General features: G+C 42.7%; 1 protein-coding gene, 1 long non-coding RNA gene, 1 other non-coding gene and 1 pseudogene across 3 annotated transcripts; 1 reads left to right on the forward strand and 3 right to left on the reverse strand.

Annotated features, from left to right (window-relative positions):
• Positions 1 to 3,148: 3,148 nt before the first annotated feature.
• Positions 3,149 to 6,674, reverse strand: LOC138925139 (uncharacterized). Its single transcript, XR_011440939.1, has 2 exons — positions 6,310 to 6,674; positions 3,149 to 4,853 (listed from the first exon to the last, which is right to left on the reverse strand). It is a non-coding gene; the product is annotated as an uncharacterized lncRNA (long non-coding RNA).
• MIR8989 (microRNA mir-8989) lies at positions 6,316 to 6,438 on the reverse strand. The gene has a single exon (NR_127995.1). It is a non-coding gene; the product is annotated as a microRNA mir-8989 (primary transcript).
• A 10,125-nt stretch (positions 6,675 to 16,799) lies between the features above and the next one.
• Positions 16,800 to 52,293, forward strand: LOC102148497 (zinc finger protein 791). Its single transcript, XM_014741444.3, has 4 exons — positions 16,800 to 16,971; positions 48,447 to 48,573; positions 48,780 to 48,840; positions 49,217 to 52,293. Exons 1-4 carry the CDS (start codon positions 16,969 to 16,971, stop codon positions 50,424 to 50,426), a joined length of 1,401 nt encoding a protein of 466 aa, XP_014596930.1. The 5' UTR covers positions 16,800 to 16,968; the 3' UTR covers positions 50,427 to 52,293.
• LOC111774284 (large ribosomal subunit protein eL42-like) lies at positions 36,084 to 42,907 on the reverse strand (annotated as a pseudogene).
• Positions 52,294 to 60,846: the final 8,553 nt, after the last annotated feature.

The raw sequence follows: 60,846 nt of genomic DNA on the forward strand, positions 1-60,846 counted from the left end.
GCTGCCTCTGGTGTGGTAGCATTTGTTTGTTCTGTATGTGAGTACCCTTTACTGTGACTGGTGCCTGGGGAATGTCCCTCCAAATTGGGGCACTCCAAATGGGATGGCCTTGAATATGATAATTTTCACACTCCCATTGACCCTACCAAACCATTAATTTGTTAGCAACCACCCATGAGTCAGTAAAAAGGTGTACAAGAGATTTGTCACGGGCATCAGTGATACAGCCATTTGTACTGCCACCAGCTCAGCAAGGTGAGCCAACCCTCACTTGCCATCTTTGCTAAGAGTGATGCCACTGGCAGGATGGTACATTACTAGCCATCAGGCTCCACCACATACAGTGGTAGCATTACTGTCTGTGTAGTAAACAGACTCCCTCTGTCACTCCATCAGCTCTTCCCAGGGGCTACCCTAGGTTACCAGAGTCTTAGGCAGTAGAGGAGCTCCCACCAGTTCCTAAAGGTCTGTGGGGCGGGGGCTGAGGATGCGGAAAGTACATCCTCCTGTGATGTAGAAAGACCTGCCATGTCAGGTTTAGCCCATTCCAGAAGGTACCATTTCCATTTTAGCCAAGAGGCATTTATGGCCATGCTGAGCCACTGTTGGGAGGCCTCCCTTTTCCATGATGTGACAGGAATGTGGGCATGCAGGAGACCAGGCTCCTTTCCTGCAAAGGCCTCTGTTTCTAACAAAGCCCAATAAGCAGCCAGAATTCGATGTCTAAGTGGGTATAGCAGGCAGCTGTGGGGGCAGCTGTCTGGTCCAGAAGTCCATAGGCAATCAGGAGGAACTGTGCAAGATCCCTGAGGATAACCCAGCAAAGGGGCATCACATCCCTTGAGAGGGGAAAGCCAAGTGCAGCTGAGAGGCTGTGGACACAGGACTGGACAGAACAGACTCAGCCAAACCTGTGAGAGCAGGATATTTATCAATTGCTGATTGGCTGTGGTCAGTAATTTCCACACTTTGGGGACTGGGGACAGAGGTCTGTGTGGTGCAGCCACAGCCTCAAGATGAGGTAAACCACTCTGAGGTGTCGTCCATTCTTTCCAGGTTTAACAACAGGACAAACTGGGCTGTAAAAGAAGCACTGGGAACAATCAACCCTTTACTAGCTAGGTTTTCTATACAGTTCTCAATCCTCCCAAGCCCTGGATAATCTACATTGAGCCATGTTAACTACTTTATTTGTGGGGTAAGGTCCCTGGGTCCCAATTTGTCAAGCCAATTTATATTTGGCAGACTTCATTTAATTTTAATTCTGAATCATTGGTTCAGAGCTTCCCAGCTCACTATGGGATATTTTAGGACAATGAGTGTTATGACCATGGAGAATTTAGGCAAGACCATAGTTCTGATGGCTAAAGATGAAACACTTGTCCTCTTTGTCCTCTATATTATGTTCATTAACACCCCTAAGATCATCAGGGGCACCTTCCTTAAATTTAGTGGGATCCTAGGTATAACTGTAATTTGACACCTAGTATTAACTGCTTGAAGCTTTCTGAATGAGTGCATTACATCAGAAAGCAAAAGCAATTCAGAACCTACATTGTAGAGGCCCAGAAGTCAAGCAGTGTACCTTCATCTGTTTTGTTATGTAACTTCTTCTATGTATTTTGGATTTCCAATTGGGGCAAATTGTAGACCTTTTTTCCAGTATTTTGTCTTTTGTTTCCTTCCCTCTGGTCTTTCTTGTACTCTTTTCTTCTTCATGGGATATACTTTAGGGAGGGAGTGCCCCTCTACCCTAGTATTTATAACTTTTTTCACCCAAGAGCCACAAAACAGTGCCATCAGGGCTAGGAGCACACCCTCCCACCCCCCACCCATGACAACTGGTTGCATTACAAGGTTTAAACCCTGGGCTTAAGTCAGGTTTCCACTAATACCTTGTGCCACAGGGGTGCCATGGGTGTGTCCCCTATGACCCTGAAGGTCAGGATCTTTGTGGCAGTAGAGGCAGCGGCAGCAGCAGAAGTACTGAAGGGGCCTGGGGAGCCCTCTGGTATTAGGAGCATCGACTCAGCCTGCCATCTGCTGTCTGCTTTTCCTGCCTCTTCTCTGTTTTTTAAATGACAGCTCTCTCAGGAGTGACCATCTGATGGACCCACCTCTTGCACAGGGTATAGTCCCTGTCCACCACCCCCTTCCCTGGGCTATGTCAGGTCAACACACTTTCTCTTGCAGATTCACTCTAACACACATAACTCCCAGCAAAGACACTGACCCAGGACCCATTTCAGGAGGCCTCAATCCCATAGCCCTGCTTCCAAATGCCTGTAAATTCTTGAAGCTACCAACTCTAGTCTGAACCTAGAACTTGGTAGGTCAACCTAGCCTTGGTAGGGTCAACAATAAACACAGCAGCACAGCTCACAGCATGAGCTCCCCAGCAAGCAGTAGCCCACAGCGCATGCCGCCACCAGGCAGCAGAGCAGGGCAGCAAGTCAGAGCAAGAGAAGACAGACCCACGGGTGGAGGTCGTTTGAACACACTGCTCAGGGTACTGTTATGGTCACCTGCAGAGGCGTGGTTCCCTTCTTGAGACTCAGACGAGTGTGGTGCTTGCACGCACGCACGCACGCGCACACACACACACACACACACAGGGTAGGAAAAGGCTTAGGACCCACATAACAGAGGTCTGGGGGAGGGCACGCACACACACACACACACACAGGGTAGGAAAAGGCTTAGGACCCACATAACAGAGGTCTGAGGGGAGGGCACGCGCGCACACACACACACACACACACAGGGTAGGAAAAGGCTTAGGACCCACATAACACAGGTCTGAGGGGAGGGCAGGGCCGGGCTCTCAAGCAGCTCTGACAGGACTCAGAAAGCAAGGAATGGAGCCTGGTCTGGGGCTTCACTGGGCCTGGGGGTGGGGCCGGGGCAAGAGCTCTGCACACAGGCAGGGGCTGGGGTGGTGGGAAATCTCCTGCCTGCTCTAGAGGAGAGAGCACCCAGGCTTCTCCTCAGCTTGTCCAGGTGGGGGCACAAGGGAAGAGGGTGGGTGAGGCTTAAGCTGTGAGAAGTCACCCAAAAATATGGAGTCTGACTGCTCACTACAAGGATAAAGTGGGTAAGAAAAATATGCATTCTCAATTGACTTATATAAAGAAACACAAACAAGAGATGAAAAAATGATCAAAACTCTGTATTTGAGGATGACTTGAGTAAGAGAGCTAGAGGGGACATGGCTATGTTGGAAGTGAGTCTTCTTAAATCTGAGTTTTCTGTCTTACAGATTTATTTCAAATAAACAGAGAAATTTATGTTCTTTAACTTTTTTTTTTCCCCCTGCTTTATCTCCCCAAAGCTCCCCGGTACAAAGTTGTATATTTTTAGTTGTGGGTCCTTCCAGTTGTGGCATGTGGGATGCCACCTCAACGTGGCCTGACAAGCGGTGCCATGTCTGCGCCCAGGATCCAAACCGGCGAAACCCTGGGCCGCCAAAGCGGAGCGCACGAACTTAACCACTCGGCCACAGGGCCGTCCCCTGTTCTTTAAGTCTTGTACATAGAAATCCATTCTAGGATTTAATTCCTTTAAACAAAAATAGTTACAAAAGTGTAACCATACCAAATAAAACTTTCAAATCTCTTTCTAACTAAAAGTACATGCAGCATCCTAGTTTACCCTTCCCCTATATCTCACACTGGGATATGCTCAGTAGTAAGCAGCATATTGTAATACCATAGGGGTTTGAGTTTAACCCCTTATTTAAGAGGTTATTGGATTTTCAAATATTTATATAAGCTTTCAGAACTTTCCTCACATCAAAGGAGCCTTTAAAGGAGCACATTGAAATAGAAATTCCATTGCTTTAGCATTTTTAATTTCTATGTTCTCTAGAGACAGGCACATAGAAAAACTGGTCTTAAAATGAAAAAATTGTCTTCATTTCATCACATCCTATCTCTCAATCAACTTTCAATTTCAGCCCAAAGTGCTAAGGGAAACTAGAGCCAAAGGGCTGCACTAACCCATCGATAAAGGAATCCAAAGGAAAGAAACACAAATACGGAATCAGCTCAGATGAGCAGCCTGCTTCCCACAGGACAGAAGGAAAGCCATAGTCAGAAGGTCCCGTGTTCCTGACTCTCCTGGTGGAGACAGAGCCCTGGAGGGGGTCAGTCCCTGGAGAAGGAGGGGAGGGCACCTGAGCAGCCACAGGAAGGAGCTCTGGGAGCCCCACACACCCTCCTCTCCCCAGGGAACAGTGCACATGCTCCATCTCTCAGGCTCCATTCTCACAGTGAGGAAACTCAGCTGGATCCAGTTTAAAGTTCTGACCCAAATGGACCCCAGATTAATGGGCCCTAATCCAGGACACAGAGCTCCTGACTCTCACAGACTTTCTCAGTGTAAACAAATTACTCTCTGAGCACACCTACACTGTGGATGCAAAACTCCAATTATGTCTAGAAACAGGCCCAAGGAATCCACAGTGACAACCTCAGAAAGGGCATCACTCCCCACCCCATGAGCACGTGCACCCCCAGCTTTCAGGGCTCTGCAGCTCCTCTCAGGATAAAGGCTCCTTCCATGGGGGTGTGAGCAGTAGGACACCTGCAGGGGGAGGCTCCCCAGGAAGGACAACCGGGCCTGCAAGGCCTTCCCTCTGCAGGCTCAAGGGGGCCTCAGCTTAGATTCACTGCCCTCAGGCCTCTGTCCCCACTAGAGATTTTTGGACCACCAGAGATGTTTTAAGTACACAAACCCAGTGTTTAAACAATCCAGCTATATCACTCAAACCAGTCTGTATGTGGAAATGAGGGAAGAAAATTGTATGGCACTTTGTTGGCTCAACAAGAAATCCCAGAAGAATGTATCACATTCTGGAAAAAAAAAAAAAAGATGTTAATATAGTATTATTTCCATGACTAGAGATTGTTTTATAAACTATTAATCCTACTTGAACACTTCAGGTCTGCAAGTCTAAGCCCTGGAAATCCATTTGAACTCACCCAAAATAAAAGAACAGACCTCAGAATATTACTACCCACACTGGGAAGAAAAAAGGGAAAGACGAATTTAGTACATGCAATGTAAAATGGGAATATTTTATTTTTTCTGAAATTCACCTCTTTGGAAATATTTTATATTGTGTTTCAAGTCATGTTGGTTAAATAAATTTCTATTCATTGAAAAATTGAGACAAAATAAATTCAGTAAGTCATTTAAAGGTGACCAACTCAGGCAGGGACGGTGCTGACAGGACAGATCATCCAAGAAACTTTCCCAAGAGGAAGTTGCACCCAGAGGACTTCCCACAGGATGTCTGTGCCCAGAAAGATCCTGGGGGAGGGGCCGGCCCAGTGGTGCAGCGGTTAAGTTCGCACGTTCCACTTCTCAGGGGCCTGAGGTTCGCTGGTTCGGATGCCAGGTGTGGACATGGCACCGCTTGGCATACCAGGCTGTGGTAGGCGTCCCACGTATAAAGTAGAGGAAGACGGGCACGATGTTAGCTCAGGGCCAGGCTTCCTCGGCAAAAAGAGGAGGACTGGCAGTAGTTAGCTCAGGGCTAATCTTCCTTAAAAAAAAAAAAAAAAGATCCCGGGGGAGACGCTGGAAGATTTCATACAATGTAGCTCCAGGTGGTTATAGGCTGTTTTTCACTCACGGAAAATATGCACACACACAAAATAAATATTTAAAAAACAGCCATTCAACGACCGTGAGAAAATGATAAAACAACTGAAATATTGAACCTGTTTCAAATCCAACACGGAGAACAGGTAGTTGATGACAATGCTGTGAATACAAGGCAGAAAGTTGGCCTTTAGGAATGCGGGGAGACATTGGAAATTTAGGCATTTGTCGCCAGCCCTAGGCAGACCTAGACTCGGTCATCCCAGACAGGGTCATGGATTTGAGACTCTGCTCTCCAAATACATAGAAAATTCAGAAAAAACGCCCGTCCTCTGGGGAGAAAGGAGGCCCTGGGGACCCCACAGACCGCAGCCCCTCCGCGCACGGACCCCGGAGACCGAGGCCCGACTGTCCTGCGGACCCTCCCGCGGGCCCCGCACCGTCTGGGACACGCGGGGCTGCGGGCGCACAGCGACCCAGAGACGCTCCGGCCCAAGTCGCCGCGCGCAGGGACCGCAGGACGCCCGGGGCCCGGCTGCCGGCCCCGCCCCCACGCTGCGGCCGGAGGGGCCTGAGGGCCGAGCGGCGCCACCGCGGACTCGGGGCCGCAGACCCCGGAGGGGACCGCGGGAGGCCGGGCCAGCCCCGCCGCTTCCCACCAGCCCCTGCTCCCGTGTCCTCACGCCGGGGCCGCACACTCACCATTTCTAGGGCTCCTGGGTCCCCTGAGTCCTTCCTATGATTCCTATGCTCAGTGCAGGTCACAGCGTCACAGAGGCTGCGGCAGAGCCACCAGGACCCTTAAGCGCAGGCGACCACTGACCCCGAGCACGGCAGGAGGGAAAAAGGAAGTCCACCTTGGGCCAGACACTCCGCCCCCAAATCCTGACTCCGCCCGAACCCTCGCCATTTCTAGGTTTCCTGGGTCCCCCAGTGTCCTTCCTACGACTCCTGCGGTCGGTACAGGTCACAGCTTGAGAGAACACCGGCAGAGCCATGTGAAGCCCTCAGTGGCGGAGAGACGCGGTCCCCAGGCGGCTGAAGCAACAACTTCGCCCCACCCCGCTGCCCCGGCGCCGCCTCTGATTGGACAGTTCTCAAGAAACGCCCCCTTGTGTCTGAGTGACAGCCCCTGAGTTTAGGTGTCTGAGCAGAATGCCAGCCAGAACTCCTGTTCTGCAGGGATATTTACATTAAAAGGTAGCGCTGGGAGGGGACTCATGAGACTGTGATCCTTCTTTACAAACACACAACTGAAGGTCACCTCACCATATGCAATAATTAGTCCCTCTCCACTTTGATCTTTGTTGACAACTGGAGTGTGACATAGTTTTGCCAAATCGGTACACAGGCGCAGATACTGTGACCAGGGAAGTAGGCAAAGCAAGGGGTACAGAAGGTCTGATAAAAACTGACATTATCTGTTGAGTGTTTTGCAGACAGAAAGTTACAGGAAGAGCCTAACCACAGAAGGTTCCCACAAGCGAGCTGGCTGAAGCCAGTTCTAGCCGCCTCAAACTGCTCTTCAGTGAACTGAACTGAACTGTCCCCGTTATAATCTCAATAACATTTTAAATTCTCCTCTTCTGGGAGGGACAAAGCAGCCATTTCTAGATCATGCAATGTATGTAGTAGCATGTGTGCATCTACCCATGAACCTTAAAGAAACATGACTGTTAGGCAACAAAACCTGATGTCCTGCCTTTTCCTTAACTGAATATTCATGAACTGTACTATGATCTCACATTATAAAGGACTTTCAAACCCTTGTTTGGGGAGACACAGCTTTGGGAGAGATCACTGGTGTTCTCCATTGCTTGTGCAAGTAATGAGCCTTTCTTTATCTACTTCTGCCTTGGTTGTGCTTTTCTGCTCCACACTCACCAAGAGGCAAACCCATTGAGATGAGTTACAACACCAGGGATGCATCAGCTGAGCATCCTCCCAACACTTCAGTCAGATTCAGAATAACAGCACTGGGAGCAAAAACAAGCCATCATTTCAGAAGAAAAGTGACTTGTGGGTATTCAGAATGGTTAACTTTAGAAAATGTTTCCGACAAGAAAATATTTGTATCCCATGGGCAATATAAGCAGGAACTCTTTCTCACTGGTGGTTAAGTGACTCTCCATGGTGATGATCTGTCCCCTACTTTGGTTACGCTATTTAATCCACCTATGATGAGACTTATCAGAAAACTGAGTTTTATCAAAATAATCATCTCACTGATCGGTGAGTCTATGCTACTGGAGAGTCATATTCATTCTGACAATGTTGGAATCACTTCATGACAGGCATCCTATCCATGTAGTATACACACATACCATTTCTGACCACTGCCTCTCCCAATTCCCTGAGGACATGCTCCCCTCTGATATCAGCTGAGTCAAACAGCCCCACCCAAGTCCCCCTGCACTTCAGCAATAACTCCACCAGACCCAGGGCCAGAAGCCATCTGACAGATGGAAACTGAGGGTCAGGAGCAAAGGACCACAAGTGATCTCAATGAAAACAAAAAAGGAAGGCCCAGTTTACAACTAGTGGTCATCATACAAGGGAGAACACTGCTGGGCAGTGGCATCATCCATCAGTCACCAGCCAATGTAGGAAGAAAAGTTCTGTGGGTATTCAGCATCAAGCGTTGAGAGATGGAGAAGACATTTTCATTTCATTAGCTTTCATCTCCCCTTTAAGAACTATCTGGAAAACAATGGTCTAGAAACAGGTTTCCTGGAAATCACTCTGATATCCTAAGACAGGAATGCCTCTGTTTTTTTGTTTTATCTCCTAACTCCTCATTTCCACCTTAAATAAAGGACACACTATCCTAAGAATGTGCATTCACCTGGGAAGATGCATGAGTCTGGCTCCACTCTCTCACACTCTCATAAACATGGTGCTGAGGAAACTACGTTTCATCACTGCCCTTCCCCACCCTACTTTCACTTGCACTTGTGGGAATTGTACAATTCCAGTGGTGGCCACATCTGGGTAGAAACTGGGGATGTGCTTCCTGCACTGATGAATTGATAAATTGTTCTGCTTCTCAGTGGTAACATTAGGGACAGTCTGGCTCTGTCTTGAGGTCACAACATGGTGCTCCCAAATGTCCTTTAGTCACAGTGGTTGGCACAATAGACATGATGTCTTAAAGTTGTCATTGTTAAGAGCATATGGTTCCTGTTTATCTCCATCATGGCAAACATGAGGGCCGGAATATACTTAGAGTGTTGGTGCATCCACCTGCACTGAGGGAAGCCCATGAGGACTCAAGGATACCCCGCAAGGTGGTCTTCTAAGCCAAACAAAAAGCCCCACTGAAGAAATACAGGGAATTATTTATAGGTATGGAGAGAGAGCTTTTCCCCATGACTTTGAAAAATGGGCCTAATGGAATGAGTTACCCAAGATTCAAGAAGCTGCTCTGTTGGAGGAGGTCATTGAAAGCATTTGAACACTCGTTGACCCTCCAGCTGGACTCTAGCAATTGGAGGCCCCTTACCCAGTCCCCTGACCTTGGAACGTACATTCTATACACGGTTCCTAAACTAAGAGCCATTTCAAGGATGCAGCCTGGAGAGAATAATATGTTGTTGAGACCATCTAGACTGTAGACATTACTGAACCCCATTAAAGCCTCTATATAAACTTTCAAGGGGCCAGCCCAGTGGTGCATCAGTTAAGTTCACACATTCTGCATTGGCATCCCTGGGATTGTCGGTTTGGATCCTGGTTGCGGACCTACACACTGCTTTTCAAGCCATGCTCTGGCAGGCATCTCACATATAAAGTAGAGGAAGATGGGCTAGGATGTTAGCTCAGGGCCAGTCTTCCTCAGCAAAAAAGAGGAGGATTGGCAGCAGATGTTAACTCAGGCAGGGCTAATCTTCCTGAAAAACAAACAAACAAAAAAGACTGGTGGGTGGGTGCAGAAAGCTACTTGTCTTGCCCCGCCTGAGACAAGCCTCATATGTAAGTTCCTTGCTTATTAAAACTGCCAGCTCCCAATCTAGAGTGATCTGCTTCATTCCTCAGTCTCTCCTTGCCCTCCGTGGACAGGAGCCAGTTTCAGATGTCACCCAAAGAACTCTCAAGGTTCTGAACCAACATAGTCTTAGCTCAGAAGGAAAATAAGAGAGCAACTGATCCTTCTTGTGCTGGGAAGCATGAAGTACTTCTAAATGGCACAACACCAAGATATATGTTTGCACATTAGAGCTATTTTTTATTAATAGTCTGACTGAACTATGACATGGAGTTTGAGGTAGTGGTGGGAGGAAGGATTAATGAAATTGTTCTATCTAGTGGGGGAGGCATAAATTACCAAAAACTAATTATCACAGGATGTATTTAGTGAAGATTTCAAAGTGCGGCAAAGTAAGCACTCATACAAGAAATCAAAATAGCCATCACAAGACTTCATGAAAAGCATTAGTTCTCAGTAGTCTTACAGGCCAGTTGCAACCTTACATGTCAAAGAACGATTGAGTCATCTGCAGTATAAAATGTAAATTCCACTGAGAGAATTCTGCTTTCTAAGTTGTTATGAAGATGATGATGATAATGACAGTGAGAATACTAACAGGAAGGCTGACACTAATAATAAAGGCACTTTAGGGAGGCTTACTAAGTGTGGGGCACTGCACTCAGAACCATAGGTGGACTGGCTCATTCCTTTTCATCTGCACAGACTTCTAACAGGGAAGCACCAGCATGATCCTGTTTGATAAGAGAGGAAACTGAGACTTAGGGGAGCTGAGTGACTTGTGTGACTTTACACAGGCAGTCAGGAGGGGGCTCAAATTCATCGCCAGGCTGCATGACTCACAACAGCTTTGCCACTGAGCACATTTCACCTCCTATTACGAAATTAGGACAAATGGTTCATTAACTAGGACAGACGCCTCTGTGAGAATCAGAAACAATTCTGTTCTTCCCCACAGGCCTTATTCAAATCCCCGCTGTGGAACAAATTCCCCTTGCCCTTGGTTGAAATCTGAAGAAGGTGCCACAGTATTTTTAGTCACTTTTTAGTGCTAAAATCCCGTGGTCACTCTCAGGCACAGTGACTGCCAGCCCAGCCTAGGACTCATGGAAGATGTTTGGGAGCAGAGCATGAAGAGGAACCGCTGTGTGAGAGGCAGCCCATCGAAAGGAGGAGCCAATCCAAACAAGAACCAAAGATGTTTCTTCCCACTCCATTTATCATTGCTTTCATCTATAGCTTCACGTCAGAAAACACAATGATCGATCTGATGAATAAGATGGAAAAAGCAAATATTGTTATTGGAGATGAGAGCACTGTTTATTTGACAAACTAAAGATAAAATAGCTGGAAAATTACCACAACTGATGAAGGAGTCGATTTTCTGAACGTTGTATAAATACATGCATTACACATAACAACTCATAATATTGAATTAAAATCACCTGTCCTTCAAAATATATATGAAAGTTGGAGGCTTAGGGCTAATGCCATATCCGAGATCTCTGTGCCAACAAGTCTGAGTGTTCCTTGATGAGGTGACAGAGGTGTCATCTCCCTGGAAATATAATCAACTTTGGTGCATGGAAGACTCCTGAAGTCAAAGATGCAGATCTGTGTAGACACAGCCATATTTTTAAAGACATTTCCACTCAAATTTTCATCAGGATCTTTGTTTCCGCCTCATAATACAGTAATTCTAAAGTATATTTCTGAAAATAAGTCCAAAGGGTATTCAGGAAATTATTGCAAATAAAGAATGATGAAGGACAAGTTTCACCAGATGCACTAATTAAAAAAATTAATGAGTAGTGATAATTTAATGGTCTGTTGCCACCATAAGAACTGACTAGATGTTTGTCATATGGGTGGTTTTGCCTCTCAGGGAACATTTGGCAGTATCTGGAGGCATTTCTGGCTGCCATGACTGCGGGAAGTGGGGAGCACTGGTACAGACATCTAGGGATCCTGTGATGCACAGAATAGTCCCCTTCACAAAATGTGGTACCCTGTCAAAAATGTCAGTAGTGTCCATGTAGAGAAACTGGACTAGTCAGATGAACCCTGGATGGTCTATAAACAGACACAAGGATGGAACAAAATAGATGATGTATTGTGGTAATTTCTGACTCTTCTGTCTACTACATCCAAACAAATTCTCTATGGAAGAAAAAAATAAACATAAACAAAGCCCAGGCCTAGTGGGTTTCACAGCAGAATTCTCCAAAACATCCAATTAAGGTTTAACAGTGATTCTTCACAAAATCTCCCCCAAAACAGAATCAACACAACACTTCAAGCTCTTTTGGGAAGTCAGTGTTATCCTGATACCATAATCAGACAGAAATATCACAGGAAAAACTACAGGCTTCTTTCCTTTGTGAGTATGGATCCAAAGAACCTCAACTAATGCTAGTCCCTAATCCAGCAACAACCTGAAAGAACTACACACCATGACCAGGTGGGATTAATTCCAGGGATGCAGGGCTGGGTTAACCTCTCGAAATCCATTAATGTAATACATCATATTAACAGAGGGAAAACAAAAATGACCTGAACTTCTCAACAGACACAGTGGAAATACTTCACAAAATCCAATTTCCTTTCATGCTAGAAACACTCAGCAAACCAGGATTTGAAGGAAATTTCCTGAACCTAATAGTGAGCAAGTAGGGGACACCCACAGCTAATATTATATTTTCAGATGAAAGGCTTGATATTTTCTCCCCAAAATGAGGAACAAGATAAGAATGTCTGCTCTTGTCACTTCTATTTGACAATGTACTGGATATTGTAGCCAATACAGTTATTCAAGAAAAGGAAATAAAAAGCATCCAGACTGAGTAGCAAGATGTAAAACTATCTTCATTTGCATGTGATTTATTTTGTAAATAAAAAACTCTAAAGAATCCACTAAAAAATCTATTAGAACAGAAAATCAAGTGCAGCAAATTTGTATGATACAAGTAAGTATATAAAAATAAATTACATTTTATACACAGCAATGAACAGACTGATAATGAAATTAACAAAAGAAATCTAGTTATAATACCATCAAAAAGAGTAAAATAGGAATAAATTTAACAAAAGAAGTAGAAACTACTCTGAAAACTGCAAAACATCATTAAAAAATTAGTAAAGATCTACAAGTGTGAAATAAATGTTGGTGAGGATGTGAAGAAAAGGGAACCCTTGTGTGCTGACAGTGGGAATGTAAATCGCTGCAGCCACTATGGAGAAGAGTTCATCAAAAAATTAAAATAGACCTACCATATGATTCAGCAATTCCACTGCTGGGTATTTGTCCAAAGGAAACAAAAATCCTAACTCAAAAAGATATATGCACTGCCACCTTCACTGCACCAATATTTACAATAGCCAGGATAAGGAAACAACCCAAGTGCCCATCAGTAAATGAATGGATAGAGAAATTGTAGTATACAGGTACAATGGAAATTATTCAGCCATGAAAAAGAATGAAATATTGTCATTTGTGACAACAGAGATGGATCTCCGTGGCATTACGCTGAGTGAAATATGTCAGGCAAAGACAAATATTGAATGATCTCTCTTATGTGTGGAATCTGAAACAAACAAAAACACCAAGGTCCTGGATGCAGACAACAGAGTGGTAGTTGCCAGAGGCAGAGGGTAGGGGATGTGGCAGAAATGAGTGAAGGGGGTCAAAAGGTAAAATTTAAAAAGGGAGTAGTACCACAAAAAAATGCATATTTATGATAATCACGTAGTGACAGAAAAATGATTATATACTTTTATATATTTTAAATTTACAAACTACACACTATTGCTATTGGATGGTCATTACCGAATGGACACACACGTAAAGAGATGTCAGTTACAGAGCTGCAAGAATTCCGAGGGTAGGTGAAGAAAAACCCTCTTCTTGCCACATTTTCCCTGAAACTAACTTCTAGTAATAAAAACCATAAAACATTTTTATTGACAAAAATTTGATTTGCATTTTTGGAAATTAAAAGTTTGGGGGTGAGGTTGAGAGAGGATTTGAATATTTAGACATTGCAAATCTTTAATAAAATGAGCAAAGACCTTGGAGCAATGCCATCTTTTTCCTTGCTCTTTATTACTCCCTAACCAATAGAGGCAAGAAAAAAAAGGGGACCCTAAAAATAAATAAATAAGTAGACAGATAGACAAATAAAAGGGAAAATGGCCCATGTTCATGGATCCTTAGATTTAACACTGTTGAGATGACAATACTTCCTAGAATGATCTAGATTTTCAACACAATCTCTATCAGAATCTTAGCTGACTTCTTTATAGAAATTGGCAAGCTTTTGATTAAATTATATGGAATTGTAGGTGAACCAGAATCGCTAAATCAATCTTGAAAAAGTAAGACAAAGTAACAAGACTAACATTTCCTGATTTCAAATCTGACAACTCTGCACGGTACTATGATAATGACACAAGGACAGACACAGATCAATGGATTCAATTGAGATTCCAGGTATAAACCCATTCATCTACGGTCAACTGATTTTCAGAAAAGGTACCAAGAATGAGGAAAGAATATTCTTTTCAAAAATTGGTGCTGGGGTAACTGGATAGCAACATGCAGAAGAATGAAGTTGGAATCTTACATTATACCACACATGGTAATTTACTTAAATGGATTAAAGACCTAAACCAGAGGTAAAGCAACAATACTCTTAGAAGAAACATAGAGGAAAATATGACCTTGGATTTGGCAAAGAATTATGGGATACAACACCAAAAGTAAAAAACACTAAAAATATACATGTAATTTGAACTTCATCAAAATTAATCACTTTTGTGCTTCAAAGGACACCATCAAGAAAGTGAAAACACCCATGGGAACCCTGTGCACTTCTGGTGGGAATGCAAAATCATGCTGGCATTGTGGAAAACATTATGGCACTTTCTCAAAAATTACAGAGTGTTACCATATGATCCACCATTTCCATTTCTGAGTATATACCCCAAAGAATCCGAAACATGGACTCAAACAGATATTTGTACACCTGTGTTTATAGGAGCATTATTCACAGTAGCCAAAAAGTGGAAGCAACCCAAGTGTTCATCTACAGCTGGATGGATCAACAAAATGTGGTATGCACATACAACTGAACATTATCCAGCTTTAAAAAGAAATGAAATTCTGACACATGCTACAACATGGGCGAACCTTGAGGACATTATGCTAAGTGTAACAAGCCAGTCAAAAAAAGGACAACAACTGTATGATTGCACTGATAAGAGGTAGGTAGACTAGTCAAATTCATAGAAACAGCAGAATAGTGGTTGTCAGGGGCTGGGAGGGGGGCAAGGGCAATGTGGTGTCATTTAATATGGATAGAGTTGCACTTTTATACAATGAAGAGTTCTGGCGATTGGTTTCACAATGTCACTGTACTTCACACTACTTAAATATGGATAAGATGTAACGTGTATGGAATAAATATAGAGGGTGGCCAAAAGGTGCACACTTTGTGTTATAAATCACACATGGGGATGGAATGTTCAGCATGGTGACTATAGTTAATAATACTAATTGCATATTTAAAATTTGCTGAGAGAGTAGGTCTTAGTTCTCAACACAAGGAAAAACTTTATAATTCTGTGTAATGACAGATGTTAACTAGTCTTATTGTGGTATACCTGAAACAAATATAATGTTGCTTGTCAATTATATCTCAGTATTTTAAAAAAATGAGTGAAGTATTGATACATGCTACAACATGGAATTTCTTGAAAAAATTATACCACAAATGACGTCAAACACAAAGACTGCATATTATATAATTCCATTCATATGAAAGTCAACAAATACAGAAATTTAGAGACACAGAAAATAGATTAGTGGTTGTTTGGGGCTGGTGCTAGGAGGAGGTAAGTGGGAAGACAGGGCAGTGGTAGGTTAAGGGTACAGATGTTTCTTTCCAGGTGATGGAAATGTTCTGAAATTGACTGTGGTGATAATTGCACATATCTGTGAATATATAGAAAACCAGTGCGTTGTAGACATTAAAGGGCTCCGTTGTATACTATGTGTATTGTATCTTAAGAAAACTGTTCAAATAAGTGGATAAAGGCATTAAGAGTTTTGCAATGCAAATAAGTTTTGCAATCCAATCTCTTAAGCCTATGAATACTTTCCAGGTAGATCCTACATTTACATAACCTTTTCTTGTTTTTTGTAATATCAGTCCAAATAGGACTCGAATTACCTTAAGGATATTATAGCCTTTTACATTTCAAAGTTCTCTCAGGATACATTCAAACAATCATCTAAAGTAAATTTCCTGAGCCAGCCCTGACGGCCTAGTGGTTAAAGTTCAACGCTCTCACCGCTTGGGTGGTCCGGATTCAGTTCCCTGGTGCAGAACCACACCACAGGTCTGTCAGTTGCCACGCTGTAGCAGCGGCTCACATAGAGTAAGTAGGAGGACTTACAATTAGTATATACAACTATGCACTGGGGCTTTGGGGAGAAAAAAAAAAGAGGAAGATTGGCAACAGATGTTAGCTCAGGGCAACTCTTTCCCAGTTAAAAAAAAAAAAAAAAGAGGAAGATTGGCAACAGATGTTAGCTCAGGGAGACTCTTTCCCAGTTAAAAAAAAAAAAAAGAGGAAGATTGGCAACAGATGTTAGCTCAGGGAGACTCTTTCTTAGTTTAAATAAAAAAGGAAGATTGGCAACAGATGTTAGCTCAGGGCAAATCTTCCCCAGAAATAAATAAATAGATAGATAAACTAAATTTCCCTCCAGGATAAAACATACATCTGAGAATTGAATGACCACACCTATTACCTTGTGGTTAGACTGAGAGTCCTTGCACCCAGCTACAGCTGCAGGTTCCAACTTGCCAGCAGAGCTAAGCGCTTGGGAGGCCATAGGATTCTTCAAAGTGAGTGGGGGTGGGGAAGCGCTAAGTGGAAGACTCAACACTGTCAACAGAGATCAATGTGGAGTGACACTAACTGTTACACATGGTGAAGTGACTTTTAAGTGTGTGTGTTTGCAAAGAAGGGTCACAATTCCTCGAGTGGCCTCGCAGCACCGCATCTCAATGGAAAACTCCGCAAGGACCACAAGGTCCAGCGCGGGGTCAGCTCAGACACAGAATCTCCGTCCTGCTGTCACTCAGGAGAGAGAGGGAGGGGCCTTGCGAACGGTCCAATCAGGGTCGGTTCCTGGGCAGGTGGGAGGGGCGACGCTCTGCAACCACACCCGACTTCCTGTCTCTCCACAGTCCTTCTGTTCACCGGTCGCCTGTCCTTAAAGGCCCCACGTTGCTCTGCTGCCAACTCTGCCCTGCTGTGACCTGTACCCGATCGTAGGGAGGACGCCGGGGGACCCAGGAAACTCAGCAATGGTGAGAGTTCAGCCCTGGGGTGAGGACGCGGGAGGAGGGGCTGGTCTCCCGCGGTCCCCTCCGGGGTCTGCTGCCCCGAGCCCTTGGTGGCGCCGCTCGGCCCTCAGGCCCCTCCGGCCGCAGCGTGGGGGCGGGGCCGGCAGCCGGGCCCCGGGCGTCCTGCGGTCCCTGCGCGCGGCGACTTGGGCCGGAGCGTCTCTGGGCCGCTGTGCGCCCGCAGCCCCGCGTGTCCCAGACGGTGCGGGGCCCGCGGGAGGGTCCGCAGGACAGTCGGGTCTCGGGCTCCGGGGTCCGTGCGCGGAGGGGCTGCGGTCTGTGGGTCCCCAGGGTCTCCTTTCTCCTCGGAGGGAACTCGTTTCCTCCCGAGTTTTCTATTCTGTTCTGGGAGCCTCACGCTGAGCGAACATCTGTTGCCAATCTTCCTCTTTTTTCTTCTCCTTTTGCCCGCGGCCCCGGTGCAGGGGGTGTGGGGGGCACGTCAGTTCCCCGGGTTCCTCTGTGAGCCGCCGCCGCAGCTCAGCGGTGACAGCCGGGCACTGTGTTTCCGCCTCGGGAGCCGAACCGCGGCGCCGAGCCTGTAACCGCTAGGCCGTCAGGGCTGCCTCCCGAGTTTTCTAAACGTTTGGGGAGCAGGGTCTCAAGTCCACGACTTTGTCCCCCCAGCTCTTCCAGGGCCGACAGTAAATCCCTAAATTTCCAGATCCCTCCTCACGTTCCCGAACGCCAACTTCACGTCTCTGATTCACAGCATCGTTTTCAACCACAAAGAGACCCGATATTTTAGTTGTTTATCACTTTTCCATAGTCAGTGGGCGACTCTTTTAAGAGGGTTTATTCCTCATTAGTGGACGTTTTTCTTGAGAGAAAGTAGCGCATCCCCCTGGAGGCGCGTGGTGCGAGCTCCTCCCGCCTCTCCTCCAGGCTGCGTCCTGGGCGCGGACGCGCAGCTGGCAGTCCTTTGCTGCAGGTTCCTCTTGAGAAACTATTCCGGGCGATCTGTCCTGTCAGCACCGCCCCTCCCTGGGGTTGTCATCCTGAAAATATATATTCACTTAAATTTAGTCTCAGTTTTTTAATGAATAAAAATTTGCTTAATCAATACAGCTTGAAAGACAATATAAAATATCTCCAAAAGGGGAAGAAAGAGGTGGATTTCAGGAAAAATAAAATATTCGTTTTACATTGCGTGATTTAAAAATTTTCTTTTTTCCTCTCCTGAGCATGATAGAAACATTCTGACATCTGCTCTTTTATTTTGGGTAAGTTCAAATGTATTTCCAGGGCTTACATTTGCATCCTGAAGTGTTCAAGTAGGATTAAGAGGTTAAAGATTTGTCATGGAAATAATACTGACTTAACATCTTTTTTTCCAGAATGCAAAACGTTCTTGTGAGGTTTCTTGTTGAGCCAGCAAAGTGCCATATAATTTTCTTCTCTCATTTCCACATAAAGACTGGTTTGAGTGTTTCAGCTGGATTGCCTCAAACCCTGGGTTTGTGTATTTAAAATGTCAGTGATGGTCCAAAAAACCCCAGTGCGGGCAGAGGCCTGAGGGCAGTGAGTCTAAGCTGAAGCCCCCTTACCTGCAGAGGGAAGGCCTTGAAGGCCCAGCTGTTCTTCCTGGGGAGCCTCCCCTGCAGGTGTCCTACTGCTCACACCCCCATGGAAGGAGCCTTTATCCTGAGAGGAGCTGCAGAGCCCTGGAAAGCTGGGGGTGCACGTGCTCATGGGGTGGGGAGTGACGCCCTTTCTGAGGTTGTAGCTGTGGTTTCCTTGGGCCTGTTTCTAGACATAATTGGAGTTTTCCATCCTGAGTGAAGCCACTCAGAGAGTAATTTGTTTACACTGAGAAAGTCTGTGAGAGTCAGGAGCTCTGTGTCCTGGATTAGGGCCTGTTAATTTGGGGTCCATTTGGGTCAGAACCTTAAACTGGATCCAGCCAAGTTTCCTCACTGTGAGAATGGAGCCTGAGAGAGGGAGCATGTGCACTGTTCCCTGGGTAGAGAGGAGGGTGTGTGGGGCTCCCAGAGCTCCTTCCTGTGGCTGCTCAGGTGCCCTCCCCTCCTTCTCCAGGGACTGACCCCCTCCAGGGCTCTGTCTCCACCAGGAGAGTCAGGAACACAGGACCTTCTGACTGTGCCTTTCCTTCTGTCCTGTGGGAAGCAGGCTGCTCATCTGAGCTGATTCCAGCATTTGTGTTTCTTTCCTTTGGATTCCTTTATCGATGGACTAGTGCAGCCCTTTGGCTCCAGTTTCCCTTAGCACTTGGGCCCTGAGACTGTAAGTTGATTGAGAGATGAGATGTGAAGAAAGCAAGAAAATTCTAGAAACAAGTAGTACTTTTGTTTCATGGGGCAAGAGAACCTCAAGATATGAGATGAATGTATTCAAGTTCTCAGGTACATATTTCATTTTTACATCAGTTTTTCTATGTGTGTGTCCCTTGAGAACATAGACATTTAAAAAGCTAAGGCAATTGAATTCCTATTTTAACTGATTTGAGGGAGGGGCTGGCCCCGTGGCCCAGTGGTTAAGTTCATCTGCTCCCCTTGGCGGCCCAGGGTTTCACTGATTCAGATCCTGGGCGTGGACATGGCCCCGCTTATCAGGTCATGCTGAGGTGATGTCCTGCGTAGCACAACTAGAGGCACTCACAACTGGAATACACAACTATGTGCGTGTGTGTGGGAGGGGGCTTTGGGAAGAAGAAGAAGGGGAAAAAAAAAGATTGGCAACAGATGTTAGTGCAGGTGCCAATCTTTAATTGATTTGAGGAAACTTCTGAAAGCTTATGTAAATCTTTGAAAATCTAATACATTAAGGGGCTAAAGTCAAACCCATATTGCATTATAATATGCTGCTTATTCCTGAAAATACCCCAAAGGGAGATATAGGGGAAAGACATATTGGGATGCCCCATGGCCTTCTAGAGATTTGAAAATTTTCATTTGGAATGGTTTACACTTTTGTAGCCGATAGTGTTTAAAGGAATTAAATCTTAGACTGTTTTCCTATGTACAAAAGTTAAAATTAAATAAAAGACTGTTAAATAGTAAAATATAGTATACATAAACTTCTCTATTTTAAATAAATCTGTAAGATAGCAAAGTCTAAGTTAGACTTACTGTCAACGTATCATGGTCTCCTCCAGTGCTGTTACTCCAGTCACCCCCAAATAGAGTTTTGATCATTTTTTGAGGCTTCTGTTAGTGGTTATATAAATCAGTCAATTGAGAATGCATATTTTTCTTACCCACTTTGTCCTCACAATGAGCAGTCAGACTCCACATTTTGGGTGACTGCTCACAGCCTAAGCCTCACTCACCCTCTTCCCTTGTGCCCCCACCTGGACAAGCTGAGGAGAAGCCTGGGTGCTCTCTCCTCTAGAGCAGGCAGGAGATTCCCACCACCCCAGCCCCTGCCTGTGTGCAGAGCTCTTGCCCCGGCCCCACCCCCAGGCCCAGTGAAGCCCCAGGCCAGGCTCCATTCCTTGCTTTCTGAGCCCTGTCAGAGCTGCTTGAGAGGCTGGCCCTGCCCTCCCCTCAGACCTCTGTTATGTGAGTCCTGAGCCTTTTCCTACCCTGTGTGTGTTTGTGTCACCCTGGCATCAGTCTCAAAAAGGGAACCACCCCCCTGCAGGTGACCGTAACAGTTGGTGCCCTGAGCAGCATGTCCAGACGTGACCCCACCCATTGGTCTGTCTTCTCTTGCTCTGACTTGCTCCCCTGCTCTGTTGCCTGTGGCGGCATGCTCTGTGGGCTGCTGCTTGCTGGGAGCTGTGCTGGCCCGTGTTGCATTGGTGACCCACCAAGACTCAGTTCTAGGTTCAGCTGACCAGAGTTGGCAGTATCAAGAATGTATAAGCATTTGGGAGCAGGAATCTGGGGTTGAGTCCTCCCTAAGTGAGTCCTGGGTCAATCTCTTTGCCAGGATTATCTGTGTGTTAGAGTGAAGCTGCAGCAGAAACTGTGTTGACCTGATATACCCCCGGGTGGGATGTAGACAGGGACTATACCCTGTGCAAGTGGTGGATCCATCAGATAGTGGCTACTGAAAGAGCAGCCATTTAAAAAAAAAAAAAAAAAAGAGAGAAAAGGGGGGAAGGGCAGGCAGTAGGTGGCAGGCTGAGTCCACATTCCTAAGACCAGAGGGCTCACCAGGACCCTTCAGTACCTCTGCTGCTGCTGAGCCTGCCTCTACTGCAAAAAAGATCTTGACCTTCAGGGTTATAGGAGACAACACCCATGGCACCCCTGTGGCTTAAAACTCTATAAAGCAACCAGTTATCACGAGGGAGGCTCCTAACCCTGATGGCACTGTTTTAAGGCTCTTGGGTGGAAAAAAAATTATATAGTAGGGTAGAGAGGCACTCCATCCCCTGAAGTGTATGCCATGATGAAGGAAACAAAACAGGAAAGATCAGGAGAAGGGAAACAATGGATAAAATACTGCAACAAAGGCCCACAATTTGCCCATTTGGAAATCCAATACTGAAAGGATTTATATAACAAAACAGATAAAGGTAGGCTGCTTGACTTTTGGGCGTCTACAACATCAGTTCTGAATTAATTTTCCTCTCTGATGTAATGCACAAATTTAGAAACCTTCAAGCAGTTAATTAACACTAGGTGTCAGTTTACAGTTATACCTGGGATCCCACTAAATTTAAGGAATGTGTCTCTGATGACCTTAGGGGCATTAATGAATATAATATAGAGGACAAACAGAGCAAGTGTTTCATCTTTGTCCATCAGAACTATGGTCTCGCCTAAATTCTCCATGGTCATAACACTTGTTGTCCTAAAATATCCTGTAGTGATCTGGGAAGCTCTGATCCAGTGATCCAGAATTAAAATTAATTGAAGTCTTTACCACTTAAAAATTGGCTTGACAAATGGGGACCCAGGGGCCTTACCCCACAAATATAGTAGTTAGTATGGCCCAATGTAAATTACCCAGGACCTTGAAGGAATGAAAACTGTTTAGGAAACCTAGTTAGTGAAGGGTTCATTATTCCCAGTGCTTCTTTTACAGCCCAGTTTGTCCTCTTATTAAACTAGGAAAGAATGAATGACACCTCACAGTGGTTTACCTCATCTTGAGACCCAACAGACCTCTATACCCAGTCCCTAACAGTATGGAAATTACTGACTACAACGAATCAGCAATTGATAAAAATCCGGCTGTCACAGATTTAGCTAAGTCTATTCAGTGCCTCTGTCAACAGCCTCTCAGCTGCACTTGGCCTTCCCTCTGAAGGGACGTGATGCCCCTTTACTGGGTTGTCCTCATGGATCTTCCACAGCTGTGCCCTCCCACAGTCATTGCAGGCGGGGTCTGAGCTGCATCCTGGTGTCTCCAAGAACACAGGTACGTTATGTTAATGGTATCTCCTCTGAGGGCATTCAGGACATAAAAATATTCAAAATAGTAGCTCACAAAAATTGATGGGACATAATATGAGGCCCTGACAACTTTGTTAAATTTCTGGAAATTATTTGATAATCCAAGACCCACTCTTTATCTGACACTGTGAAGAAATACCTATTGTTCCCCTCAGCACCCACAACATGTGTCAGGTTTTTTTGGTTTCCAGATGTAACGTATTTCTTATATACAAATTTTACTTGAGCCTGTTTGTGCTGTTACTTGCAAATTTGCCACCTTGAGTGGATACCCCTACCACGAATGTCTAGAGACTCGCTTCAAATTCATCATACAACCGATAATCCAGTTATTGCACTCAGAGACTCCTTCGCTATAGAGGCCTGAGCGACCTTCTGTCATGCCTTCTTGGGGTACCCATGATGACCTTAAGTTGCCCATAGGCTTCTGATGCAAGAACCTGCCCTAGGCCCCACACTGCATGCCATTAGAGCTGGAGTGACCTCTACTTACAGGGCTCTCCTGACAGTAGATGGCCCTGAGCATGGGACCTTCTATCCAGCAGTCCATTTTGACTTGGGACCTGGAAGCAGCACTCTAAGAGCTCAGCATGGCTACTGAGACCCCCTGGAGACATGATGGAGCCAAACCTGGGCCCTCTGGGATATCCTACCTGCAGGAGGGGGTGGTCTTCCCTGTCCTCAGTCTCCTGCCAGGTGCCATGGTGTTGAAGGAGGTCACCCATTTCCCACACCCCCAGGCTCCATGGGGACATCTTTAGGACTCCCTGAGAGAAAAGCAATAGGAGCTCATAGACTTTAGGGATGACAGCACCACATAGGTACATGATGGAGCTCAGGCAGACTTGCTGCTTTTCATGTCTTAATTGGGACATCTCTGCTGAAGGACTGGACCCAAGCGTCATCACACTGACCGTACATCAAGCAGTCATCTTAGCACCGACCAACAATGGGCTCCAGCTGCAGACATCACAGACTATGTGCGATTCCCTGAGAGTTGCCTCTTTGTGGTAAAAGAACTCTGGGGATCTCTTGCCTCACAGTTACCTACAATAGAAGTCACTGTAACACTTGTCCCTACACATATGAAGGCCACACTCAAAGCCCTGCCAGGACACTTTATCCACATGGTAGTTCCAGACACCATTGATAGTAACGAAGGCACTCATTTCACGTCTCAGAACATACAGTGCTGGGCTCTTAGCAAGGCGTTCAGTGGAAGTTTCTCCTCTCTTCAAGTCTCAGGGTGCAGGCCTCATAGAGCAGCGTATTGAAATTGAAGGTCAAATTAGTTGAATGAAAGATGGGCTGTTTCTGTCATCAGTCAGTCGTTAGGGTGAATATTAATGTGTCTGTCTTTGTCTTTTTTTTCCAGTTGACTTTAGTTTTTTCAAGAGCAGTTTTAGGTTTATAGAAAACTTGATTGAAAAGTACGGAGATTTCCCACATAACCCCTCTGCCTCCACACAGTTAGCCCTATATAGGTTTTATATCTTGTATCACTATCATACATTTGTTACATTTGATGAGCCAATTTGATGCATGAAAGTTCATAGTTTACATTAGTGTTGACTCTGTTATACAATCTCTGGGCTTTGGCTAATGTCAAATGACATGTCTCTATCATTTATTATATGGAACACTTGCACTGTCCTAAATATCTCCTGTGCTCCATCTATTCATTCATTCCTCCCTTCCACCCTTAAATCCCAGGCAACCAATGATCTTTCAGTGACTTGTACTTTTGTCTTTTCCAGAATGTTATATGCTTGGAATCTTAGAGTGTGTAACCTTGTCATATTGGCCTCTTTCTCTTACCAATATGATTTAAGTTTTCCCCTGTCTTTTTGGCTTTGATAACCTCATTTCTATTCATCACTGAAGAATATTTCCTCATATTGATGTACCAGTGATTATTTCTCCATTTACCTATTGGAATTATCTTGGTTACATCTAGGTCTTAACAGTTATGCATAAAGCTCCTATGAACACTCATGTGCAGGCTTTTTGAGAACTTCAGTTTTCAACTCATCTGCATAAGTTTAAAGAACATGATTGCTGCACTGTATGGTAAGTGTAGGCTTAGTTTTAAGAAACTACCTTTCTTTCAAGGTAGGCGTACCAGTTTCCATTCCCACCAGCAATGAGTGAGGGTCCCGGGGCTCTCCATCTTCACCATTGTTTGGTGTTCTCAGGGTTTTTTATTTCAAGCCTTTGGCATAAGTGTCTGGTGATATCTCATTCTTCTTTTATTTGCAATTTCCTAGTGACATATGATTTTGAGCATGTTTTCATGTTATTTACCATCTGTATATCATTGCTGAAGTGTGTGTTCAGATCTTTTGCCCATTTTTAACTGGGTTGTTTGTCTTTTTGTTGAGTTGTAAGACTTCTTTGGATGTTTTGGGTACTAGTCCGTTATCAGATAAGTGATTTTCAAAGATTTTCTGCCAGTTAGTAGATTGTATTTTCATTCTCTTCACACTGTGTTTCACTGAGCAGAAGTTTTTCATTTTAATGAAGGCAAACTTCTTTTTTTCTATCTTGGATCTTGTTTTTGGTGTTGCATCTAAAAATTAGTCAGCAAACCCAGGGTCACCTAGATTTTCTCCTATTTTATCTTTTAGGAGTGTGGTAGTTTTACATTTATACTAAGATCTGTGATTCATTTTTAATTAGTTTTGGTGAAAAATGTAAAGTCTGTGTCTAGATACTTTTTTTTTTTTTTTTGCGGATGGATAGATAATTTTCCTGTCTTTATTTGTTGAAAAGACGGTTTTTCCGGGGACTTGCCTTTGGTCCTTTGTCAAAGATGGGTTCAATATGTCTGTTTGGATCTATAGGAAAGCAATTGACGTTTGTCTGTTAACGTTTTATCTTCAGCCTTCCTCTCCACTCTTCTTAGTTGAAGTGGTTTTCTTTGTTATTGGTTTTTCTTTGAGATTTTCTCCATAGACAGTCTTGTGCCACAAGGACAGTTTTATTTCCTGCTTCCCAATCTGTGTAGCTTTGATTTCCTTTTTGTGTCTAATTGCATCAACTAAGAATTCCGGTACATGGTTGACCAAGAGTGGTGGGAGGGGACATCCTTCTTTTCTTTTTTTTGAAGATTAGCCCTGAGCTAACATCCACCGCCAATCATCCTCCTTTTGCTGAGGAAGCCTGGCCCTGAACCAACATCCATGCCTATCTTCCTCCACTTTCTATATGGGATGCCGACCACAGCATGACTTGCCAAGCACTGCCATGTCTGCACCCGGGATCCGAACCGGCGAACCCTGGGCTGCAGAAGTGGAACGTGTGCACTTAATCGCTGTGCCACCGGGCCGGCCCCTCTTCTTTTCTTCTTGATGTTACCAGAAAATATCTAGTTCTTTCAGTTGTAGTCTACTAATATTAAACAAGAGCCCAGTTGATTTAGAGGTAGGTGTGGACAGAGAAGCATTGATGCATTCTCTAGCCCAATGATTTGGTCTCAATCTTTTATTGAGCCTGTCTGTGTCCCTCGTATTGAACTTCCGTGATATTAAGAGAAAGATAGTGTGTCTTTTCCTCAATTCTAGGAAAAACCTCTTGAAGCCCTTGGAATTACTTTAGTAATAAGGGTGATAGTGTCTTTTGTTTTAATAAGGCAACTCTTGGCCAGCTTCTAGATGGCTTCCGGATGGGGGTTGGGCAACAGAGACACAAAGCCTTGATTAGAGGCTTGGAACTTTCAGCCCCAGCTCCCAGCCCCTGTGGAGAGGAGGGGTCTGGAGACTGAGTTAATCACCAGTGGCCAATGATTTAAGAAATTTTGCCCAGGTAGTGAAACCACCACCAAATGCTTAAAGATGCAATTCAGAGGGTTTCCGGGTTGGTGAACACATGCAGGTGCTGGGAGGGTGGAGTGTCCAGAGAGGGTGTGGAATCTTTGCAGCCCGCTCCACCTCCACTCCCCTCACCCATACTGCCAAACTACATTGCCATATGTGTTGCTAACTTTTCTCCGTTCGTGAGTTGTATCCATTATATAAAGCAATAATAGTAAAGCAGTTTGCTGAGTTCTCAGAATCATTTCAGTAAATTTCCAACTGTACTGAGGTGTTGAGAGAATCCATGAACCTGTAGATGGCTGAGTAGAAATGCTGGTAGCCTGGGTGCCCCATCTGTGGTTGGCATCTAGAGAAGGGGCAGTTTGTGGGAGTGAGCTCTTAACCTGTGGAGTCTGACGTGAACTCTGTGTAGTTAGTGTTAGAATTGAATTGAACCGTTGGACACCTTTTTGGTGATGCAGAGTTGGAGAAGTGGCATTGGAACAGACACCAAATATTTGGTGTCAGGAGGGGAATAAACCCCTATCATCCTCACAATTGCCCCACTGTGAGAGCAGAAAAGGCCAGGAGAGGCTCATGTTGGCCATTTCAGTGCCCCCCCTCCCCCCCCCCCGGTCAGTTATGCTTTTGGAAAATCCCAGTCAGTTATGCTCTTGTGAAATAGATTTTTGTTTAGGACATGCCTTGGTAAGAACAGAATATTTTGTGTATTTTTAAAATGGCTACACATTTTTCTCTCTTTCTAATTGTGGAGGCAGTAGTTTACCCTGTGGCCTCAATTCTCTGATGGAAAAGTTGTTGATTTCAAATTTCTTGGCCTTTTTCTTTTGAGAACTGGAATCTGGCTTCCGACCTTCTTGCATGACAGTCCAGCGACCAGAAGTGTCTGAGTCCTTTTTTCCCCAGTTTTATTGAGAAAAAATTGACATATGTGACTGTGTAAATTTAAGGTGTCCAGCATGATGGTTTGATTTACACATATGGTGAAATGAGTACCATGATAGGTCAGTTAACACCCATCTTCCCGTATAGATAAAACAAAAAGAAAAGGAAGAAAAGAATAAAGAAAATAAGCTTTCTCTTTGTGATGAGAACTCAATATTTACTCTCTTAACAGCTTTCCTGTGTATCACACAGCAGTGTTAGCTATGGTTGTCATATTGTACGTTACAGCCCTAGTAGTTATTTCTCTTATAACTGGAAGTTTGTACATTTTGACCACCTTCCTCCAATTGCTCTTCCCCACATCCCCACCCCACACCTCTGGTAACCACCTGTCTGATCTCTTTCTAGGAGTTTCTTTCTTTTTTTTTTTTTTTTTTTTTTAGATTATTCCACATATAAGTGAGCTCATAAAGCATTTGTCTTTCTCTGTACGACTTATTTCACTTAGCATAATGCCTTCAGTGTTCATCCATGTTTCACAAATGATAGGATTTTCTTTTTTTTTTTTTTTATGGCTGCATACCACTCAGTTGTATATATGTATATACCACAATTCTGTATCCATTCATCATTCATAGATGTAGATCTTCTCTGTGGTACTTAGTGGCATCAGTAAGTGAGGATGTCATCATTGGTCATTGTTTTCCAACCATGTAATACATCTTAAACACTGTTGGTGGAACTTCTTGGGTGTGGATGTAAACAATGGACAGCAATACCCAAATTTTGGGGATTAATAGCAGTCGTTCCCCGTAAAGATAAAGGCATCGACAGAGTTCATCTTTGTTTTAGCCATGGTTCATCATTTTACTGCATGTGCTATTTGATCATGATCTAGGTACATGGGTATCTGGAACTCGGGATTCCCGTTGCCATGGGTATTTGTGGTATTAATGTTCTGTTTAACACCAGTTGAAAAGATTTGAATTTGCCTTTTGGTTCAGCATATCATTTTGCTGCTATTCAGACTGAGTGGTGCAATTTGTACCCCCACGAAACCTTCAAGTTCCTCCAGTGTGAGGAAGGGTTCTGGTCATCTGTACAGTTGTAGCTCATCGTGGGTTTTTCTATGAGTAGAGTGATATCTGTGCATGTTCAGTGTGATTTCCTGGTTAAACACTAAAAAGAGCTGTGAATGTTTAGAGGGTAATCATCCAAGCAGTAACTGAGGTGAGCTGTAGACAGACACAGTATCATTTTGAGTAATATTCTATGTGGTGGCAAAGGAGGTAAATTTGACACCCTCAAACTGGGAAATTTTCTATGCTTTTTTGTAAGAGGAGTAGCTGGGAGGTTTTTCTTTCAGTGATGCACAAAGTCCCCAAAGCCCATTTTTGCTGTTTTCAGGGATCATTTTCTTATGTTTACATTTCCAGGGGATGTTATGGAAGATGGGGTAAAACATGACAGCTTTTGTTTCATTAAACAATGGAAATTCAAACTTGTTCCCTGTTTTCAGTGCTAATTTATGTTTTCTTAGCTGTGTAGAGATTATGTGATTTTGTAATATTATCTCATTTGATCCCCTGCTCCCATAATTCCTCCCATGATGCAAATGAGGAAAGGTAAGCACGGGTTCTTACCCAAATTCTTGTAGCTTATAACTGTGGAATCTCTTAGTTTTGAAGGCATAATGTGTGCCTTCTCCTGGGCAATGTCAAAAATTTCAAATTCACAAGAACATTTCAATGTTTGTATTATAATGCACTTTTACAAATGTGGCATCAAAGTTTCCAAACAGGACCCATAGACAACGTGGTATTCCACTTATATGACATTCTGGAAAAGGCAAAGGTATAGGAACCTAAAACAGATCAGTTCTTAACCGTTGGAGGGTTCAGTACAAATGGGCACCATGAGAGTATTCCTTTAGGGTGATGGAGTGTTCTCCATCCTGATGTGGTATAACTATACATTTGTGAAAACTCACAACTACTCTTAAAATAGTATGTGTCTATACTAAAAACAATTAATAGAAAACAGCAACAAAAATGTTTTCACATGCTAGGAGAATGTTAAACTCTCCTGAACTTTGATTGCTGCGTGTGCAACACCTCCTTCCACTATGTTGGGTTCATCTTTGGAAGAAGTGGAAGGACTGGGGAAGAAGGACATAGGTCACTATAGACTTTTCCTGATACCCGCTCTGAAGTTAAACTCCCTCTAGGGCTACACCTGCCTCATGTCATTCACTTAACTGGTGAGAAAGTGATAGGGCTCCCAGCCTCCATCTTTTGAGTTGACACCAGGTTTTTCAGGTCATATCCTGCTGGAGTGGTGGTCTGAAACATAAAATTGCACCTGACACCTCTCCACGTGGGATCTGCCTGGGCGCATCCTCATCTAACCCTTGGGCATCGACATCATGTCTTCCCAGAGCAGGTCTTTAGGCCGTTTCCAGCTCTTGAGTTTCCCATCTCAGGCCTGCTCTGTGCCTTCTTGGTGGGAAACATGTTTAAATGCAACACCTGTCCCACTCTGGAATTTTTCTCTATATTGACCTTTAAATAGGAAGAGCCCATTATTTTACTAGTAAAATGGGTTTGTTCAGGAACAGCAGAGGAAGTACAATTCGGGACATGCAAACTATGGTGAACCACAAGCAGGTGGGGAGAACAGAACAGACGGGTCTGCTTTCATGGAGGACAGGAGGAAGCTGGGAGGGGCTGTTTGGAACAGAAGTCCATTGAAGGAGAATGAAAGTTTAGGGTGGTGACAGTGGCTCAGTGTGGTGATTTCTCAATGGCTGGGCTGTTGCTGAGCAGGAGAAATTCTTCCTTCCTCCTGCTGGGGTCTGTAAGATAAGATTTTTCCCTTTGGGGAATGGGAGGGACACTTCTTCCTATTTGGGGTTTGCAAGGTATGGCCAGTAGTCGTGCATGAGAGCTCCCCCTTCAGGGCTTCCTGACTCCATTTGAAATGAGATTTCCTGTATTTGTTTTCACGTTTGCAACCGTAGGTGACTGTGAGGAGAGGCAGTGGCAGAACCCAGAGCTCATGTCAGGAGGCACAGGCTCATTGAACACATTACTCCCCACTGTCACATAAACATCCCCTTGCACAGTTTCACAATAGTCTCAATAACAGCAGTAATGCCAAAAAGAGATGCTTTGCCTGGCCTAGCTCTGGGAGACGTTCATATGCCTGGCTGTACCTAAATCACTCTTCTTGAGATCTCTGGCACATTCCACCATGTGGTTTCAGTGGCTCATGTGCTGACCACTCGTGGGTCTGTCCCCTCAAGACCTGCCTTAGAGTGAGTTTGGATCCCACCCATCAAGGCTGGGGTTTACTTTTTCTTGAACAGGACTTAGCCTGCAGTCTTCCAGCCCTGAGGCCTATGGGGAATAGTGATCTCAGCCAGACCCTCTGCAGTCACGTGGCCCCTCCCTTCACATGGCTCCCAGAATGCAACAGGAACCACGCCAAAGGAAGCGGCAGGAAATGGTAGGGATTTGTGCTTTTTCTGAGGTGTGCAGGTGCAGGTGATGTCCCTCCTTTTTCGGAGGCCACACCCACTGTTTCTTGAAGGGAGGATGGAGAGATGGGCCATGCCACATCCCAACATGCTTTTTCAACCTCTTCCAGTGCTTTTCTGTGTCCCCAGGGTGATGTCTCTGTTACTGAGAAACCTGGGATCTGAGGTCCTAAGGCCTCCAGCCCCCATCAGTGAACATTCCAGGGCAGGGCAGTGATTAAGGCCTCCATGAGGATGGTCCATGGGGCTGACTTTTGCGAGATCTGTGTGCAGGTGAGACTGCAGCGCATGATGGATCCCAGACCACAGAAACCGCAGCGGAGGACACGGCAGCTAGGTGAGGACGTACAGAACTTTCTGGTCCACAGTGAGCTTCCAGTGGGAAAGCAAAGTGAGGAAGGGGCATGTGGTGAGGGGCGCATTTCTGGAAGGAATCATAGCAGCGTGAGGGGCTGGAACACGGTGATCACTGCAGCCATTGTGGGGCCTAACTCTCCCTCTTCAAGGCCTGGGCTGTGTGTCTCTGGGCCATTATCTGAGGGTCTGTGACTGTGGGTGTCTGTGTGTGGGTGTGCGCACATGTGTGTCCAGTGAGAGAGCCCGTGTGATTTTTGTCTGTCTGTCTGGGGGGCTGTGTGCGTATGTCCTTAAAATCTGGAATGCTTTATTTCACTTGGTGCCTAACTGCCCTGGTAGCACCTCCCTCACCACGTTGAATTGAACTGACGTGAGCAGACAAATCCTTGTCTTCTTTGTGATTGTTAATCGTGTGTTTTGTTTTCTGTCTGTTGAGATGTTCTCACATCTTGGGGGGCCTCTCAGACATAGGGAGACCCTGCCCCTCCCAGGGGCACCTCATTCCATGTTGGCAGTGGATAGCTTGTCTGGAGCAGGCCTCTCATGTGCATCCCGCCCGATCCAGTGCCCTGTCCCTACAGACCTCCTTATCTGCCTCTCACACGCCAGACAGTATTCCCTGCCCTAAACCCACCCCAGGGCCAGGAACCAGATGACTGAGGACCGTCCCTAGGCCCCAAAGGCTGCTGGGATAGTTCAAAGCAGCCAGTCCTGAGCTGCTCATTCTGCCCTGACTCACATTTCCTGTGGACCCAAATGAAGGCTGTGGCCTAGGTTTGTGTCCCCCTCCTGATTCTGCCTCCTGAGCAACCCTGATGCATCTTCTGTGACCTGCCTGGCATAGTGTGCCACTTATCTTGGGAAATGTAAGTCACAAAAATCTTTTAATAGCATTGGCCTGTTTGTGTTGTCATTTAGTCACCTCTGTAAGTTAAAATCTCAAGGGCACAAATTGGACACTGATCCTAAAGAGAAAGTGTTCAGTGAAGATGGTGGCGCCACCATGGGAGGACGGAGTGAGGTCTGTGGGAATGTGAGTCCACAGCAGAGCTGATGTTTCCCAAGGAGCCTGCAGCAGGGGACATGGGGGCTGAGCGAGGAGATGCTCACCTTGGTCCCCTCACTGAGCTCACAATAGAAAAGCAAAGTGACAAAGGGACAATTCATGATAAGGGGGTTTCTGGATGCATTTATAGCAGTGAGAGGGGCTGGAACGTCATGACTTCAGCCGTTTTGGGCCCTGACTGGCCTCCAGTCTCCCATGTTGTGTTTTTTGTAGAGATGTCCTGTTTGTACTGTGTGGTGTCAGGAAGGGTGAAATCCCTTCCCCATCTGGAGGGGTTGAGACCCCCCTCTTTGGGGATTGGTTTGGGAGCCAGGAGACACCCCTCTACCAGGTGGGAGGGGAGTGAGAACAATTGACTTTGTGAAGACCTGGGCCTGTGATGAGGTTTGTGTAAAACTTCCGTTTGTGTGTGTCTGTCTCTCTCTGAGCCATGTTATGCAAGAAGTTTTGGTGTGACGGGCCTTCTGGCAGGTGCTTTGGTGAACAAAGCAGAGCAAATATCCCCTCTGCTTTAAAGCTGACGTTTTAGGAGAGAACAAAGAAGATATATAAATAAAATTATACAACATATCTGATGATGGGCCCTAAAGAGTAAAGAAAAGTGGGGAGGAGTGCAGAGGGCCTGGGCTCTCTGTGTCTGTGGAAGCATCTGTATGTCTTTGACTCAGTAACTCTGAGAGTTTGTGTGTCTGTGTGTGTTAGGGACACCTCAATGGCTTGATACCCCAAAGCCTGCCTCCCCATCCCCTTTCTTTTCTCTGCTTGTGAGTACAGCTGAGGTGTCAGTATGTGTTTCACAAATTGTAAGTAGTTTATCAGCTTGAGGGTTGAAGTGAGGCTCTGCGGTTTGATGTTTAGTACATGCAGAGACATGTGTGAGCTTCTTATGTATTTGCATGATTATGAGCAAGATTCTCCCAGAGTGTTTTCTTCCAAAAATGTGACCTTGGATAAGGAGTTGCTGTTGTTTTTGTTGCCAGTCACCGAAACCATTGGCAATGATTTACAGGTCTGTAAAAATGTGAAGATGAAGTGGACCTTTGGCCAGGGCATCCTCTAGCATGATGGCTGGAGTTTGACTTATCCTGCTTTGGGTCCCATCTTTGATCAGGGATGGCCTGGTTAGGGACAGTAGTTGCAGCTCTCCAGGGTTCTCTATCACATGTGCTGGTGGCACATCACCATTGTTATGAAAATAGATGCAGGATTCATTTTTACATGAACAAGAAAACCAAGCATATTTCACAAAGTAAACCACATGATCTTTGCATATCAAGGGGAAGAAAAAATATGTTCTTTAAATTGCTGCTTTTTGCATAAATGCTGAAAAGACTTACACGTAATGAATTACATTGTTATCTGCATGGGCACGGGGAGTCTAGATGCCAAGGCTAGAAGCCATGCTAGGAGCAGCCTTTAGACACACTTTGAAATCTCAGGCTGAGTTTTTGAAACTTGATATTCACAGTAAACATTTTATGATAGATAAGTGCATGAACCATGTGTTGTTCTTAATAGTGTTGAATAACAAAAATTCACCCGAGTAAACTTTAAAGATCTAATTGGCTTTATTGAGCCATTAATCAGTTGGGGAGCATCCCGTCTAGCAAATAGAGAGGAGCTCCAAAGGGCTACAGAAAGGGAATGGCTTTAAAGGCAGGACAAGGAGGTCATAAACAGAATAGAGGAGTATTTCAGGCAAGGTTCCCTCCCTTTGAGGACAAAAGAGTCCTGTTAGGTGGATTGCTTCATCTTCATTTGGGGGATAGAGCCATGTGGCAGATTACCTCGTTGGTGCTGACCAGAAAATCGTATACTGACTGGTTAGCGTACTTTCCTGGGGAAGGTTGAAGCTGCAGTTAGGTTAGGTATTAAGCCCTAGTTTGGTAACCTGGGCCTAGAAGAAGTGACTCCATTTGGGCCCTGTGGTTTTATTTTTAAACAATAGTTTATTATCAAATGACCAACATATATATATATTTGGTTTTGGGGGGTTTTGTATTTATTGAGTTAATAATAGTTTACAACATTGTGAGATTTGAGTTGTACATTATTACTTGTTCATCATCATAGAAGTGCCCCCCCTTCCCCCCCCGTGCCCACCCTCTGCCCCCTTCCCCTGATAACCATTGAACTGTTCTCTTTGTCCATGTGTATGTTGATCTTCTACATGTGAGTGAAATCACCTGGTGTTTGTCTTAATAGTACCCTCCAGGTCCATCCATGATGTTGCAAATGGGATCATTTTGTCATTTTTTATGGCTGAGTAGTAGTCCATTGTGTGTATATACCACATCTTCTTTATCTAATCATCAGTTGATGGGCACTTGGGTTGCTTCCATGTCTTTGCTATTGTGAATAGTGCTGCAATGAGTATAGGGGTGCATAAGTCACTTTGAATTGTTGATTTCAAGTTCTTTGGATAGATACCCACTAGTAGGATAGCTGGGTCATATAGTATTTCTATTTTCAGTTTTTTGAGAAATCTCCATACTGTTTTCCATAGCGGCTGCACTTGTTTACATTCCCACCAGCAGTGTATGAGGGTTTCCTTTTCTCCACATCCTCTCCAACATTTGTTATTTTTTGTCTTAGTGATTATAGCCATTTTAATGGGTGTAAGGTGATATCTCATTATAGTTTTGATTTGCATCTCCCTAATGATTAGTGATGTTGAACATCTTTTCATGTGCCTATTGGCCATCTGTATATCTTCTTTGGAGAAATGTCTGTTCATGTCCTCTGCCCATGTTTTGATCAGGTTGTTTGTTTTTTTTGTTGTTGAGGTGTGTGAGTTCTTTATATGTTGTGGAGATTAACCCCTTATCAGGTACATGATTTGCAAATATTTTCTCCCAGTTGGTGGGTTGTCTTTTTGTTTTGATCCTGATTTTCTTTGCCTTGCAGAAGCTCTTTAGTCTGATGAAGTCCCACTTGATTATTTTTTCTTTTATTTCTCATGTCCAAGAAGAGATGGTAGTTGAGAAGATCCTTTTAAGACTGATGTCAAAGAGTGTATTACATATATTTTCTTCCAGAAGTTTTATGGTTTAAAGTCTTACCTTCAAGTCAGATGACTAATATATTTTTAATGGGAAGCCACAGCTCTATCTGTTAACCCTCTCAATAAAATCTTGTTGAAGTATGCAGTACATTTCTACAAACCATAAACATTAATTTTCTCAATTCTGTTTCTCTATAAAATGACAGTTGATATTACAGACTGTAGTGCAATTGTGTATCAATACAGAGAGGGTTTTCCACTATGGGCAGAGCATTAAATGTACCAGGGTGGTATAATATGAGGAGCTCCACTGACCCACTCCACAGTGAAACTGGTGGAAATTATTTTAAAACAACCATTTAGGGGCCAGTCTCATGATGTAGTGGTTATGTTAGGCACACTCTGCTTCAGCAACCTGGGTTTTCAGGTTCAGATCCCAGGCATGATCTACACCACTGATTAGACACGCTATGGTGGTGACCAATACAAAATAGAGGAAGATTGGCACAGATGTTAGCTCAGAGTGACTCTTCCTCAGCATAAGATAAATAAATTAAAAAACCCAACAAAAACAAAACACAACCATTTAAAGCCTCTGGAAATTGTCCTAAAGACAAACAGCAAATGAACATCTATTCAAGAAAATCAATAGAAATTCTGTGAGAAAGGGGAGACTGTGGTATTAGAATTGTGTCCACTTCCTCTCTGATCTCAGCTCACCAAGTGAACTCTCTAGAGAGCTGCACCCAAAAGCTCTCTCCCTAAGCTTCCAGAACAAGGGCTTTTTCTGTGAATGAGCAGGACTTCAATATTACCCATCCTGCTCTCAGCTACCTGTTGCTGAATTTCAGTGCATCATTGGTTCACATGAAAAGTGGGGACACCCTTCTTGCCCCAGCCCCTCCTCATGGTGCAGAGGCTCTGCTGTGCTCGTGCTGTGCTGAGAATGGCCACTCTTTCCCCAGCTCATGAGGTGGCTGTAACATGAGACAATCAAGAGGACTCTGGCTGCTGTCTCTCCACTGCACTGATCACTCAGCCCCTAGAATGGGATTGTCACCCATTCTTCAGGGGCTTCCTGTTGTCCCCGCCACACTTCCAGAGTGCTGGCACAGAGATATTGCCTGAAAATGGGGGAGAAACCAGCCATAAAACCACAGCTCTTAATTCCTTCCCCAAAGGAATTAACTTGGCCAGCAAAAAATCATGAAAAGTTCAAGTCAAAGGACACTCATAGGAAAGTGGAGAATGAGGTGAAAGGCAATTAGTAGATGTGTGTATTTAATGAAGATACAGCTTGGACTGTAGGCTGAGTAGTTTTCTGGAAAAAAACAGGGAATTAGACTGCTGGAAGGATGTTTCCAAGGGTCAGAACAAGTATCAAACAGGGACTACAGGAAGTATTTCTACAAAGGAGCCAGAATTTCACTGGAGTATTTGGTAGAGCAAGTTATGGCTCCCAGGCATTATTGAAAACAGTAGAGCAATCAGCCAGCAGTTAATCTAGTTTAACCATGGAGTGTATCCATGAAAGAGGAAGAGAGCCCTCCAATGCCACTGTCTCATGACAGTAGATCTGCACAATGCCATGACAATTCTAGGAGCTATATCAGAGGCTTCACTGTGTGGAGGACATAGACTTAAGTAAAGTGTTCCATCCAGTTCCTGAACAAATAAATAAGCTAATAAAAATAAAAAGTCCTGGTAGGAAGGGGATCAGTAACCAGAGTTGCTACAACATTTTATCGGAAATGTCTGGTTAAAAATATGAGACATGCAAAGGTAAAAGAAATTAGGAAACATACACTGGGAAAAAGAGTGAAAAGTCACTTACAGGAAACCCCAGGAAAAATTAGCAAGTTATGTCTCAGTAGAGGAAAGGGAGATTGGAAGGCAGTGGGCTAACACATTGAAAGTGAACGAAGAAAAAAATCTGTCAACCAAGAATCCTATATTCACCAAAAGTATCTTGTAAAATATAAAGATGAAATAAAGACTTTCCCAGGTAAACAAAAACTGAGAAAATGTGTTAATAGCCAACTGCCTTATAAGATTACTGAAGGATCTTCATGTTGAAAGCAAGTGACCCAGGATGGTAATTGCTAACAACATAAAGAAACAAAAACACCAGTATATTATGTAAATATGAAAGACAGAATAATTATCTATTTTCTCTTTTTTTCTTTTAGCTGATATCAAAAGAAATGTGAAGTTCTATGTTTTTAATGTGCTGTTGTGCTTATTCTGTAGAAATATAATATATGTGTAATTTGTTTCTCATTAAAAGCACAAAGTTCTTGGGTGGAAGCAAAACTGTTGGGTGAAGGAAGTGACTACAGATCATAAAGAAATAGGTGTAACAAGATACCCTGGTTATATCATTAATAGATAGAATCTGCATAACAATAATACCACAAAAATGACAAAAGGGAATAGAGCTATATATGAGTAAAAATTCCATGTATCACTGGATTAACCTAGCATGAATTTGAAGTTTCTTCTTGTATATTAAGATGTATGTGTTAAATAGTACAGCAACTCCTAAAAAACACTTCAAATATAATGAAATCATTTAAAAATTAAAGTGCTATATTATTCAATCTATATGTATTTATATTATTCAATTATTCAACATATTCAATTAATACAATAGAAAGCCATAAAGGAGGACAAGAGAACTATCTATAACACGAGAATTGTAATTGTAGAAAACAAAAAGTAAAATGACAGGTGTAATTGCAACTGTGTCAGTAATACTATATGTGAATGGATTACGTTATCCAAACAGGAGGAAGGGATTGTCACCTCAGAGTAAAAAATTAAATAAAGCCATGATCTAAACATGCGCTATGAACAGGAAACACACTTTAGATTCAAAGATACCAACAGATTGAAAGTAAAAGCTCTAGAAAAATACGTCTGTAAACAGCACCCACAAGATAGCCGGAGAAATGATACAAATTTCTAGAAAAATAGACTTTAAAACAAAAACTATCACTAGAGATAATGAGAAACATTATATCCTACCTGAAGGGTCAAAGTTTATGGCCTGAATCTAAAACAATACAAAGAAATGAATTTATAGCCATGAAGGCCTATACTAACCAAAAAGAGAGATCTCAAATAAATAACATGAACTTTCCCCTTCACAGGCTTAAAAAGATGAGGTACCAAACCCAAAGCAAGGAGAAAAGGAAACAATATAAATTAGAACAGAAATTAATGAGATGTGGAATAGAAAAAACAGAGAAAACCAGTGAAAGCAAAAGTGAATTCTATGGAGGGATTAACAAAATTGACAAATCTTCGCCCACACTGACCTACAGAAAATGGGGACGATTCAAATTAATACAATCAGAAAGAAAGAGGGATATTACTGACATTACTAAAATAAAAAAATATTATAAAAGAATTGAAAGATTACTTAATACTGATTCTTCACACACACTTTTTTTTTATTGAGTTAATGATAGGTTACAATCTTGTGTGATTTCAGTTGTACATTAATGTTTGTCATTCGTGTTGTAGGTGCACCACTTCACCCTTTGTGCCCACCCCCCTCCCACCTTCCCCCTGGTACTTCACATACTCTTTTAAAAATTAGAATGGAGAGAATACTTCACTCTCATTTTGTGAGGCCAGTACAACAATTACCAGCAAATCCAATCCAGCAATATAAAGAATCATACACCATGACCAAGTGGGATTTATTCCAAGAAGGAAAATTTGGGTTAACATGTAAAAATCCAGTTTTGAAATAAAGGATACCAATAGAGTAAAAATAAAAAATGGCAAGATCATTTCAATAGACTCAGGGAAAATAATTGACAAAATCCAGTACCCTTTCATGATTAAAACACTCAGATTACGAGGAGTAGAAGGAAATTTCCTAACACCATAATGATTGTCTAAGAAAGCTCACAGCTAATGTTACATTTAATTGTAAAAGAGTGAATGCCTTCGCCTGAAGATAAGGAATCAAAGAAGGATGTCTGCTCTTGCACATCCATTCTAGAATGTACTGGAATTTTAACCAGAACCATTATGCAAGAAGAGGAAATAAAATCCATAAAGATAGTTTTACATCTTTCTAACCAATCTTTATTTCCAGCTGAGATATCTTATTTTTAGAAAACTCAAGGGAATCCACTAAAAAACTTATTAGAACTGATAATTAAAGTCAGCAAAATGGTAGGATACAAGATCAAAATATAAAAGTCAATTGTATTTCTATACACTTGCAATGAACAATCTGATAATGAAATTTAGAAACACATTGACAAAATCAAAAGGAATATAATACTTAGGAATAAATTTAGCAAATAAGTATAAAATAAATACTCAGAAAACTGCAAAATATGGTCAAAAGAAATAAAAGATATATAAATAAATGGGAAACATCTCAATTTCAGGAATCAGAAAAATTAACATTGTTGAAATGGCACTATTCCCCAAATTATCTGAGATTCAGCACACACCTGTCGTGATCCCAGGTTATGTCTTTATACAAATTGGCAAGCTCTTTCCTAAAATTAATGTGGAATTGCCAGGAAACCATAGCAATCTTGAAAAACAGTAAAAATAATAGCCACAGCAATCTTGAAAAAGAAAAATGAAATGGTAGGACTAACATTTCCTGATTTCAAACTTTGTAACATGTAATGGTCATCAAGAGTGTGTGGTACTGACGCAAAGATGTATATACAGGTCTATGGGAAAGATTGACATTTGAGAAACAAACCCACACATCTGTGGTCAACTGATATTTGAAAAAGTGCCAATTATGGGGCAAGAATATTCTTTGCATATATTGACAATGGGCCAACTGGATAGCCATATGCAAAAGAAAGAGGTTTAATCCTTATGTGACACCACATACAATAATTTACCGGAAAGGATAAAGACCTAAACATAAGAGTAAACACACTTAGATAAAACATAGGAAAAAATTCCTGACCTTGGAATTGTCAAAGAATTGTTAAATAAGGCACCAAGAGCAAAACTGGAAAAAGAAATAGGTAATTTGGACTTCATCAAATTAATGACACTTGGACTTGAAAGAACACTATCAGGAGAGTGAAAACACCCTTTGGAGCCCTTGTGCACTATTGCTGTGAATATAAAATTATGTTGATGGCATGAAATGCAACATGGTGGTTCTTCCAAAAAATGACAAACTGAGTTACCATCTGAACTAGCAATTCTACTTCTAGGAATTGAAATAGAATTAAAAGCAGGGACTTAGATACGTGTCAACTCATGTTTATATTAGCTTTATTCAAAAGAGCCAAAAGCTGGAAGTAACCCAAGCGCCCATGAGCAGATGAATGGATCAAAAAAATTTGGCACATACGTACAATGGTGTATTATCCAGCTTGAGAAAGCACATTCTGACATGTGCTTTTTAACTATACACTTAAAAAATTGTGAAAATGTGAATTTTATGACGTGTATATTACCACAATTGAAAGTAAACTTTTTAAGGCAAGAAAGTAAAAACACAACCCACAGAATGGAAGAAAATTTTGCAAATCATGTATCTGATAAGGAACTTGTATCGAAAATATCTAATGACCTCTTGAAACTTAATTATAAAAAGTCAAATAAAAATATAAAAATGGCAAAACATCTGAACACTGTTTTCAAAGGAAGATAGACAGATGGTCAAGAGTATATGAAAAGATGCTGGACTAGTCATCAATGAAATGCAAATCATAACTCCGTTGAGATACCACTTCATAACCGCTGGGATGGCGAGAGTCATGCAATGAGGTAATAACGAGTTTTACTGAGGATATATTTAGAAATTTGAACTCTCATATGTGGGTGGTGTGAATATAAAGTGATATAGTCACTGTGGAAAAAGGTCTGGGAGTTCCTTAAATATAAAACCTAAAATTACCATATAACCCATCAAATTCCACTCCTCGGTCCTTAGTTACTTTTTGTGTGTGTGTGTGTAGTGAGAACACTTCATTCTTTTTTAAAGATGGGCACCTGGGCTAACATCTGTTGCCAATCTTCTTTCTTCTTCTTCTTCTCCCCAAAGCCCCCCCAGTACATAGTTGTATATTCTAGTTGTAGGTCCTTCTGGTTGTGCTGTGTGGAACACCGTCCCACCGTGGCCTGATGAACTGTGCCATGTCTGCACCCAGGATCTGAACCAGCAAAACCCTGGGCCACCGAAGTGGAGCACGCGAGCTTAACCACTTGGCCACGGGGCCGACCCAGAACACTTCATTCTGTCTCTCAAGTATAAATATTGTATATGGATATCAAATCATGTTGTAGTCTTTAAATATATGCAACTATGTTAGTCAGTTATACCTCAGTAAAACTCGGGTGCAAAGGCAGAGTTTTCTGGTGCATCCCATATTTTCATAAGGATTTATTGCTTTTCTTCTATCACTGAAAATAGGGATCAGTTCCCTTAGATTTGGATATTATAGCAGTTAACATTTGAAAGATCTCTAGAAACACAGGCAAAGACTGATCTAAAATAAATTTCTTTACAGTGTAAAATGTTCACCTGAGACTTTAATGAGCACATGTGACACCCTGTGGTTAGACTGAGAAGAGTCCTTGCTCCCAGACTAGGGCTGTGGGATGCAAACTTCCCACCAGAGCCAAGAGCTCTGGGATTCTTTATGTTGAGTACCACATGAGTGGGGTGGGGAGGGATGGGCGGAAGGCTCATCACTAGCAAGGATCACAGATTGAAACAGAGCCTGACTCTTTATTACAGATGGTGAGGTCACAGTTAAGTGTCTGCATTTCTAAACAAGGGTCACAGTTCCTTGATTGGCCTGGCAGTGTTATGCCAAGACTTTGATCCCTAGAGGACATAAGATCCTCTTGTTTCAGTGTGACCTGGCCTGGGCCCCCTCACAGTTTGTACTTGCTGTTTTGGGTTGTTTTTTTTTTTTTTTTTTTTGAAATAAACATAACCTCAAAATTTTATTGTCTTCATAATAAAAGATGAATCTTAGAACTTGGCCCTTTCTGTTCTTATCTCCTCCCAGTTCAAAACGCTTGCGTCTCTTGGTAGCCAGCATTCTTTAGATCTGCACTTGGGCTCAACACATTCAAGGCTCAGCACAAGCTTCTTTGTAGTTGTGGGGGATCAGAACTGGCCCCAAAATGTGTCTTTTTGGCTTGATTATTTTTAAGGAAAAGAGACTCTGAAAGAAATTTTGTCCTCCCCTCTAATTGCCTAAAAGAATTTAAGATAGTTCCTTCCTGGGACAGGCCCTTCTATGACTATATGTAATTCTAGGTGTGGAAGACAGAAAGACATCTAGCAAAGGCCGTTTTATCAAAAGATCTCTTTTGGGTCCATTGTCTATAGATGGCCCAGCAAAAACTTGTGTAACATTTGCATTTCCGTCTCCATGTAAATTGCCTTTCTCTTCTTTGAAGCCCTAAACCACTACTCCCACCGCCTGCCTTTGTCTTTAGTTGAAGATGGTGTTTAAAGTGGTGACTTCTGCCATTCTGGCGAGTTACTCAGTTTTCCTAGGTTTCTCCCATGTATACATGTTATTAAACTTTGTTTTATTAAAAACAAAACAAAAAACAAAACACTAGTTTATTTTCTCCCATTATTCTGCTTCATGTCAATTTAATTCCTAGACCAGCCAGAAAGACCTAGAGGGTAGAGGAATTGTCCTCCCCTACATAGTTTTAGCTTTTTTCTGAAAAGATCAGATTAGTGTGCCCACCATAACCTCTCTCCTTCCTGATATAACAGCACTTTCCCTGGGCAAACAGAGTTTCCTTGCCCTTCTTGTACTGTGTCAGTTTGTGGGGTTGGTGCTGGCCACGTTACTTAGACAAAGTCCAGCAGATTTTAGGAATGTTGACCATGCTTGCAAGAGTGCCCTCAGCACTGAAGGAAGCTTACTTGCTCCGTTTGGAAACTCGGTCAGGAATTCCCTGAGCACACCTGTGCCCACGTGTTCACAAAGGGTTGGGTCAAAACCATAAAGGCAGCCCCAGGTCAGGAAAAAAGTTCTGTTTAAATGCCAACGTCCAGGTGAGTCAGATTCCAGCCAGCAGCCTAGGCTGACTCCGCTGAGCCCTGCAGCCTCCTGCCCACTGTCACTCAGGCACAAAGTGGTGGGGTGTTCTGGACTGTCTAATGAGAGGAGTTGCTGGGGCAGGTGCGCTGGGCAAAAAACCATGCTTGCATGGACTTCTGGTCTCCCTCCCAACTCTAGTTCATGGATCAGCTACATTTAATAGTCCCTGGTGGCTATGAGGCACCCTCTGTCGTGCTGTGATCTGCACTGGCTGTGGGGGTCATAGGAACGACTCAGGGGGACCCAGGAGACCTAGAAATGGTGACTGTGACACCCCGGGATGAGGAGATGGGGAGGAGGGGCTGGTCGGAAGCGGCGGTGGTGGGATCCAGCCTCTAGATGGTCATGTCCTGACCCTGCAGACCTGAGTCCCCTGTGGTGCTGCTTGACCCTGAGTCCCCTCAGGCCAACAGCATGTGGACAGAGCTTGCAGCAGGGACCAAGGGCTTTCTGTCCATCATTGTGTACAGGGCAACTTCAACCCCACAGCCACTCTGGGCAGCTCTCTGCCTGCAGCCACATGTCTCCCCAGATTGTACGGAGACCACAGGGAGGGTCATCAGGGAATCATGACTCGGCCTCTGGCGTATGTGTGTAGGAGGAGCTGTGGTCTGTGGGGTCTCCAGTTCCTCCCTTCTCCCCAGGGAACACCCCTTTTTCCTGAGTTTTCTAAATATTTTGGGAGCAGGGTGTCAAATCCACATTCCTGTTCCTCCAGCCTAGCTCTTCCTGGTGATGCAGGGTTGGGGGGCCGAGGAGTCGAAAGAAGGATTTCTTGGACTCTGAATGTCTGGTGGTAGTGCTGTTTTATTCGGAGAATAGCATGGAGTAGCACGGGGACAGGACCCATGGGCAGTAAGAGCTGCAGTGGGTTGAGGGTAGGGCTAAATTTATAAGGCATAGATATGTGAGTTATTTGTCTGCAAGACAAAGGAAAGATCCTGTAAAGAATTGTTAAAATGCTATCAGTGCAGGTGGAGTCTGGTTATCAGGTGGTCCTATAACTTTGGATACTAATCAGGTCGAATCAGGTCAGGACATCCTATGCTTCCCAGAGGATGAGGAGGAGGATATAGATCGGTATGTAGGGCAGGACGCCTTGGCCTTCTCTCCCTGGGGCATCCTTGATGCTCATCACTGGGACTGGCAATAAATTCCTAAATTTATTTCCAACTTCCCGTCTGATTCACAGCATCCTTATCAAATATTTGTCCTCCATGGTGCATCAAACAAACCCAGTATTTTAACTGTTTATTATTATTCTCCAGCGCCATGGATGGCTCTTTTTTAAAGATTATGTTTGTGGATATTTTACCTGTGAGGAAAGAAAATAACCACCTGGAACTAAGTTGGATGAAATCCTTGTGCCTCTTCCCCCAGAATCATTCTGGGCACAGACACCCTATGGGAAGTCCTTTGGGTGAAGTTTTCTCTTGAGAAATTTTCCTGTATGATCTGTCCTGTCAGTCTTGGCCCTCCCTGGGTTTGTGACCTTGAAAAGATTTATTCACTTTAAGTCTCTGTTTTTCAATAAGCATAAGTAAATTTAATCAATAGAGCATGGAAGACAATATAAAATAGTTCCAAGCAGGCAACAAAGAGGTGAATTTCAGAAAAAATAAAATATTCCTGTGTTACATTCCATTTGTTAAGAATATGTATTTCACTCTTTCTTCCCCTGAACGTCTGTAGGTCTGTTCTTTTGATGTTTTCAAATGAAATTCCAGGGCTTAGACGTGCAGACCACAAGTGTTCAAGTGTGATTTCTTACCATGGAAATAATAATTAACTGGAATCTTTTTTTTCTAGAAGGAATAGATATTTGAAGTTTTCTAGTTGAGCTTGTAGAAGTGCCTAATAATATTCTTCTCTATTTTCCATGGAAAGGCTGTCATTGACCCAAGCTAAGGCCCCCTTGAGCCTGCAGAGGGAAGGCCTTGCATGCCCAGCTGTTCTTCCTGGGGAGCCTCCCCCTGCAGGTGTCCTACTGATCACACCCCCATGCAAGGAGCCTTTATCCTGAGAGGAGCTGCAGAGCCCTGGAAAGCTGGGGGCGCACGTGCTCATGGAGTGGAGAGTGACGCCTTTTCTGAGGCTGTGGTTGTGGTTCCTTAGGCCTGGACATTTTAATGTTATGTTTGAGTTTTGCACCCACACTGTAGGTGCACTGGGAGTGTAATCTGTGCACAGTGAGAAAGTCTGTGAAGATCAGGTGTTGTGTCCTGTGGACAAAGGGTTCATGAATTTGGAGTTCATGTGGGTCAGCAGCTTAGACTGAATCCGGCTGAGAGTTTCCTCACTTGTGAGGATGGGAGCCTGGGGGAGGCAGTGCTTCCATGCTCACAGGAGAGGGAGGGTGTGTGGGGCTCCAGAGTGCATTCCTGTGGCTGCTCAGGGGTCCCCACCCTCCTCCACCAAGCCAAAGCACTGTAGGGATTATACCTCAACTGGGAGTGCTTAGACTCTAAATTTGGGAATATGGTCACTTTCTGAAAGTGAGTTTTCCTTCTGAACTGCAGGCAAGCAGGCTGCTTCTGTGGGGTGATTCGAGTATTTGTGTTTCTGTCCTTGGATTCCTTTATCCGTTGAAGATTGCAGCCCCTTGATTCTAGTCTCCATTTGCATTTTAGATTTTAAAGTGTAAATTGATTGAGAGACACATGAGTAAGGCAAAAAAATTGCAGAACCAAATAGAGTTTTTCTTTCAAATACCCGAGAGATCCTTGAGATAGGAGATGGGTTTGTTTGTTTTTTTAAAGTTTCAGGTGCATTTTCCAATTTTCCAGTTTTCCCAACACCATTTATTGAAGAGACTTTCCTTTCTGCATTGTATGTTCTTAGCACCTTTGTTGAAGATTAGTGTGTAGTTGTGTGGTTTTATTTCTGAGCTTTCAGTTCTGTTCCATTGATCTGTGTGTCTGTTTTTGTACAGTACCGTGCTGTTTTGATTCCCGTAGCTTTGTGGTACATTTTGAAGTCAGGGATGGTGATGCCTCCAGCTTTATCCTTTTTTTTCAGGATTGCTTTAGCTATTCAGGGTCTTTAGTTGCCCCATGTGAATTTTAGGATTCTTTGCTCTATATCCGTGAAGAATGTCATTGGGATTCTGATGGGGATCGCATTGGATCTGTAGATTGCTTGGGTAGTATGGACATTTTAACTTTGGTTATTCTTCCAATCCATGTGCGTGGAATATCTTTCCATTTCTTTATGTCAAAAAGACATCATCAGTTTATTTCAGTAATGTCTTACAGTTTTCATTGTATAGGTCTTTCACCTCCTTGGTTAAGTTTATTCCTAGGTATTTTATTCTTTCTGTTGTGATTGCAAATGGGATTGTATTCCTGAGTTCTCTTTCTGTCAGTTCATTATTAGAATATAGAAATGCAACTGATTATTGTAAGTTGATTTTGTACCCTGCAACTTTACTGTAGTTGATTATTTCTAATAGTTTTCTGATGGATTCTTTAGGGTTTTCTGTAAATAAAATTATATCATCTGCAAACAGTGAGTTTCACTTCTTCATTTCTTATTTGGATTCCTTTTGTTCCTTTTTCTTGCCTAATTGCTCTGGTCAAAACCTCTAGTACTATGTTGAATAAGAATGTGGAGAGTGGGCACGCTTGTCTCGTTCTGTTCTCAGAGGGATGGCATTCAGTTTCTCCCCATTCAGTATGAAGTTGGCTGTGGGTTTGTCATATATGGTCTTTATTATTTTGAGGTACTTTCCTTCTCAATTTTGTTAAGAGTTTTTATCATAAATGCTGTTGGATCTTCTCAGATGCTTTCTCTGCATCTATTGAGATGATCATGTGATTTTTATTCCTCATTTTGTTAATGTAGTGTATCACATTGATTGATTTGTGGATGTTGAACCATCCTTGCGTCCCTGGTGTAAATCCCACTGGATCATGGTGTATGATCTTTTTGATGTATTGCTGTATTCAGTTTGCCAATATTTTGTTGAAGAAGGTTGTCCTAGCTTCATGGATACTGTGTTCTGTCTTTTTTGTTCTCTTTGTCTTTGCATTAAACTCTGGTGAAATGGATTTTTGTTTAGTACAGTCCTTGTTAAGAACAGAATATCTGGGGCATATTTCAAAATGCCCTTTTTTTTCTCCTCCCTAATTTTGGAGACACTGGTTTTCCCTACGACCTCAAGGCTCTGATGGATGTAAGAAGAGTTGTTCACTTCATTTGTTTGTTTTCTTCTTGTGAGGTCAAAAATGAGAGCTGCTTTGTTCCTTAACTGTGGGATCACATGTTGGCAGGACATCATCTAGAGTGGCTGGTCAGGAAACACTTCCTCTTGAAGTTAGAGAATGGAGATTTTCATTCTTTTGGAGAAAAGCACTCTTAACCCTTCACATAATTTTTAATCTTGGGCAAATTTACCATCCAGCCATTGTGGACTTCAATGAACTCCCTTGCACTTTGCTCCTCTTAACCTGTTCCTCAGGGACAGCAAGGCCCAGGGTACACTGTGGCTTTTGACAAGAAAGAACTCTTGCTGCACATTCTTATCTCACTATGTGTCCTAAACATTGGCAGGAAGTAACCTTGAGGCACATGAGTATGGGGATTTTATGGTGTAACTTGTCACGCCTTTTTCTTTGTGTCTGAGCTCTAAGATCCAAATAATTTTCTGGCCCCATCAAATCATGTAGAGAGAGACAGAAAGAACTGAGTCTGTGATAAATATTACACAAGTTAAAAGCAATGCTTCCCAATAAGAATATTTACGTTCAACCAGCTCCATCTGATTATTTGTAATGGCCTGGAGTACTTTAGGACAATGTGGCCAGCTGGGCTTTGTTAGACATTTGATTTCTACAGGCCTCCTGGACTCTCTGTTTGGTGATGGGACTAGACAAAGGAGCTTCCAGTTCTTTGCTATGTTTTTATCCATTGAAACCTCATGCAGATTTGACCCTCTGTCTCATGGAGTTCTATAACTCATGGGTAATAAGGAAGAAGGTGAAAGAATTTTTCTCGTAAGGAATCATTGGTCTTAAAATGATAATATTTGTTTCATTTGTATGGCATTTCTGTCCTTTCTCATGATGCTCTGGACCCTACCATTAGAGAGAAATATGATGTAATGTGATCACAGTAGAAATGTCCAAACAATTTCCATGTGTTCATGATGCTGCTCAATTGATGAGGAAGTGTGTACAGAAAAACAGTAAGTTTTTGATGATCACATCATAGAATAAATGTTTGGAGAAGACAGAATCATATGTAACTTTCATACAAAGGGAGTATGGATGTCGAGTGCTGTCAGTCTTATGCATCCTACTGTACACATATTTGTGATGTTTTAGGACTTAGTGGCTGTTGAGGACGTGGCTGTGAACTTCACCCCAGAGGAGTGGGCTTTACTGGATCCTTCACAGAAGAAACTCTACATAGATGTGATGTGGGAAACTTTCTGGAACCTGGTATCAATAGGTAAGAATGAGGATATTCCTTCACTTCTTCAATTAGAGAAAAAGTGTTTCCTGCCTGTCAGTGTTATTCCAAAATGGAGAATGTACAAAGGGGGGTATGTTGGTAAATAAACTAGAAATGGTCACAGCTCATCATGTGCTTAGAATCTAAAAATTTTTCTGTAATTTCTAATACTTTGTAATCAACTTTCTGGGTCTGCATTTCAGGAAAAACATGGGAAGATCATGATGCTGAAGATCAGGACAAAGACCAGGAGAGAGAACTAAGGTGAGTCACACAATAGAAAGCAGTGTCTCATGTGAGAATCCTGGTGTGTTACAAAATTTTCAAAGGAAGTAAACAAATAAAACTTTTGTTTCAAATTTAGATGTTCTTAGAAAATTTTCACCAAATATGCTTTCTGCAATGTGAAGTAGAGTTTCAGTTTTTGCAAAATAGTTCACTTGGAAACAGTATTAATAAACCCTATGTATGACTATCACTATTGTGATAACAGCAAGTATAAAGTCCTCTTGCACAGCGTTTAGTATATTCAATTTCAGAGAATTCAGACAGGCAGAAAACAGACTTTTCCTATAAATCATAAAAACTATAAAATCATTAGTAAAGAAATCATTCATAAAGTGCTTCTCTTTTTTTACAGAAGTGATGCGGTAGGGGGTCTCTATGAAAGTGAAGAGGGTAGTCAGTGTGCAGAAAACTTCAGTGTTGTTCCAAATCCCAATCTGAATGAGAAAACTGCTGGAGCTGAACTATACAAATGCAGTGCATGTGGACAAGTCTTCATGCATCATTCATTCCTTTATAGGCACATTATATGTCACAGTGAACAGAAAACATATGCCTATCAAAAATATGGAGAGAAGCCATATAAATGTAAGGAATGTGGGAAAGGCTTCACTTTTCCCAGTCTTCTTCAAATACATGAACGAACTCATACTGGAGAGAAACCCTATGAATGTAAAGAATGCAGTAAAGCATTCACTTTTTACAGTTCTCTTCGAGTACATGAAAGAAGTCATACTGGAGAGAAACCTTATGAATGTAAAAGATGCAGTAAAGCATTCAATTCTTCCAGTTTTCTTCGAATACATGAAAGAAATCACACTGGAGAGAAACCCTATGTATGTAAAGAATGCGGTAAAGCATTCACTTCTTCCAGTTCTCTTCGAAAACATGAAAGAATTCATACTGGAGAGAAACCCTATGAATGTATGGAGTGTGGGAAAGCCTTTGTAGCTCCTTATAAGCTTCGCTCACACATGATCTTTCACACCGGAGATGGACCTTATAAATGTAAGGAATGTGAACAAGCATTCATTTCTCTCTGGTCACTTCAAAGACATGAGAGAACTCATACTGGAGAGAGACCATATGAATGTAAAGAATGCAGGAAGGCGTTTAGTCGTACCAGCATTCTTCGGATTCATGAAAGACGTCATACTGGAGAGAAACCCTATGGTTGTAGAATGTGCAGTAAAGCATTCACTTCTTCCAGTTCTCTTCAACTACATGAAAGAATTCATACGGGAGAGAAACCCTATGAATGTAAGGAATGTGGGAAAGCCTTTGTAGCTTCATATAGGCTTCGATCACACATGATCTTTCACACCGGAGATGGACCTTATAAATGTAAGGAATGTGAACAAGCATTCATTTCTCCCAGTGCATTTCAAAGACATGAAAGGAGTCACACTGGAGAGAAACCATTTGAATGTAAAGAATGTAGTAAAGCATTCAGTCGTACCAGTTTTCTTCGAAAACATGAAAAAATTCACACTAGAGAGAAAGCCTATGAATGTAAAGAATCCTGGAAAGCCTTCAGTTCTCATCAAAGTTTTCCATTTACATAAATGAAATCATAGTGGAGAGTACATTTATGAATGTAAAAAATGTAGTAAAGCATTTAGTTTTCCAAGTTCTCTTCGAAGACATGTAAGAACCCATAGTGAAGAGAAACCCTATGCATGTCAGGAAAGTGGGTAAGCCTTTATTTCTCATGCTAACTTTTGAGGATATGGGAGAATTTACACTAGAGGAAAAACCATATAAATGTAAAAGGTGTGGGAAAGTCTTTTGTCATCCCATTTCTTTCTGAAGGCATAAAAGGACTCACTGGATAAAACTGCTTGAAAGTCAGCAGTGTGGGAAATGCTTCAATAGGCCTTCGTTCCTCTGTGTGAAACTCCCACCAAAAAGAAATGTAAACGTGAGTAATAAGAGAAAGTTTGATGGAAATTAATTTGTGTATAATGTTCTAGAAAACTTTCAAAATGAAAGAGTTGTTATAAAAGTTGTAAATATATTGTTTACCAAGCCTCTTTCTTAAAGTGCAACATTGGATTGTGGATTTCTATTAATTACTTTCAGAACTGAATATTGAAGTGAGATAATTCTGAAAGGCATTCTTTATAAATGGTACAGAAGCATACTAGGTAGTTCCTTTTCCTTAAATCAGTTAATAGTATTTTCTTTTTAATTTTTTGTAATGTTTTAATTGTTCTGTGTTAAGGGGCCATTGGAAAATGACAGTTTGTGTTTGTTGGGAATTTTTTACTGGCCTTGTATTGCAGTTCCTGGATATGCCTCATCCATTGTATATATCGTTCTTTTCTTAGAGAAAGCTCCTTTTGGGGGAGGGTTATAGGAGCCTGTTTTTATTTTTCATGCTATTAAACCGTTGGAAAAAATTTTTATTTATGGCAAGTTTATCAAAGAGCATACTTTCCAGTGAATTATTTTCATATTTGGGCCTTTGCTGTTTGTCCTTCCTTCTGCCTGGTATTTGGTGAATAGACCTTGAGTTAAGTAGAGGCCTGTGAGAGGGCAACAAAATCTAGAGCTGGACGCATCACCCTTGTGTTGGGTTATGTCAACGAGGGTAATATGAAGAACTAGAACTTTAAGAATCCATCCCCTTTATGGTTCCTTGTTGGAATTCCCCAATAGCCTCACTTTCGTAACATTTGGAAGGCAGAGGCAGACAAGGCAGTAGTCAGATTTTGGAGCCACCATACAGGGAGAGAGAGAGTTGCATAGGAGCTTCAAGGAAACCATCTTCCAGCTTATTTTCTGGATTCTTTGCCCTGTTAGTCAAGAGTATATTGAAAACCATCACCAACTGTTTGGATTCCATTTTCTTAGCGGTGTATTTTCCATTGATGTTTTCACAAGTTTCACATCAAAGATCCATTAGTGTTAGGATTTTTCTGTAAGGCTTCTTGTGTCCACCAGGAAACCAATCCAGACCTTTGTGGTTAGGAGTCTTCTCTGACTCTCCTCTTCTCTAGATGATATCTGAATAAGGTCTAATGTGTATAGGAGACACCTTATGCTGTTAGTAGAGCTAGTGAGCATGTTTCCCTGATTCAATATGACATCTACAATGGGGCAGTCAAAAGAAGGACATGGGAGTTCGTTTCTCTGCTGCATCGTGCAGCGGCTGCCTTGCCCAGTTCTTCCATGTGAGAACGTCACCTTGCTTATGTCAGGAAGACTGTGTTTCCTGTTACTTATAGCCGAACATATTCCTTCAATATGTTTTCAATAATATTTGATTGTATGTCATTAAAACTATGTGCATTTCTTTGTGAAATGAATGCTTCTGTAGTTGTTTCATTGATGTATTTTATCAACTGTTCTAATCGATCATGTGCTAATAAATATAATTGTGGTTTTAATTTCCTCAGAGAATATATTAAAATCCGTTTTAATTATGGATTTTCAGATATACTTTGCAATTTTCTTTATTCATTGAACATTATGAGTCAATTTTGTCATGTGCATACAAATTCAGGTATTTTTTCCTCAAACTTTATTTTTTATTCTTTTATAGTTACAATTTTTATCACAAAACTAATTTCTCATTCGTTCTTAACCCACAACATAAAATCATGGCTTTTTCAGTGCCCTCTTGGCCAGTGACCTGCAGGATTGCACTTGTAGTCAAAGAGAGGGGTGTAAGGAATTCTAGTAAGAAGGACACAGACCGTAGAGGACGGTGAGCTGCAACAGTAACGTGGTGCTCACAAGATTATGGCCTGAGTTTGTGGATTTGACTGCTATTCAAGGAGGCAGGTCACGTTCTGTATTGAATGATGTGAGGAGGTAAACTTAATTCTATCTTCAGTAAATATTTTATTTTTGTTAAACCTAATTATTGTTCTCGAGAAGGCAATACCAGTGTAGTGGAGCTAAAGTTTATTTGTAAGAAGTTCCAGTCAGTCATTTTAATAAGAAGGGAATATTAATCAATTTTGATTTAGAATTTTCTCTTTTACCATTTTTACTGGTATGGTTACAAAATACTGTCAGTTCTGTCTTAGTGACTGTACCATTGATGGAGGTGAGGGACATTTTTCTCCTCAGCAGGAGAAGACTTGGCCTTACAGTGCATGCAGGTCGTTCCTGGTCCTCTGGGACAGCTTTTGCCTTTCCTATTAATATCAATCCGCTGATGTGTTTCCTATGATGTATTAGACACTGTTTACCATAATGTACCTTAGTTAAAATACATAAATTCATTTCTTAGTATACTGCATAGTATTATTATTATCTCCTTTATGACTCAACTGAGGCCTTTGAGTTTAGGTAAATTGGGAGACAGTGCAAACCCAGCAAGGGAGAGAGACAGGACCACTGTGCCAGTCCAGCCTTTCTTTTCTCAGAGACTGTGCTCTGGATGCTGGTGTTTCAGCATCACTCATATGCCATGCACTTTAAAGTCAGTGTACCCTATTTAGCAGAAATAAGGCATGATGGGATTTGGATATAGCAGCATGAAACAAACAAGTTCTTACAGTCGTGGTGCTTATATGTTGTGGGAAAAGAGAGATGATTAATGAATGGTAAAGCTTTGTCTGATAAGATGGAAATAAGAACTTTGAAGGGAAGTAAAAAATAACATTGTATTCTGTGAATAGAGTGATGTCTATTTGAGTCCACCGTGATCCCCAGTGGAAACACCAAAAAAACCTGTGGGTGTTTAGAGGCAATTGTCCAAGCAATAATTGAGGTGAGCTGCAGAGAGAGGGAATCATTTTGAGTAATATCCGAATGGAGTAAAGGGAGAAATGGGAAATAGTGTTGTCTTATCACAGGAGTGGCTGGAAGTCTTTCATTTCACTGATCCACACAGCTCTGTAGCCCATTTTGCCATTCACAGGTTTTATTTCTGTATGCTTAGATAACAACAGTAACAGCTGCAAGGTTTAATAAAGAGCAAAAGAAAGCCTTAATCTTTTCCGTTTTATTTTAGTGTTAACTTACATATTGGAGGGGTTTTGTTCAAATGAACACCACAAGAGTGTTCTTGGAGATGGCATATTTTCTTTTTTTTTTTTTTTGAGGACGATTAGCCCTGAGCTGACTACTGCCAACCCTCCTCTTTTTTGCTGAGGAAGACTGGCCCTGAGCTAACATCTGTGCCCATCTTCCTCTGCTTTATACATGGGACGCCTACCACAGCATGGCTTTTGCCAAACGGTGCCATGTCTGCACCCGGGATTCGAACCAGTGAACCTGGTCCGCCGAGAAGCAGAACGTACGCACTTAACTGCTGCACCACCGGGCCGGCCCAAGGAGATGGCATATTTTCCATGTTTTGAAGGCAATATTACTATACATTTGTGAGAATTCACAAATACATCTAAAATCTTATATATTCATATAATTAATGGGAAAAATGACTAACAGAATCGCTTTCATATGTTAGGAGAATGTTAAACTCTTTTGATCCCTGATTTTTATGCATTCAGTACTTTCTAGCGCTGTGGGATCTTTCTTAGGAAGAACTGAAAGACTGAGAAGAATCCAGTCCTCAACGGGCTTTTCTGGCAACCCTGTCTTAAATGAGGAAACACCCCCTAGAGTAGCACCTGCCCTCAGCTCAGACTTAACTGGCAGTGAAGTGACAGGGCTCCCAGAATCCAAGTTTAAGTCAGGTTCTGTGGACAGATCCGTAGACATACTGTGGTTCTGAAACAAAAGCTGTCCCCTAAGTGGGACCTATCTGAGGACATCCTCACTCACGTGCATCAGCTTCATTTCTTTCCATTGTCATGCACAGACCATTTCCAGCTCTTTGTTTCCCAACTCAAGCCTACTAGTGTCTGCTTATTTGGAAACAACTTAGAAATTGATATGTCCACTTTGGAAAATGTCCCTCAAACAATGCTGGGGGCCTGTGAGCTGAGAGGGTGACCGACGCAGTGGTAGAACCCATGTCATGGGGACATTCTGTCAGCCACAGCTGTCCCCTGTCACATATTTATCAGATTTGCTCTCTTACACAACACTTAAAATTGACGTTGGGGAAACAAATGGCTCTAGAATTTGTCAAAATAACAGTCACACCATTAGCGTCTCCCTTCCACACGCCCCTCTCCCATAGAGGCTGTAGCAGCCTTCCATTGTGCATACATGAGTCTCTAAACCTCTCACAGTGGACAAAGTTTGCCCAAGGCATGCTTGTGCCAAAATTATTCTCGTCATCCAGTGCTGCACACACAGAAGATGCCGATGGCAACTGACAGAGTCTTTATGTACATGGAGGCTCTTGTAGGGCCTGAGTTGATGGTCCACAGCCAGCTTCCCATTTGCCTTGGGTCATGAGTGCAGGATAACTCAGGCTTGCTAAACAGAAGGCTTATCATTGAAGAGATGGGTTCCTAGAGCAGAGAGCCAAAAATGGCACCTCTGGCGTATCACATCTACAGGAGGGAGTGTGTTCTCCCCTTCTCCGATTGATGTAATATGTGCAGGAGGAGGTGCCCTCCTTTTAGACTCATTGGCACTTCAGGAGTGACTTGGGAGCACATGAATGACCAGGGAGTTCATATACTTTATACACAGCGTGCACCACCACATCCAATGGGGTCCACTGCGGAGTTGTGTTCTTCCCCAGATCAAGCAGGCCAGCCCTGATCACGGATTGGATCAGACTGGTAAGTGAAACTCCAGGTAATCATGCTGGCTATAGAGAATTTCCTGGGCAAAAATCAAACTCATCTGCACATTTTTATAAAAGATTTGTGACCTTTGCCAATGATCTAGCTGTCTCATCTCACCAACAGCAACAACTCCTTATCCAAGGTCACCCCCTTTGGTGTGAAGAACTCTGGGATACCTTGCCTCACATACCCAAGTACAAATCAAAGTCACTCCTTACTCTGCACATGTTACACCTCGGTCTGCAGAGGCTCATTTCCTTGTTCAGGGCTAGAAATTGGCTTAAATTTCTGAGACACATACTGACCCCTCAGACCTGATGGCATTAATCTTGGCCCATGGGCCCCTGTGATATGGAACCATTAAGAGGCCTCTAACCCAAAGGTCTAGGCAGAATTCCAGAGACTTCCCTCCTCTACCCTGTACCACGTAGTGACTGACCAATGCTCCTGATGTGAAAAAAACGTGTCACAGGTAATTTAATCCATACACATTAAGGGCAGGTGGAGGAAGGGGTCCCTACAGCTGATGGCAGGTAGACTTTGTCGGGCTGCTCACCCCCTCTGCTGGGCTGCTTGCTGTGCTCAGACCATGGTAGGACCTTTTATAGACAAATTACTCCTCCTGTCATACATGATCCTCCTGAAGCCAGAATCAAGGACTCACCAAGACAAAATGCTGGGGTCTTGAAGAAGGTATTCACTGGGTCTTTTTACCTCTCTTACGGCCCAGGCTGCAATCCCATTCAGATGGCCTAATGGCTTACTTAGACAAAACTTCCTTTCTTCTAAATAGCTGTTCCTGCTGTTCGAGTCATAAGTTAGAGTTAATCCCCAGTCTTTGGGGCTCATTATTTTGTTCTGATCATCATGCTTACTGGCACCTTATAAGTAGAGCTTTTCTGCCCTAGACATGTGTGTCAGAATGGGCACTCCTGCAGGTCTTTGGGGCTCATTATTTTGTTCTGATCATCATGCTTACTGGCACCTTATAAGTAGAGCTTTTCTGCCCTAGACATGTGTGTCAGAATGGGCACTCCTGCAGGTCTTTGGTTTACTGAATGGTGCCCCCTGGCCACCACTCTTGTATCTCACCCCCAGGTCTTCCTCCCACATCACCTGTGGTCTGTGCCCTGCGCATCAATATTTCATTTTGGTCATTCCCTTTCAAAGTGCCTCAAGTCCATCCCACACCAATCTGCTGTTTTCCTACTATTTGCACTCACATGTTCATTGTCCCTGGGAGTCACTGGTACTGACCTGGGCACACATGACATTCATCAAACACATCATTGCTGCCAATCAAGAAATGTCCCAAACACTCAAAATTCGTTTAGCTGACAGCTGGTGTTTGAGATGTTTTCCATGAAGGGAAACCCCCTGGCAGCCGTGGTAGCTGCTGACTACTTGGGTTCAGACTCTTTGTTAACCAGCCAAGGAGAGCTCTGTTCCCTAAAAGGGCTGCTCGCTGCATGTGGACAGGCTGCACTGGCAGGGTGCCTCCAAGAACACAACAAATGAGACAACAAATTAAACAATAAGATTACTAGAATATTTGGACAGATTTCTGGAACCACGCTGATGCACTTTCCTGGATCTCTCCAACACCCTGGGATGACTGGGGTCAAAGATTTTTGGAGGCTTTGTGATCCTACTTATAATGGCTTGTCCTTTTCACATGACTTTTTGATTGACATTGGAATTCAAATTCATTTAATGAGACGTGTCATTCAGTCAATGAGCCTTGGGAGTGAACTTTAATGAAGACACTGACCTCACTGTTAATATCTGAGTCTTCATCGGCTTTAGATACCTGCTCACCCCGTCTGGCCCCCATTGGGTAAATAAGTCAGGAAGGCTGACACTTGCCCCTTTTCTTTTGTGCTAATGGTTAGGAGGGTCAAGCCTTGACAACCTACAGCCTTTACCCCTATACACCTTAGGTTCTAGCCATTCTCCCTTGCATGAGCCACCCCAACCCACTTACCCTTGCCCTGTGCTCCTTCAAAAGTACTTTTTTTTTTTTCCTTTTTCTCCCCAAAGCCCCCCAGTACATAGTTGTATGTTCTTCATTGTGGGTCCTTCTAGTTGTGGCAAAAGTACCTTTGAGTAATAAATATATTTCTATTAGCTCGATGCATGTGGCCACATATTCTTGCATCCAATCCCATTTTAGGTAGGGTGTAAATCCTGTCACCCAAAGGGCAATGATAAAATAGAAAGCAACCAATAGAAAATGTATTCAGGTTAGAGAATTTTTATAAGATGAGGAAGAGAAATCCAAATACAGAGCTTCCAGTATGATAATGTTTTTAGATGCATTAGTCACAAAAGGAAACTGTGAAACCACCCACATGGCCCCAGTAGTAGAATTAACAAGTGAAAATGGAATTGTCTCACAAGGGAAAATACAGCAACAGAAGTGAATGGATGGTTTCTGTTCTGATATGTAGAGAGCTCTGAGTGATCATCTCATCCTCACAAGAAAAAACTGAACAGTCTGAAAAGCAACACCTCTTAGATCGGAGAAAGATTTGAGATTACATGGCAAACCAATGCTCCCAAAATGAGAGACCAGCTAGTAGAGAGAATTATCACTTACCTGGTAATGCCCTATGTGGGAGAAACAACTGGAGCCAGCAACCTCTGGGAACACAAATACTCTTAGTGATGAAATTGCTGGAAACACAGATTGGACCAGCTTGAGCGTTGAAAGCTTTGGGGAGTTCAGTCTTGGGGAATCCACCAAATGTATGTATTTTCCCACCAGGAGCCCGAGGAAGTTCTCATTGTGAAAACTGGAAAAAATTGTCTCATGCCTCATGCAGGAAATGGGGGGTAACTTTTTGATATACACACAAAACACTCTGTGCTCTGTAACTTAGGTCATTTCTCAAAGAAAACGAATTTGCCAAAACCTTATCTGATTGGGGAAAGGACATTCAGACAACTCCCGGACTCTTCAGGTTTCCTCTTGACAAAAAGGGAGGAGTAAATGCTAAGAACCTGGTCTGAAGTTCACAGTCCAGGGATTCTGTCCCATCAAAACATTACAGGTTTAATCATAACATGAGAACATTTTCAGATTGAGAAGGACCCACTTGGCCTTTCCCATGAGATTATGCCTCACTGCAAGGATCAGGAAACCAGCATAGGTAATTTGCACATTAATAAGTAAATGGATCATTATAATATGGTCAGCCTGATGAACTAATATATTTTCATAACTTTATTAAGGCATTTATAATTTATAATTTTGTAAGGTTTGTGCATGGTCTTTGAACGTTTTTATTGGCACATTCGTATATGGGTTTTGATTATTAAGAGCTATTTAAACTGCTAACGATATCTTTTTTCTATATTATTATTGAAAATATTTTCTCAGAAGATGATGCTTTATCTTTTATTATTATCAATGATACATTTACATTTTTTAGTTTATCAAATCTATTTAACTTTTATTTACATTTTTCTTGGGATACCATGACTTCTGCTGCCCAAGTATAGAGAAATACTTTTTGATGTTTACTTTCATTATTTTCATTTTATCTTTTTTAATGTTTAACTCTTTACCCCATAGGGAATTTATTTGGGTTTAGTAGATAGGAGAGATATCAATTGCCAGAATTCATCATCTATTTTGTTCCATCCTTGTGTGTTTATAGACCATCAAGGGGTCATCTGACTAGTCCAGTTTCTCAACACTGACACTACTGACATTTTCAACAACATAATACTCTTTCTCAAGGGGACTATTCTGTGCATCACAGGATCCCTAGATGTCTATAGCAGTGCTCCCCGCCTGCCACAGTCATGACAGCCAGAAATGCCTCCAGATATTGCCCAATGTTCCCTCAGAGGCAAAATCACTCCTACAACAAACATCTAGGCAGTTCTTATGGTGGCAACAGACCATTAAATTTTCACCCCTCATCAACTTTTGTAATTGGTGCATCTGGTAGAACTTGTTCTTTTTCACTCTTTATTTGCAGTCATTTCCTGAATACCCTTTGGTCTTCTTTTCAGAGATATACTTTAGAATTACTGCATTATGAGGCAGCAAAGATCCTGATGCAAATTTGAGTGGAAATGTCTTTAAAAATGTGGCTGTGTGTAGAGAGAACTGTGTCTTTGACTTCAGGAGTCCTCCATGCACCAGAGTTGATTATGTTCCCATGGAGGTGATGCCTTTGTCACCTCATCAAGAAACACTCAGATGGGAGCTGGCCCCATGGCCGAGTGGTTAAGTTCGGGCTCTCTGCTGCAGGCGGCCCAGTGTTTCGTTGGTTCGAATTCTGGTCGCGGACATGGCACTGCTCATCAAGCCATGCTTAGGTGGCGTCCCACATGCCACAACTAGAAGGACCCACAATGAAGAATATACAACTACGTACCAGGGGGCTTTGGGGAGAAAAAGGAAAAAAAAAAAAAAAAGTGCAAGAGAGATCAGTGGATTTAAAAAAAAAAAGAAAGAAACACTCAGACTTGTTTGCACATAGATCTCACACATGGTGTTAGCCCTAACCATCCAAATTTCATATATATGTTGCCGGACGTGTGATTTTAGTTCAACAATCTATGTTGTTTGTTATGTATAATGTATGAATTTACACAATGTCCAGAAAATTGACTCCTTCATCTGTTGTAGTAATTTTCCAGTTATTTTATCTTTAGCTTCTCAAATAAACAATGCTCTCATCTCCAATAACAATATTTGCTTCTTCCATCTTATCCATCAGATTGATCATTGTGTTTTCTGACATGAATCTATAGATAAAAGCAATGGTAAATACTTGAAGTGAAAAGAAACATCTTTGGCTGTTGTTTGGATTGGTTCCTCCTTTCAGTGGGATGACTCTCACACACCAGTTCTTCATGCTCTGCTCCCAAACATCTTCTGTAAGGACTAGGCTGGCCTGTTGGTCATTGTGCTGAGTGGCCATGGGATTTTAGCACCAAAAGTAACTAAAAATATTGTCTCTTCAGATTTCAACCAAGAGCAAGTGCAATCTATTCCATAGTGGGGATTTTAATAAAGCCCATGGGGCAGAACAGAGTTATTTATGATTCACAGAGAGGAATCAGTCCTAGTCAATGACCATTTGTCCTAATTTCATAATAGGAGGTGAAGTGTGCTCAGAGGCAAAGCTTTATCTGAGTCAGGCAGCCTGGTGATGAATCTGAGCCCCCTCCTGACTGCCTGTGTAAAGTCACACACGTCACTCAGCTGCCCCAAGTCTCAGTTTCGTCTTATCAAATAGGATCATGCTAGGGATTCCCTGTTAGAAGTCTGTGCAGATGAAAAGGAATGAGCCAGTCCCCCTAA

Source organism: Equus caballus, chromosome 7 (genome assembly GCF_041296265.1).
Source record: "Equus caballus isolate H_3958 breed thoroughbred chromosome 7, TB-T2T, whole genome shotgun sequence".
NCBI classification, from domain to species: domain Eukaryota; kingdom Metazoa; phylum Chordata; class Mammalia; order Perissodactyla; family Equidae; genus Equus; species Equus caballus.

Bases quoted from the DNA above. Each gene is read 5' to 3' on its own strand.
- LOC102148497 (XM_014741444.3), top strand. The intron at 48,574-48,779 runs GTAAGAATGAGG...TCTGCATTTCAG, and splicing joins CTGGAACCTGGTATCAATAG to GAAAAACATGGGAAGATCAT. The intron at 48,841-49,216 runs GTGAGTCACACA...CTTTTTTTACAG, and splicing joins GACCAGGAGAGAGAACTAAG to AAGTGATGCGGTAGGGGGTC.